The 57092-nt window shown below is 38.1% G+C and overlaps 2 protein-coding genes and 2 long non-coding RNA genes across 11 annotated transcripts; 2 read left to right on the plus strand and 2 right to left on the minus strand.

Annotated features, from left to right (window-relative positions):
* The first annotated feature begins 456 nt into the window (after positions 1 to 456).
* Positions 457 to 1850, plus strand: LOC128890796 (uncharacterized). Its single transcript, XR_008460682.1, has 2 exons — positions 457 to 843; positions 940 to 1850. It is a non-coding gene; the product is annotated as an uncharacterized LOC128890796 (long non-coding RNA).
* Positions 1851 to 2052: 202 nt separating this feature from the next.
* Positions 2053 to 9625, minus strand: LOC128890795 (uncharacterized). Of its 2 annotated transcripts, XR_008460681.1 has the most exons (5): positions 9466 to 9625; positions 4276 to 4665; positions 2876 to 3895; positions 2748 to 2811; positions 2053 to 2671 (listed from the first exon to the last, which is right to left on the minus strand). It is a non-coding gene; the product is annotated as an uncharacterized LOC128890795 (long non-coding RNA). The 2 variants fall into 2 exon arrangements; XR_008460680.1 differs by having other exon boundaries at positions 2876 to 4665; positions 9466 to 9621.
* On the plus strand, positions 4641 to 20252 carry LOC128890789 (bromodomain-containing protein DDB_G0280777-like). Of its 2 annotated transcripts, XM_054149642.1 has the most exons (9): positions 4641 to 4732; positions 5232 to 5673; positions 13992 to 14126; positions 15588 to 15700; positions 16900 to 17391; positions 17623 to 17862; positions 18616 to 18935; positions 19096 to 19276; positions 19499 to 20252. In XM_054149642.1, the coding sequence occupies exons 2-9, from the start codon at positions 5634 to 5636 to the stop codon at positions 19763 to 19765; spliced, it is 1788 nt and encodes a 595-aa protein (XP_054005617.1). In that variant the 5' UTR covers positions 4641 to 4732; positions 5232 to 5633; the 3' UTR covers positions 19766 to 20252. The 2 variants fall into 2 exon arrangements, with proteins under 2 accessions (XP_054005617.1, XP_054005618.1); XM_054149643.1 differs by lacking the exon at positions 13992 to 14126.
* A 146-nt stretch (positions 20253 to 20398) lies between these two features.
* LOC128890787 (thrombospondin type-1 domain-containing protein 4-like) lies at positions 20399 to 48024 on the minus strand. Of its 6 annotated transcripts, none has more exons than XM_054149639.1 (14): positions 47654 to 48024; positions 42457 to 42783; positions 28153 to 28300; positions 25263 to 25429; positions 25061 to 25157; positions 24914 to 24962; positions 24700 to 24821; positions 24466 to 24595; positions 23689 to 23932; positions 22995 to 23192; positions 22593 to 22754; positions 22137 to 22313; positions 21622 to 21838; positions 20399 to 21551 (listed from the first exon to the last, which is right to left on the minus strand). In XM_054149639.1, the coding sequence occupies exons 2-14, from the start codon at positions 42496 to 42498 to the stop codon at positions 21415 to 21417; spliced, it is 1890 nt and encodes a 629-aa protein (XP_054005614.1). In that variant the 5' UTR covers positions 42499 to 42783; positions 47654 to 48024; the 3' UTR covers positions 20399 to 21414. The 6 variants fall into 6 exon arrangements, with proteins under 6 accessions (XP_054005614.1, XP_054005613.1, XP_054005612.1 ...); XM_054149638.1 differs by having other exon boundaries at positions 42457 to 42833; XM_054149637.1 differs by having other exon boundaries at positions 42457 to 43079.
* Between the last annotated feature and the right edge of the window lie 9068 nt (positions 48025 to 57092).

Raw genomic sequence — 57092 nt, forward strand, 5'->3', positions numbered from 1 at the left:
GACCTAACCCAGACCTAACCCAGACCTAACCCAGACCTAACCCAGACCTAACCCAGACCTAACCCAGACCTAACCCAGACCTAACCCAGACCTAACCCAGACCTAACCCAGACCTAACCCAGACCTAACCCAGACCTAACCCAGACCTAACCCAGACCTAACCCAGACCTAACCACCCGACAACGTGAGGGAGAGCCACCAATCTCTCCTCTTGGGAGGAGAAGTCCTTCTACGTTGCCGGTCGGCCATTAACTGGTGAAATGGAATGGGTGCAGCCCTCCCCGGCGCTGCCGGGGAGGGGGGGTCGCAGTCGAGTCGAGTCGGTGCGCGCGCACCGATCTTCCTTCCGCGTAGAGTAGACTTGAGTCTAGTCTATGTGGTGGTGGAAGACCGGCCCGTGCCGACGCAACGCGGCGCGACTCGACTGCGACCCCAAGGGAAGGGACTTAGAAGTTGTATATATACGAGAGAAAGACTGCTCGAGCGCTTGCGAGAAAGTCGCTGACTTGACGCTGATGTCCCTCTAGCGGCGAGGAATGCGAAATCTATTGCTACTGTTGTGTTGCATTCGGTTCCGACAGCGGAAAGTAATAATTATTATTATTTATTAGTTAATATCGACGACGTACGATACCGCGACTATGATTCCGTTAACCCTTTGCACTCGGATATCCACTGGGGATAGAGTCACGTTGTACGTGACAGATATTACAGGTTATGTTAATTAATTAATTCGACCGTGTTCCCTTGGATAAACGTGTGCTTATGGAAATGGAAATTGCGAGAGAAAGCGGGCCAACTATTCCTTAACTATGAATAGTTGTTCTGTGAAAAGAATATCAAGTAAAGGATTTCCTATAAATGGCTTTGGTCTCTGTTTAATGATCAAATGTGCCTGACAATGTTGTACTATTGACATATTGTTATTTGTGTTAACAGTGTCATTATGTATTGTTGAAGCACCTTATACGTATACCTTATCTATCTGGAAAGATCGAATTTAAATAGAGAGAAAGAAAAATGGTTGATTGATTGATTAAACGGAACAATATTGATTTCGAGTCGATCCAGTGCCACAAGAAGAAAGAACAAGTATTAAGCCTGTTCGATCAACATGATTTCAGTTTCAGTTTGTATTTGTGTGTGCATGATGCCATCTTTAAATTAAAATCAATGTCTGCAACCACAATCAAGGCTGCTTGTTTAACATTGAGAGTAATTCCATTATTATTACTGGATGCTTGATATTTCAACTAAAACCAAGTAACTGTTTACTTAATTATTCATTTATATACAATATTTCAAACTAAGACATCGATTGAATCCTTGCCACTTGATGTATTAACAGGAGAGAATATGAATTACATTTAGGATTTACTACCAAGTATAAGGTTACTCCATATATATGATACTTATGCCCTCGTAAGCTTTAAAAGAAGTAATAATCATATATAATCATCGCAACTACCAAAAAACACACACGTTTACAAAGTTATATGCTATAACTTTACTTATATATATATATATACTCTATACTACTTATAAATATACTATACTATAACATTAAATAGTATACAAAGTTATATACTGTTTAATGTAGTGCCTTTCTTATACGCACAGTGCAGAGGGTTAATGGCAACAAAATTCTCTTTCAGACAAAGGCTTTGATTGGTTATAGGTTAGGTTACCTGCCGCGCAATCACATGTTCATTTATTTAAATAGGCAGTCGGACAAATGACAAGAAATAGGACAATTTCATTCGCTATACACTCACAGGTTAGGTTACGATACGTATTCCGTTACATTAAAGTGAATCTTTTGCCAATAAATATCACATTGTAAACTGCAACGTGCTAATACATGCTTCTATCAAAGGGTGTACAACGTGTCGTCGTACAGATAAAACAAAAATAAATATATCTGCAACTAACTTCCGATAACCTCTTGGTTGTTAACATTTTGCACTCGAGAGATGACTGACAGTCCAAACTTAACCCCGATGTAGTTACTCCAAAAGTGACATGTAACTATCTACCTTGATGCAGTCAATCTCAAGGTAGATAACGTTTACAAGGTTTCATTTTATTTCAATGTAATTTCAATTATAAATGATATAATTCTCTGACAGCTTAAGGAAACTTGATCGTTAAATGTTAAATTAATTGCAATCGTACAACTTCCGAGCTAATATATGGCTTTGCATTTACGTTGTACAAAGCTAAGAAAGCATTCTACAGTTGTTGATACGTACTACAAAGGAGAAACACAAAAAGCCCTTGGATGCAAAAGATTAAATCACACCTAGGCAACGAAACATACATAGTTACATCAATCGTATAGAGAAACTTGTCTTAATTTCGTTTGTTAACCAGTTTATCATACGTTCCACAGTCTAATTCACACACTGTATCTCACTGACGCTACACTAACAATCGCACTTGTCTCCAAACAATCAGGATCGGTGCAAACATCCACTTGTTGTCCACGACGAGTTTCTTGCGATTGTTTTAGCAAAATACACTCCTGTACAGGCTTCTTCTCCTCTCCTATAAACTTCTGGCCACAATCTTGAGCACAAAAAACTCCACTCCAAAAAGGAATAACCTCGATTGACATTTCTTATCCGATAACCTTCGCTAACTCCTTCGATCACTCATCTTTCTCTTCTCCCTGCAAAATTGAAATCATGTTAGATTACTTCTCTTCTCATAAAGAAACCAACAATAGCAGCCCAAATAACAACAACCTCGTCTGACATGCTTGCTACATCCGCAGATAACGTCCGCAGATTTCTTCGCTCGTCTTTCGCTCTTCTCCATACAACATATTAATTATATTACATACGCCGACAAACTCAGTGTGTTTATGAATTACCTTTTTACCGACACAACCCAATGGAACGGGTTGCGATGAGATTATGTCGCCTGTACTGCTCCCATTCCAGCTCGGGTTAGCTCGCGTCAACGTACTACGCGTCTCAAACGTGTGGATAATTATTGAATAAGTAAATGAGAATTCTTCATTTGTCACATGCACGTGACCATAATTCTTACTGTCAAAATCAAACGCGCTTGACTAAACTCCGAACGAAGCAAGATGGTGGGGGTGGGGGAAGCATATATTTAAAAAAGAAGAAAAAAAGAAAATGGACATCTCGAATTATTAGCGCGCCCTTTTTGCAAAAATTTCAATCAGATACACAGTTGTGAAAACTGAACATCAGAATTCCCAAATTACAATGGATCCAGAAGTACATTTCATTCACTAACTTAATAATTGATAACGTAATATTATTTGAAGATGCTTATAAGAATCAGAAATAAGCATAGATGCTTAGAAATGCTGCCATTAAACCTTGACCTACTATTCCTACTCGCTTGGTCAAGTGCATAATAGTGGCTTCTGGAATCTAACCGTCCATTTAAATGAAAGTGGCTATATTCAACTATGCGCGCTCCCATGAACAAAATTACAAAATATTACCCTTAAAGATCCATTAGCAATTCGAATGAGCGAAAGATTGAATGACCAAGCTACTTGACGCACTTTTGTTAAGTAAAAGGCACGATTTCACTGTACAATTGGTGCAAAGAAATGCACTCTTACGTCATTCCTTTCCTATCCGAATCTTGAACTATTAGTCGCAATTCTAAACACGCGTAAATATAGTTGATCCCATTCCAGTTGTGTTCATTTTTTAGTACAACGACGACGATGGACAAGGAATTTTAAAAAAAGAAAAGAAGAAAGTTATATATTTAGTAAGGATGATTGTTGTTAATATTTTATTTACAGCAAAAGTGTAGTTAACTGTACCATAGCGATACTAAAAATCTAATCATTTCGATTATAGCATTCAACCCTCTGTAACATGAATTTTTTTTTGTTTGCCCTCTGAAACAAATTGTACGTTAAAAAAAAAACATGTTTTAATAAATACAACTCTCATACTCGTATAAAAAAAAAAGGGAAAAAAAGGTGTATCTAATGTGTGTTCCAAAAAAAAAAATATTCTGGATTAAATCTACGATGACATACATCGGTAAAATGATTAAATCAGACTTCACGTAAGTAGATGATGTGCACATTACCTTAGAGTTATACAATTGAGGACAAACATTGAATGGCGTTTCACAAACATGTCAAAAAAAAAAAAAAAAAAAAAGTTGACTTTATAGTTTCCCTCGTTAATTATTAAATAAACAAATTTGAATCCACTATCGTTTTCAACAAAAGTAATAACAAGAGGTCATCGTTAAAAATCAGTTTCTTACCTGCCGGGAAAATTTGCATTCTCATTTACAGTAGTCCTGCTGTCATTCGGAAGCAGGCAAGACAGATTGAATGACTAACATTGCTAGTCGATTCTTTAAAAGACCTACTTGAAAGAAAAAGAAAAACCAGTCGATCTTCCTCGCGGGCCGATGAATTCGCTGGACTTTGATTGAACGCACGACAATCCCGTTATCGTTTCGTCCGAGTGGGTCACCGACACCTCGACAGGATTTTACTCATAGCAGCTCCGACGTGCACGTATCGGACCTGTGCTGCTAACAGGCCGTTCTTCTTGAAGCTTGGTGGGGCCGAACAGGACCGTCTCACTGTCTTTTCCAAAGAATCGTGCGAGAGGCACCTTGCTGTTCGACTCTGATCTTTCCTGTAAACTTTAATTCCAGAAATCAGCGATTCAATGGACCATTTTTCGCAACTGTAGATTGGTCAGATCTCGAGGTAACATTCGGTTGATGTTAATTCCGAATATTAATACGAAAACACGCGGTGACACAAATTTTACTTTTTACATATTCGAGGGAAGGATGCTTGATTGCCACCTTTCCCATTGAAGCGATCTAGAGACAGAAAGGGGGGAATTGTATTCCAATAATAAATTATATAAAAATATAACTATGTAGTGATCTATTCGTGACGTTTAGTCGATTCGATAGTTAAATTAAATAAAAATAAAAAGTTTATATTTTATGCATCGTTTAAAATCTTTAGCTACATAAGAATTATCCCAATGTCAGTGTTCATGTGATTGGACGAAAAGTGTCGTTACACACAAAGTAGAGAAATTTGTATCCATACTAATTAATTTATAAGATTAGTGTTGGACATTTGTCAGAGCTACTTAGGAACATACAAGTATTAATTAATCCAAGATTAATTCTGTCTACGTAATTGGATATACGTATAACGTATAGCATGAAGTAATAAACATTTACTGTAGCCGCACGAGAAGAAGGGGGGAGATGTTGAAAGTGGAGCCAAGTTTCAGCCGTCCCTGGAAACCAGATGGGGTCTGAAAGTGCCCCGCGTGCTCGCGTTCGAGGAACATATTCGTGCAGTATTAGTGTTCACGGGAACGAGTAACCTGTCGCACCTTTTTATCTATCGATCGTCAAGTATCACGTTCACCAACGTCACGTAAGAACATTGTCACAGGTGACTTGTCCGATTTACGTGAAAGACACGAAAGACAGTTTCCGAATAGTTCTCCTTGCGTTGAACGAATCCGTCGTTCGTAGCGGGAAAACATTCCGGACGAAAAGGAAACATCTCCAGGGACCGTATCAACAGGATCGTCTACTTTCTAGGATCCTGCGTGATAAACAAAACTGGATCGACAAGTATGAAGATCGCCACGACCTTGTTCCTTTTCGTGGTTGTCGGTACGTATAACAAGTCCAAGTTCTTCGTCTAAGAAACTCACGTTGTGTAGCCATTAGGTATTTACTAAAACCATGACGTCTGCGATCGACAAATGCAAGTAAAATCATGATTGACTTTCAATAAAGAAGAAACAGTATGAAAAGAAACAAATTATAATATATTATATAATATTTGTAATTAAACACAAAGAATATTTTAGATAATAGTACACATCTACACACTGCTATCTAGTCTGCTATGCATTGGCAAATCTACCGATTAAACCGGTTCGCAAACATGGTGTGTCAATCACGATCTAAACATGCGGTGAAACTTAAATTTTACATGTTTTCCATTTATAAATATCATTTTGAAGAGAGAATAATTTGTGGAATTTTCACAATTGCTTACTGGCTACTTAACGCGAGTTTCTTTTACCTATCGGTGTCAAATGTTTATTTATTCTTCGATCAGGCGCAGCTTCTAGAACTCACGTGACCTTTCGCCAAGTTCGACTCTAGTTGTCTAAAATGAATGAAACGAGTGGATCAGTGATTATAGACACAATTTATTTAAAGCTGTATATACTTTCCGGAAAACTAAATGTTTATCTTCTTTTGTAACATTCGTGATTGGAGCAACGTTTCGTAATGATTTTACGCCGGGGCCGAAATTTAGCTCACGAGACGAGGGTGAAAGTGATGGGCACAATTTTGCCATGGAATTGTCACCAACGGTCATGATCCCGGCAATCTAATAAGGTCTCTGGCCCATTGCCTATTTTTCCAATGCGCGAAACACACATTCAAACTAGAAGCTGCGTGACTGAATGCATAGCCAACACTTGGATATTCGTATGCAAATCTCCACTCGTCTTTGTCCATTTATGAAATTGTGTCTTGCCGTTTGCAGACGGACATCGAAGCGTTGGCGACAAGCCTCGATCGAAACGTTTCTGTCCAATAAAAATTCGAACGTTTTGCGTAACAATTGCTGACGAATTCCTTTGTTCGTCGCGCGCGAAGGACCTGTTACAGAACGAGATGAAAACGATTGCGATTTACGACATCGAGATTAGTTTTCGGCAGGGGCTTGTTGAAAAACCACGACGTGATGTTATTTATTCCAGCCAGATATTACTGTGGTCCACTTAAAACAACAGTACAAACACTTTCTGCAATATCTTTCTGTAAATTTAGCAAAATACCGCAATAACATCTGGCCTGAGCATTCTGTCGATATTTAATTACCAGTTTTCAATAATAGGATTTTATCAAAAAGAAGAATGAAAGGAAATTTATTTTCATTTTATAAGTCGCGGATCCTTGCGTTGCTCTACTAGCCATAGCGATTAAATTATTGGAAACTGGTTTTTAGAGTATCTATAATAATCTTGTTGGGCAACTCGCAGGTTTCTGGGCCTTTTTCCATAATTTACGCCTTGTATGAAAGCATATAATATTCTGTGCTATCGAGCCCCGACTTGTCTTGACTGACCGCACACTGTTTTATTGGATCTGATCTACTCAAACTTCCCTATCACTCATTCTTACTGTTACTGAACTTTATTTAATCTTCAAATAATCCACGTGTGTCTCTCTATCTTACGGTACTAATGGCACAGATCTTCTACAGGCTGAACGCTGCGATCTTTTCACATTAGAGCAGAGATCTTTGTAAATATGATTTTGCATATTAAATAGTACAGGCTGAGGTTACAACCTGAACGCGAGCTTATGCGTTTCATGATCCTTCGTAAGCCGGTAGAAAAGTAATTTTCAATAATTTTACGGTTTTCTTAGCGACTACCTGAGCGTGACCAAACTTGCCGTTACATACAACAACGAAACTCTTCAATCGTCAAATTTCCTTTTTCATTTCCAATCCGATGTACATATATGTTAATTTAGTAAATTCAGATGTAATATCCACAGATTCTCCCGATGAGTCTATGACGATGAATCCAAATGTAAATAATATATGATAATATAAATAGACGGTGTCGATATACATAATCACCACTAATACAGAATTTAAAGAGATACGATTAGGAAATTCTCGCCTACACAAATATGTAAATAAATTGCAACACATCAGGTAATGAAAAGATGTTCAACCTCGAGCAAAATCACCAATTTCTTTTGCTCGTGTAGAATACGCCAACAGTTGAAGCTCTATTTAGAAAGAAATCATTACAATTTACCTCAACAGCGAGCGATTGGTTAACTCAGACATAACCACAAATATCCTTAACCACGTCGATTACTTTGGATGGAGTGCAACTCTTGTTGGACTTGAAAATAAATTTCTCTTTCACACTTCCGTTTAGTTCAGCCGTTTATGGTCGGCCGTAACTGGCGTTTCTCGTTAAACTCCAACATCGATGGCGAATGACCGGTTCGAATGATGCGCGAAGCAATCCAACGTTCGCGAGAACATAACTCGTCGATTAGGAAAAAGTAACAGTAAACGCGATCGTACGCATCGGTGCAAACTAGAAAGTGCAAAAGTATCGGTTTTCATTGCTGAAAACACTGCGATCGGAGACGAAATGAAACAATAGCAGAAATCCCTGACGAAAGTAAGCAATTGCTGTTATGGTCAACAACTACGGGGACGATCGAGAAAGGGGACTGAAACCGTTTCGACGTACGTCGATGGTAATTACATATTTTCAACTTTTGAAGCAATACGTCGTGTAATAGGCCAGGATATAATAGACAAATGTGGGTCGAACGAACGAAACGTTTCGCGTCATAGAAACTTACACTCCGCGTTATGGCGTTTTTCGTTGGCAGGATGCAATATATTCGCTATTATCGTGTCACTCCGAACGTGGTACGTAATATAGTGGTGATTTCCGAGAAACTTTCTCTGTATTTATTAAAACAATAACTTTCACGTTGAGTTTAATTATAATTACTTCGCTTGTGGTAAAAATAGGACATGCTAAGTGGACGTTGGACGTGATTAGAGGGTTTTTACGTAGTCACTTTTACAGAATAAAAAATCTGGAACGTGTCATAGGTGTCCGTGGTAGTATTTATCCAAGTAGATGGAGGACGTTAGTTTAATGAATATTGAACGATATTTTATTAGATATTAAAATTATTACTAACATATTCTAAACTTATGTATCTAGGCAGTTACATCATAGATTTCGATTTGCTGAAGAGATATTAAGATATACTGGATGACAAGAAATTAATATTAAATTCATTGATATTGACATTTTAAAAATAAACGAATTATTACACAGTGGTATTAAACGAAAACTTTGGAATGGACTGATGTGTGAATACTGTGTGTGATGTCATCATTTCATTTTTATGTTTATACGAAGACATTGATGGTTGGGTTATTTGGGAAATCGGGTCAGCAACGGGTCTACTACCTGAATGCTTCATTTCTGACTAGTTACTTTCTACCCACCTCTGGTCAGTTATGGTTCTCCTACCAGCGTTCCAGTTCGGACAATCTTCGAAATGTCATTGCTCAATCTTTGTCAAATTTTATTAAGATTATAAAGTCACATTAAAATTGTTGAACGGTACTCTGTTTCGAAGCACGAATACGAATACGAATGCTTTGGGATAAAGAAAAGAAACTGTATGGGCGTCTGTTGGCGAGTCGTTAACAAAGGACAGAACGGGAATCGCGACTTTCGAAGGTGTGTCGTTCTCAAGGTAAAGGTAAAGGCCGTTCGCGGGAAACGGTTGCGCGCAACTTTGCTACTCTACGGGTGTCGTTACGTCGTTTCGCTTTAGCGATTTAGTCGCGAGATCATCTAAACAAAGAAAAGTGAATTTTACCTTCGTTAATGGCATCTCAGTTGCTCCTGTCCAATTCAATTCATGACTCGGTTACGTTAGGTCAATTCCTAGGTGAGCAGTGAAAGTATTCTTGAGCTTTGTACCGCAATTGTCAATGTCCTTAATCTCGGTGCAGATTGAAACTTCACACATCACACGACCATTATTGTCGCTTACCGAACTTGGAATCAAACTTTGTTTATACATATAAGAATTCGCCAGTCAGCGTCCTTTGGCGGCGCACGAGTATTGTCGCCCTTTTGTTTCACTGTTTCACCGAGTGTCGTCGACAACCGTCGACAACCGTCGACAAATAGTCGGTCGCCCGGCGAATGTCATTTTTACAAAGAAATATAAAAGAAGCTATTGACGCCGTTAATTTCTACTACATACGCAAAAACTTTTCTTGCAATGAAAGTTCGCGGTCGTTTCATCTGTTTTACGTTTTAGTAAGTTGATCGACGTGCACGCGAGCGGTCATTAGTGAGAAGATTTCGAAAATATCAGGATGCGGCTAATTTAGACGATGAGAATAAGATCCAAGTGGTACTCCAATGAAATTTCTACTCCTCGATTATCTCTGTCTCTTGCATGCAAACATTTTGCATGCTATTCTGTCTAGAATGTTCTGGACGATCTCTATCCTTGCACAATCAAGATAATATGGTTGAATGATTTTATTATGATTAATCTCTCGATCGAATGTACTTTGGTCGATAGTTGACATTTTTGTGAAATATATCATGTTAAACAACTAATGTACTACGATATTTCTCATTTCTTGTGAAAGTTTATGTTTTTACTTTTCAGTCCAGAAAGAAAAATCGCTCATTCTTTAATAACATATTCATATATCCTAATCTTCGCAATATTTTTTTAGCAACAGCTGACCTTGTGGTGATGTAATTTTAGCCTGAATCTTGCTCAAGATTTTGTGAAATATCTTCTGATCGAAACTTTCTGAACCGTCACCAACACCCACTTATACATGTAGCTTCATCTTCACACAATTGACACACCTTTTCACCACAGTCGTAACACTTCCTTGTTTCAACTCGTCCAGCATAAGACGATGAATATCCTCTTTCGTTATTTATATATTCAGCCTACACTCGCTATGACACTGATGTTACAATGGAGATAATACATCTATTTATACCAGTATTTATAACAAATAGATGTATGTTCAGTTTTTTTTTCTTTCCCATACAAATCTAGAAGACACTGAGCTACTTATGCGGTGATCTAATAAATTGCACAATCTTGTAAACTTGTATTACGATGACACAGATATCTTCTTTCACTTATATGAACCAATCAAGAAAAACTTAATTAACCATTTATTAGCCATTATAGAGGATCAAGACAATTAAATAGAATTATCAAGATTCAGGACAATGTTTGTGTAATGGTAGTGTTTAACAAGAAACACGAATTTAATGCATGTATATTCCAATTTTTGTGTCTTCGTCAGTAAATTTATCTTCAAAAAAATTAGCAATAATAATACTCATAAAATTATCTGATTAGTTATTTCTGCAACAAGTACGCATTCGCAAGCTTGGTAATCAACCTACCACACAATTGTCTTACCAATAGTAAAGTATGAACAGATTTGCATTATTGTTAAACAGTTTGTAAGTCGAAACAAGTGTTCGATGAGACATAAAAAAAAAAAAATAATGCGATATTAAAGTCTTAACTACCTGAAACGATCTCACTCGACAACTCGGCCAACGCATAGCTGTGTCCAGCTAGACTGTGTTGAGCTTTCTCGTTCGAAAATTTCACCGTGTCCGAATACGCACAACAAAATTTCTATAGACTATCTCTTTCGTCGTGTGGATAAATGTTAATATTCTCCATTGTGTTAGTCTCAACGGATATTCGCAACAGTTTGCGACTTCATAGCGATGTTTTTTCTTTTCTTTTCCTTTTGTTGTTGTTGTTGTTGTTGTTGTTGTTGTTGTTGAACTGCGTCAACTATAGACTTGGTCTATAGTTTCATCATATTTTGGAACCTGCAATAAATTTAGAATATCTCGCTTGTTCGTGTTATTATGAAACAGTAGACGAAATTGGGGCTATTAAGTGTTGCGACACCTTTTTAGCACTATTGAGACATCGAGAAGGTTGGCACTTTATAAAATATAAAGCGATGATTACTTACTAAAAATTCTTTATTCCTTTGGCCTCGGTTGCTTCGTATAATGCGATAATTATAGGGAAATAAATTATCATGCTATTATTAATGAAAACTACATTACCGCCGTAATTTATAGATGATAATTAAACCTTGAACCTATTCCACATTGCTCTCAAAGTTGACATCTTAATATTAATCTTGTCCTGTCGGTATTCGTCGTTTCGTCTCGTAATTTAGTTGTGTAATTTGCGTAGTTGATGCACAGCAACAAGACGATTGTTCTATTATCTAGAGCGTGAAGGAAATCTGTCAAGAAAATGAAACGAAACGGAATGAAAGAAGAGCTCCATCGTTAACGATAATCCTGTCTTGAACTTGCTCGATGAAATTTCCACACAACGACCGCAACTTCTCCTTTTTTTTAACGATAAACAAAAATCCTTGCAATTCTGGAAAAAAAAGGGAGGAACTAATTATCAAATATCGGCGATCATCGTGGTCGTTGTACTCGTATGTACGTTGTCGAAAGATTGCCTCGACCTTTCAAGTGGGTCAGTAGGCTGTGGCCCATTGGCACGCCTGAGATCCGGCAAATCTGTTTCGAACAGGAATTCCCAAAGTTCCTTTCACAAACTTTAGGGCCATCCGTGAAAATTGTCAAGTGGAAGGCGTGGAGATTCAACTTGAATGTCACCTTTATTGGATTCATCAAAGATGAAGTAAAATCATTGATGGATCAATTTTATTCGATTCGAGATAAATAATTAGACGAAGAAATTAAAAGAATGTCAATTTCTTTTGTACAGAAAAGTTTGTTAATCTTTAATTAATTTTATGGATAAATATATAAATGATGGGGCATAATATCGCAGCAGTGAAGAAAACTTTCTCTATCGAAACTATAATTTTCGTCTGGAATTCGGGTAATTAATTGATTGGTCTGTCATAAAGGAATGCAACTGAATGCGAGGTTCTGATAACAGGATTTTATTTGCATCGTGTCTCTCACGGTCTACTGTATATGTATTTATGTTATAAAATCCATTCCAAGATATGTTATCGAATACTATAGCTGTTACAAGTGAAACTAGTGAGTACATTCCATATTCACGAAAAGAGAAAAGAAAATTCATTTTACAAAACGAATGTGAATATTTGTGTAGTCACTTCGAACACAAACTGTAGTTCACACGTCAGAGTATGTGTACACAATCTTTGTTTGAACTCTCGTCGACGCTAAACTTCAGTCCTTTCTATTATATTCCGAAGAACCGCAAATAATGGAAGATTTTGTGTCTCTCGTAAGAAAATGCCATTATTCTCGACGCTTGGAGACAATTTGACACAGTATAATAGAACTCATCTGTCGACGTGACGAGAATAATGAAGATAATATTATCACGTTTAATGACTAATTTCACTAGAAGATTGTCTTCGTGAATAAGAAACGATTTCGTGAATATATTAACCTAGTGTGGTGCGAGCAAAGCATGTAGAAACTGCAATTATTTGCATACGTACAAAATGTACAAATTCTGTACAGAATGCCTGCAAATTACAATACTATCGACCTGGAAGCGATTCACGAAAAAACAGACTAGAAAAAAAGAATAAACTTTTTCTACGACCTTCCATTTTCGATGAAATTAGTTTGTAAAATGTACGGGGCACGCTTGAGTTCGATTTAATATTTCCTACCTAAAAGTAAAAGCTTACTTGAAACAATTTGAATGACAACAATTTACTTATTTTTCGTAGAGAACCACCCACTGTTTCTAAATAATACATTTTCGGTGTTCAGACATTCATTACAATCGATCGAAAGATCGTTCGTACTCCTTCGACCTTCACACGACGTTCACAGACCAAAAAGAATCGATAGCACAGATTAGGGATCACAGATTAGACGACCTCCAGCTAAAGCTGAATCACGTTGGAAATTGGCGTCGGTCGAAATCGTCCATGATCTAGTCCCTGTTAACCGATCCATCTCGAAATAACAAAAACACGTGACTTTCCAACGTAATGAAACCTTTGTACACTCGACTCGGCATTTCTATGCTAAAAAATCCGGTTTCAAAAATATCGAGACTTTCTCCAAAAGTATTTTACCAAGTCTAAAAACGTGCCTTGATTTTTAACGCAATATTTTAATTAACTCGATGAATAATTATAATCCTGTTTCATTTGTACTTTGCACTTGTGATATAAAAGGTGTGGTAATATTTTGCCAATCGGAAATTCATTCTCGAAATAAATATACTTGCAAACATTGGGATTTACGATGGAAAGTAAAATTCGATTGCTATTAAAAGAGACGAAATCAGGTTGGACCGGAACAGGGATCCCATGGTGTTCTTTTCTTCCGGTTTGGTTGCAGGATGCACGTGGCGAGAGACGCTAGGGACATGCGTGTTTCAGTCGGACTTTGGTTTTGCGCTAAACTGCGCCTTCAAAAAGTCTGGCCTCTTTCGAGTGCGAAATCTTGGAGGTGTCAAAGGCTACGTCGGCCTGGGTGAGTCGAAATAACCACCGTAGCCACCGATTGCAACATTTTTCGGTGAAACGATCATACTAAACCCATCGTATAAGAAATTTGCCTTTCGAACGTGTTTCTTTTATAAAGAGCATAACTCTTTCAGAAAATAAGATTAAACGTACGCATAGATTTCTCAAGGTTCCACTCTACACACTGTACACTGTAAATTTCTTGTAAATATTATAGTATGATATTTGTAGCTACAAATCTGATAACTTTTTTAACATACTCTTCTGTAATACAGAATACTGTATTTATATTAATGAACGCTAATAATAATTAGCCTAGATAGTCTTCTAACATTTTTAACTTGCTCTTCCATGTTTTACTCGTAAGGATTAATAAAAGAGCGTGTACAAAGGTTAAAGGCATTGCTCCACCACGGCAGAGGAGCTGTTTTTCTATCATTCTTTGTAATAGCAATACGGTTACTTACTATATGCTTCAAACTGTACCAGTTTGTGTTTTTTTTTTTTTTTTTTTTTTTTATAGTCTCAATTAACTCGAGAAGAAAGTAGTTGCCTACTTATCACAGAAATTATTCTGAAAATTATTAAATCTTTTTAATCGTAAAATTATTAAATTCTTCCAATAATGACTAAATTGAAGCTTAATGTCTTTATAAATAAATAATTACTATCGATTCAGCGCCACGTATCGAATTATAGTTCCACGTCATTATTGGAGATCTATCTTATGCGTCAGATAACGATGCAGAAAGTGAATGAGCATGTTGCGTGGATCGCAATTAATCGCGTGTAACGTACGTGAGATTAGCGATGACTTTCAATTCGAAGCAAGCTCTTCTTAACCTACGTCTATCATGGTTTTGCAAATTACTGATTCGCTGAGAAGAAGCATGGTTCATTAATCGCTACCTTCACCTGGCCCCAATATCAGACCAAGTGTCACCACTTCCCTCGTGAAAGATGCCGCCTCTGATGACACTATAATTTACATGCGTGCACAATCGTTTTAGCGGGATCAATAGAAACTTTACGACTCGAAACAAAAAACAGCGTCGGTTCTTGCACAATGCGTTGCATAATTCTTTTTAGTCCAGCTTGGAGGTTTTTTCTTTTTACGTAGCGGTTTCTAACCCTCTACGACCAATATTACTCCTCTTATGCGTAAACCAGAATGAACATGCATGTTTCGGATGAAAGAATTTATGAAAAGAAAAGTTGCATCCATATAATATCTGTCTTGGATGAATTAATATTAATATTGTAAAATACATACTTCGGTGTAAATGATTGTTTATTATTGTCACATAATTTTTACTGTATGAACATATTTCTTTCTTATTTACCTATGTGCTCCATTTATTTATCATCTTCAATTTTTTTCTAATCAAGGAGTAAATAATAAATTAAATAATTATGTTTATTGAAATCGAAGTAATACTGTTAATTCCGTTACTATTATTATTTTCAGGGTTCTCTGTCGGCGACGAACTGGGCTTTCCTCAATCGTTGTCGAATGTAGAGGCTGCCAAAAGGAGAAGCGTCCAAATCAGCAGGGGCAATGTACCATCATTTACTAATTCGGTAAGAATTGTCATATAATAAAAATAAATTAGACAAATTTAGATATTATTAGATACGATACTTGTGATTAATGTTTATAGCGCTGATACATCAATGAATTGTAAATATAGAGAAATGAATTATGTAATCACTTTTTTATTCACCTGGTATCCGTTTATGACACACGTTGCTCTGTAGGAATCTATTTCATACAAACTAGCTCAAGGAAAGTCTACGATGCGTAAATAGAGAATTATACTAGTATTTGAAAATATACCGTTTATGTGCACGCTTATATGTTGTCTTTCGTTTTTTCATCGGGGTAATTAGGTCTATCCTGACTGAAGCTGCAACATATATCGTATCGTTACTTTTCCATAATCCTGAATCATGTTTTTATGTTACGCGTAAACAGAATTCAATACAAATACCGTATTGAAATTTATAGAAGGTTCCAAGGATGATTATAATTATTAATTTATGCAAAAACAATGAAATCGTTTTCAATATAACTACTATAGTACATATTAACAATAAAAGAAGTCTTGTGGAAAGATATTATTTGTGTATCACTGTATTTTGATTATTTCAGAATTATTAATTGTCCTCGATTGAAAGAAATCGTTTCTGATTATAATGGCATAATCTCAACTGTGTGAAGGATCGATCTTGTAACAACTAGTGCATGAATGTCGGCATAGCACTTGTCGCGAACAGCTTCTGTAACAATAACCAAGCTAAGCACAAGGTTCGCGTTCACACGAGTACACAGGGATGCAAATAATCCATTAGAACGTTAAAGGCTGGTAAAATAATGAAATGATGATCGAATTAGGACAAGTCTTTACAATTTTTTTTGTATCTCAGTTGTTATGGAGCACGGGTGCCAGTGCAAAGTTTAATGTCTGAGATGTTGGAACTATAAAATTAAAATTATTTCTCAGCTAACTTTCCCATTCGAGAAATATATTTTATCTTTCATAGTTATTTAGAGAAATGGGTCTTGAGGTCTTTTAATGTAGAACGACGGCTGAAGAGATGAGTTTATTTATGAATTATTTTCTCCAATTTTTTCCTCGAATGCAGTTGGCAACACCTTCATCAAAATCTCCATACTTGTACATATTTTAAGGAAATGTGTGAATTAATCAAGCTCAATCTAATGTTTACCGATCAAGTCAAAAGACTCTTGTAGTTAAGGAAAGAATGATTTGTTTAAGGCAACCAATCGAGAAGATGTCAGACAACACGCGCAAAGTTCACGTCAAGTGGTTCCTCCTTTCAAACCTTTGCCGCCTGGAGCTACAAGACCAATTGCTCAGCAACCAGAACGCCAGAAATTAGTCGTTCAACAGAATTCTACGGCTCTCAGGACCATACCCGCGCCAGCTTTGTCATCGACGCAACAGGATTTGATGAGGCAGCAGCAGCAGCAGCAACAACAACAACAACAACAACAACAACAGCAGCAGCAGCAGCAGCAGCAGCAGCAGCAGTTGGCGCAACAGGAAGCGAAGCAAAAGCAACAACAGAGACAGCAGCAAGAGGCATTCGCGTTGCAGGTGTTGAAACAACAACGCATGCAGCAACAGGAAGCTATGAGACAACAACAGCTCCAAAAGATGCAACAGCAACAGAAGCAGCAGCAACTGGTGGCGCAACATCAAAAGCGACATCAACAAATGACTTCGACGCAGGTGAAGAGGGATCAGGTAATGTTTCAATGTTACTGATTTTATTCATTGTAATGTTTTTGCGTTTTATTTCATGAAAAGTAATTTTATTTCCTTAAAGTAATTAGTTAGTTGAAATTAATCTTCATTCTGGCTTGTAAAAAAATCGTAGGAAATCGATTCTTCTAGTCGTTAGATGAAACTATTATTTATTTGTTATCTTTTCAATAAACTATTAATTATTTTCATTTACTTACTCTTTTTCGCTAGACGCCACAGATACTCGCAGTTGCATCTACAATGCCAGGCAAGTTGCCTAACATTGTCGCCGCGATTCCACCACCTAGCAGCATAGTAGAATCTGAATCATCATCGAAACCGATAACTTTAGGACTGCCACCGTTCATCACTATGCCGCCATCGTCTGCACAGTTAACCGATCGAATTAGCAACAGTCCTACAGTTCTGGAAGACTCTGATAACGAAGTGTCGAAAGATGATTTCAATCAGGTAAGATTTTTGTTTTTATAATTCTAAAAATAACTGCAAGCTCGGGCTTAAATGTTTGATCCCTTCGAATTTCCTTCATCCAAGTATCCTCTGACTTTGAGACTAACAATAAGTGATACAACATTGATGTATACTGTATATTAGCTAATTTCATTAGCATTTTAGTACATGACTTGAGAATTTAAAAGTATGTTAGATAGAGAAAAAGGTTGTGTATAGTGTCTAGAGTTTGCTGGTCAGGCTCATAAATCAAGATGACCCAACAGATTTTGTCTCAGATACGAAATATTCGTTACAAGTAGGATTTCCTGTATGTAAGAATTTATTGCCTTGCAATGAAATGTTCAGGAAATGTAACCTAGACTGAAAAGCATTAATTAACTGCTGGTATCTAGAGACGCGGTAGCTAGCGCTACAGTAAAGTCTCCATAAATTGTAATCACTGGACGGCCGCGGCGCGGCCGATCGAACTCCTCGACCCTCCAACGGGTATTCCCCACAGTAGTGGTGGACATGATTTCAGGGCATTTATGTTAGAGATATTTGTGCATTTGTGGAGACTTTACTGTACCGCGTACCTTCAAGTCAATTTCAAACGAACGATTTCTCTGGGCAATAGAAAGAAGACATCTTTCATTGAGTATTCTTAGATTGAAGTCTTAGTAACGATTTACTTGTTCTTAGTAACATAGAAATCATTAATTTCGAGATGATCTTGAAATCTTTAAAAGTTTCTTTCTTGGTATTTTTAAGCTACCTTTACCCGGGGACGAGGCCGCTTCTTCGGTGAACGAGATGACTTTACTTTCTCTCCAGTCAATCTCATCCGAATCCAATCATGCCTTGAAGCAACAGCAGAACGAGAAACGACAATCTTTGCCATCGTCTTTGCCATCCCTGGCGCCCATTCAAGGGATGGAGACGTCTTTGAAAGCTCTGGCAGAAGCCAGCAACATCACTCTGGAAGCTTTAGAAGCAGCGATCCTACTTAGGCAACAGCAACTCTTGCGCAAGCAACAGGGACCCACTAGTACGACTACGAGCACGACTACGACTGTGTCTCCTCCAAAAAAGTAATTTCCATCCTATAATTATCAGAGGACTATTGAAATAGTCCAATGGGCGTCGGAAAAGGGCTTGATAATGAATAAACATTAATAAAAGATGATTAAATTGTGGTCCCATTTGATAATTATTGGATTTCAATTTTTCAAATTCTCTATTTATTTTCAGTAAATATAATTCTGGAGCTACCAAAGTGATGAACGCGCCACGTGAATATTATCCGTTGGGTTATGACAAGAATTTCGACGATAATTTCGCCAGTCGAGTGGATCTTCCAGATACGAGCTTCTATTGCGGTGATCAGAAACATTTCCCTGGACTTTATGCTGACGAGGATCTTGGATGTATGGTAAAATATCGGTTCTCATCATACGTGAAGTATACTTTTATGCATAGTCGAAGTTAATATTTTAAATTTTGTAAATGTTCCCTAAAAGAATTAATACTACAGTAATATTTCCATTAATACTACGATATAAATGTTCTCGCTTCGCAAAAGTCACCAAAGTACACTTATCTGTTTAGCTTTATCTACATCAATAATATGTATTATTCTTTGGTGTCCATTTAGGTATTTCATGTCTGCGCGCTGACGGATGATGGCTTGATCATGAAGAGCTTTCTGTGTCCCGAATCGACGTTGTTCGACCAAACGATCCTGAAATGCAATTGGTGGTTCTACGTCGACTGCAAATCCTCGAAAGGCCTGTACGACAGCAACATACCGATAAGCAAGAGCTACCAACTCATGAAAGCTCTAGCATTCTTTTCAGCGTACAAAAACCATGAAAATAGTACAACCAATGCTCAAGAAAGCTCGGATACCGAGAGCTCCTAAACTTACCTCGTAAGGAACCTGATTCGTCGACCTTAGTATAATAGTTGGGGCATCTTCGACAGACTTTGGTCGGTTCTACGATTGCCAATTTAATGTTCCTTTAATCCATTAAGTCTCGAGATACTTAAAATTAACTCACACACTGTGAAACGTCGTGCTATATTATGTCACTTGTCCTTGGCGAAGACTTTCTTCAATTAACGAATCATTTCCAAGTTAATTCCTTTCTCAAAGGACAGTCTTAATGGGTTAGATAGGACTTTTCGTAATAATCGTTTCGTAAGACGAGGGATATACTTTGATAGCTTTTCGTTTAGTGCTGCAACGATTAATTTTCTAACAATAACACACACACACACACGCGCGCGCGCGCGCGCGCGCGCACGCTGCCGTTTCTATTCCAAACGATAAGTATGTACATATAATTTATTGTATTAGAACGTAATGTAACCGTAGCGAGTAATTTTTTACGATAACGTTGTAAATAGTTATACTTTGGTCTATTCGTTAATATGGATTGTTTAATAATAATTATATTTTCCCATATTATTATTTTACTTTACACAGTAAATTATAGGAAATTATGATTTCCTTTTCGATGGGTCTGCTGGTGGAATGAAAAATGCGGACACGTAGAAAGCATAACATTTATTATGGCAAGTACGGGTAACGGAGAATAATACAAATTTTATGGCAATATTGCCTCGTTACAATTTACGCAGTCAGTCTATAATTTCTCGTCGACGTTTTCAATCGTCGTTCGAAATTTAATTATACACAAAGTCACGTGACAGTCCAATAAGAGATCGAAACAATTCGTACGCTCCAAAGGCACAATGTTCACAGATAAATCGGTTCACAATAATCAGCGAGAATCAGTGTACTCGCCGATCCTTTAATCTCTACAATAATTGTAAAGCGATTAGTAATCCGTTTTCTAAAGGTTATAAAACGTTGCATATGTTATTTCATTATTATCGTTTACAAAAGCAACATGCGCACGCCGATTGGACACGTCGAAGACGAAGCATCGAATTGCTCATCTTTCTAAAGGTTTCGTAAAATAAAAAATTGTTCCATATATATATCCTTTTAAATAGAACACCGATGGATTATGCTTCGAAATTATAGTTACAAATATAGCTAGCTAATAAAGCTAATAAGAAGGAGCAGAAATGTATTTTTTAATAAATACATGCCTGAAGAGTAATCGTTTCAGAGATGTCCAATTACTTAATTTTCAAGTCTGAAAAATTAGACAAATTGTTCCACGAATTTAAAGAATTTTTCGAATGAATTGTTAAATAAGATTTCTAGAAGCGCTCGATATATCAAACACTCTATAATAAATAAATAGCTATTATTTGATAAAAGAAAAAAATGATTACTTTTCGAGTGGATATTTATTAAAATTTTCTTGCTCTAGGTAACACGCTCTGTCAACCAATTAATTTTCCGTACATAATTCAAAAACACTTTGTTTAAAAGTAGTCATTAAGTATTTTATCTGGCAGTGCAAGGGTAAGTAAACCTACAGCGACACGTATAACGTTTAGAGTTACTTTCGATGATTCGGTCGCGATATCAACTATTAATCAAGAAACGTTACATTTACATTAAAATTATACTTGAATGGTTGCGAGAGATTCTCATTCTAATTCTTGCTTCGCTCTGGAACACGAGAGGCAGCACTGCTGCTGATAAAAGTGATAAGTGCAGAGCCGAGCCTGCAATACTAAATTGCAGTTCGATATACTGTCCTTGCAAAGTGCATTTTCTTCCAGTCCTGAAAGTAACAAATTAACGTAATTAAAAAAATTAAATTAAACAAATTTCATGACGATTGCTTGGTATACCATTTGAAATTTCTGGATCGTTTTGAACTTGCAGAACTCTATGATGGTTTTCAGATCCGTGCACGTCGTCCTTGCAAGGGTAGTCGTTGCAGGTCCTTCGAGATATAGGTCTGTCCTTGTCCTTGCAGTGAAGCTCGTGATGTTCAGGCGGTTGACCCTCGCTATTCAGACACCTCACTTCCCTTTTCTGAATACCTTTTCCGCATGACCGGGAACACTGAAGAGAAATAAATACATATATAAGTATTATGTACAGAGCGCAGAAAAAGGAATGATACGAACGGTGAAGGATTAGCATATTTTTAGCAATACATCATTGATACAGTAAACAATCAATTGTAGAGAACATTCACAATATTTTTAGTTGAATAAATTAGATATTATTATAGATAGGATATTTTACAGTATATCAAATTTATAATCAGATGTAAAGAAATTTACCAGCTTTGAATGTTCATATATGTATATAGTAATTCAACGATGCATAAAAATTCATTTGTTTAAGTTTAAATTACCTCTGTCCAGTCTGATATGAACCACATGGACGTACACGGTGGACGGTTGCATGGTCTCCTTGTTTCCGGTTTGTTAGCGGGGCAGTTCATATCCAGAACCACGCGAAGGGCTCCGCGAAGGGTCGTTACGCAAACTACTTCTCTAACCTGTTCTCCTGAATCACATTCCGTGGAACACTGGAGCGGAGCGGAAAATAGAAAACGATTGATATTTATTGCTAAGCTAGTAAGATGCAATTATCTGTAACGAGCGCGTAAAAGATTAGAGTAACAGCAATTACGTTAATGCCAACTTCCGAATATTAAGCTTAGGGATAAGAAATGTCCGAGAGATTCGACGACAACCCAAGTTGTACGCAGATCTGAATGCTCTTATACGATAGTAATATTAATTTATATATGATATCTTTTTCTTCTTAAAGTATTCATCACTTTATTAATGTTATCGAAACGAACCTCGGACCAAGGTCCCGTAAACCATTGCCCACTGCAGGTTCTGTTACTTGAACAGCTTCTGGAGGTTTCGGGTCGACTCGATTGCTCGCAAAATTCCTCCTCTGGACTGTTATCGCAGAAGACCTTTCTCGTTTGCACACCAGTTCCGCATTCGGCCGAGCACTGGAACGTTGCGAAAGAATGTTGTTCTCGTTAAGGCAGTTGAAAATATTTATAAAATCGGGTTTAATGATCGGCCAATCTGGACAAGCCTTATATAACGTTTTCGGCTGATATATATCAACGATCAACGATCATCGATATTTTATTATACATAGTAATATCTGTTGAGTAATTACAATAAATTTAAACTACGAGACATCTCGTAGTTGGCAGTGAATCGGCTAAATCAAATTTATTTACCCCTTCGGTCCATTCGGTGTATAACCACAGCGGACTTTGGAGTCTCGTAGACACACCGTTTACTTGCGGTGATTTGGCCAAGCATGGTCCCAAATCGCAAGCTTCTTGTGTGTTAGGCTTCGATTCAGGATCACAAGAACTTTGTGCGGAGCAAGTGGCGAGCCTCGTCCGTTTACCTGGCCCACAAGACGTCGAACACTTTAACACGAATAAAAAGGAGCTTTGTCATTTCGAACAAGTATGATTTTTATTACACGAATGAGGTTAATTGTAATATTATGTCCTGGAAATTTCATTGCTTTATTAGATGGATATTTAATACAAAACAAATATAAAAAGGTACCTTTTTATTTCTATATGTTACAGCTAAATTGAGGTACGTTTAATCGCACTTTAAAATACAATATGTATCTCTAATTACACTACATCAGACAAGGTATATTTGGTAATTTTCATTCGAAATCCAACAAACTATTCCCTCACGGGAGAACAAATTACGAGGGACCTTCAGCTTTCATCCCAAAATACCAGACTACGCCATTAATTATAATATTCAATCTTCAGTTGATAGTAAATGCATCTCATAAACTGTTAAATTCGTTACATTTGAGCCACCGATTGCGTGATTTATCGCTTTCAAAAGTCACTCGACTGAAATACACGCGTGCAGTAGGTAATAAAGAAGGTAAAGTACCAATGACCACGTGCCCACGTTCCATTGCGAAGGCGGTAACGGCGCCGGTGTTATTTTTACGTCATATTCGCACGCTGGCATTTCGCAAACCTCGGTCGTTTGAAGAATTTTCGGTTCCATACAGGCACCGTCGGCTATTCGCATTATTAGCGACGGTTTGATTTCTTGCACGCATTCCAAGTCCCTGACACGTGTCCCGGTACCGCAGGTAACAGAACACTCGCTCCAAGGGCTGGCTCTCCATCTTGGAAGAATCGAACATTTTTAACGAGATTAAGTCATTGAAACAAAATTCTTTTCTCTGCAAAATCAAAAGCGTCTCAAGGTTATTTTATAAATATGTATACATAGAGAGCTCCATCAGAAGCAAGACATCAAACGAGACACCTCGTATTAATTAAGTCAACTATCGTTGGAAACATATTAAACTCATTTGGAATAATAGGAAAAAAATGTTGACAGACTGTAAAGGAAAATATAGCCTATGTGTGGCAATTCTTGTTTGCTGGTAGTAATGTTTTTCTAATTGCCTAGACTCCGCATCTAGGAGAAATAGTTAACTCCTTTGTACCGAATATATATAATATAATACTTTACATCTTTTCTGCAACGATAGAGTTTAAATGTTAATAAAGAAGCACGCTATTTTTCAACTTTTGCGTCACGACAAATTCTTTATTTAGCACCATGAGACAGAAACACACCGTCAACTACCTACCTATTATAGTATTATACATATACATGATGTGGCAATGAAAGAACTAACGTTATACTTACTTGGGTGGACAGGGTGTAGTATTACACCGTAATTGAATTTCTCGCGGCTTCTCCAACGCGTGGCACCTCTTCTCAGGTACCTGTGTCTGCGTGTGTTCTCTTATGCAGGTGTACTTGACTAACTGGGTACCTTTTTCCGAAGAAAAGTTCAAATAAGACCACCTTCGTCTCTTACGTTCTGAGCGAAATTAATCAAGTACTTGAGATTATTTCTTCTTTGAAGAAAGTTGTTACCTCCTCCACAGGATCTGCTGCATTCGGTGTAGCCAGTGGACTTCCAAACAAATTTTCGTTTCTTGTAGCGTTTCGGGAGAAATGGTTGAGTTCCATCGATATTCGGGGGTCCATTATCTGCTCTAAAAAAAAAACAATGAATTCATTTTAGTGTAGCGACTAATATTGACCAAGCTTAGAAAATTTGATTACGGTGCTAAACATTCAAGTATACCTTCTGTGAGGTATATTCGGAACGATAGGTTCGGCAGTTTTAATGGCAACTGAAAATGAAATTTATTTAAGATTAAAAGGAACGTTTATTACGGCAAATCATGAAATAAGAGCTTTATTAGTAGATTTTATTAATATTTATCGATACCTGTCTTATGCCCAAAATGAGAGTTTGTTGGAACGTTTACATTTCCAGGGATGACATACCGATACACAATACCTGGATTCGGTTCTTGGTACAGAACCTGATTAGAAAATATCAATATATCGTCACGCAACATTTTTATATTCATGAAATATCGTGGTTTAAATAATGTGACAGATGCACACAAGTACAATCAATTATTTACCATTACATCAATCGGTTCTTGCAGTGGCCCAGTAGCAGAAAAGCTTTCCAAATTTTGGGGACCTTGACGAAGATAAACAAAAGTGGTTCCAGCCGCTTGGTATTTACCAGATAAGTTAATACTGTAATTTCCATTGAATAAATAACTTCCATCTTGCAGTTTGATTGCTGAAAAGAAAAAATGTATGATATTTAAATTTAAATTATGAATGAAAAATAAATATACTACCGAGACAATAGTCCTATTTCTCAACAATTTTAGTACTCCATTCAAGATTAATTCAAGTTGTGGTTGACTTTTAGTTCTATAGACTATTTTCATATGGCTTGAACGATTCTATTGTGCACGCATATATTAATTAACGATGCAATCGCAAAAAATTTGCATTTTGCAAAGGCGCTATATTTCACAATCTCTTTTTAGTTATTCAAATGACACGTTTGTAGGGTCGAAAATTCAAGAGATCAAGATTGACATAGTCAATCGTGCACGCTGTTAATTATTTCGAGCGCGCGTGTGGGTGTTGAGAAGTAAATATCATGATCATTCGCGATATAGAACGTAAAAGTCATTCACAACGTTCGAATGCGAGAACCGCTGATTCTGTTAGCGTTATGTGCGCGATACGATACATTAGAAATATAGACGAGTCATTTAGTAAGTGCCGTGTACATAGGTCGCGATTAAATACTGTGCGTCTTTCAACTTTCTTCGGGCGCAGATAATTGAAACATTATATCGATATTTGCAATTATTACAAACTCTTTGAAACAGTAATTTTTCATTTCATTTTACTAAAAAAAAAAAAAATGCAAGAATGATCATTGTGGCAGACTACATTTTATTTCCAAACTAAACACAGGTGTGGAACGTTTCTTGTTAAATAATGTATATTTCTCTATTAAAGTGTTAACTGGCGGATACAACGAAATGGCAAACTTTCTCTTTCCCATAAGTTCGAAAATAATTACAAACTGAATTATAAAGTAAAATTATGTGCCATGAATAAATGGCACTCTAAAATGTTTTCATTCGACATCTATTATTGGAATAAAATTGTCTCCGGGTCAACGTCTGTTGTACCCGCATGTCTCATTCTGTTGATGTTGCTCCCACCTTATAAATCTTGACTTTTGCGATAAATTCGTTGGCTGAATCCGCCCAACAAACGCAACTTGGAAGACTGGCCAATAAAACGATTCGATTCGCTGCGAATTCAATACGTAATGGCGAACTCTGTCTGTCAAGATTTCGTATTAACGGCATAATTGATCGCATCAGTAAAAGCTTCGAATCGCTTCGCATTATTTCACACCTACCTACTCGTTCCTTGGAGATCTAAAGGAAGAAACAGCTATACATCGGATACGTGTTACATTAATCTTCTTAGCGATCTATGACACGTCGATTCATCGTCGTAAAAATTCCGATCGTGATCGTTTAGCATGGAATTATGTTATACAAGAGGCTCTACGCGTTGTGCATTTTATGACCGTACGATTTATGTGATTCTAGATAGGGACCAGGTAATGGGGGACTTTGTGCACACGGTAACAAGTATCAATTTTTCAAAAACTAAACTGGCTGTGATCAAAGTAACACGCGAATAGACATGGTGGAAAATAGAATTTAACAAATTCGATCCTTTAGAAGGATAATAAACACTCTGGCAAACTATACGTTTGTTCATACTTTATTTACACTATCTTCTACTGTTTTTCTTGTATCAAATTACACATTTCCAGCACGTAGTACAATTACTTCCAAGACTCGTTGTAATTATTAGTATCGATCTCCAAACCATAGAAAGTGTAACGTCGGTGTCGCAAATCTATTCTCCAACACGGGCTCGAGCATGACGCGATAGACTATCAAGAAATCGCTGAAACCAAATGTTCGAAGTGTAATGCAGTACATGATGTACCTATCAATAGCTGTAGCACTTGGTTTACAAGAGACAGCGTGTCACGTCCCATTTAGCACGCAACAGGAGATTAGATTATACGGGGGTTGACGCCGGGAGCACGACGGCGACGCCTCTCGTTCGCTTAGATTCCGACGATAGGAGATCTAAGCACTGATAATAAAGAGGAATCGCAAACAACCGCTGCTGATTGCTTACAATCGCGAACAATCACGGGCGACGATTTGCTTACTGGCACAGTTCATTAAAATCAGTTTGCCGCACTCGAACGGAATTCCGCGTATCAACTTGATTCAATGTTCCAGCCAACCTTCGTACGTTCTCATTTCTCTTCATTCGTTATGCGCTCGTTTCTGTTCCGCTTTATCGCCTCTTGGTACTTTCACGCCTTTGTCACGGGGACGTGTTTCTTTCATAAATCTGGATTACCCTCCGATTTTTATTTTTTTATCGCTCGCTGAGCTAGGCCGACGGCCACGATGCTTCAGGAGTAGAGAGTGTGAAACGTAACAATGAAATGAAAAGTATCATAAACAGTGGTAATTCTAAATGAAGGTTCTTCGTTGTTATGTATCGCGAACTTACTGTAACGAGTGTTAAATTGAAAATGACACTAAAAAATATTTACTCAAGCACCTATGTATCCTAGGTATCTCAGTCTCTTTTTTTAATTACGATGACTTTAGAAAGCCGTAGAGGACTTGGATCCCTTTTAACAAAATTCTTCTATGAACGAGACGAGAAAATCGGATAACTTATCTTATAAAATGTGAATAATATAAAAATAAAAGATTAAAGGAAGAACTACTTGTTGCTTTGTAAATTACAATATCCTTTTCGAATGGTCTCGAACGAAAGATTAAAATATATGTATTTAATAAAAATAATTATACACGTGCTAATACCAGCTTGTATCATAGTTTTAGATTAAAAAATACAACAAAATATAAAATGTCACTCTGTTACCCAAATAATTCTCCGTGTGACGCAGTTGGGTCACGTTCAGAGCGAGAGCACCTCTCGGGACAGTGGCTACGAGATTGTAACCCCGCTCCAAGGTCGGTTCCGTGAAAATCCCATCGATCAAATGTCCGCAACAGCAACTTGAGAGACACTGTAATCATAATTAGCGCGCAATTAATTCATTATACAAGAGCTTATCGCGCTTTTTAATCGAATGAAAACACGCTTAATGCATCGCGAGTCATTTCAATTCTCGAATACTGCATTAATTATATGCTGTTCAATGTGAGCAGAGGACTGACTGCTGAAACCACTTTATCGAACGGTAAGTTATACGATACTTTAAAATGCAAAGCGTGATAAATAAATGAAGTGTTTGATAAAAATATCAATATGCTAAATATCCTTTTTTTTTTTTTTTTTTTTTATAGCTCGTGATAGGTGGAAAGATTAATTAGCATCTGGTTAAAGGGGAACGTGGACAGTAATCGACAACACTTCTTGATATGGATTATTAAATTTCCATTAAATTGCTCGGAAAGATTATCTCCTAATAGCCTATTTAACCGCATTAGACTCGATATTAAACAATAATACGAGTATAACCATGTGGTTCACATTTTTTACACATGTTTTTAGAACAAATGATTCTTGTATATTTCAAGAATAACCAACATCAATGCGATCCTAATCAATAATTTGAATAACAGCTTCGTAATTCGTTTCAGCAGTGCATTCTTTACAACGACTGCGCGTACAATATCGAATGAATAAATGCACTTCAGAGAACACCGAAAAGACTCCGTTGCGGAAGAATGAAATGCCACAGAAGCAATCATGTGTTTACACGTCCTAAACGAGGTGGCATGGCATGGCATGGCGATCGGGACGTGCTAACAGAAATAATGGAAGCGTTACGCTTGTTTTGTCGAGCACAGTGCTTTCGTTACACTGCATTGGTATCCGTGATAAATATCTTTGACCTTTTTTACCGGACGGGGGCACGTACCATGATACTGAATATGGTAGGTTGTTGCGTGAAAAAAGAAATACTAACTACCGTGCAATTCCGCTGTCTAAAAAGTTTCCAAACCCAATTCCTACGTCCTGTTCGTTCGACGATAGTGAAACAAAGCCACTTATTCTTCTGCTACACAAAATAATATGTAAAACACATCTTTAAGTGTTATAAAATGTCGTAATCTCTTTCGTTCTACGATCTTTTCCCACCTTTCTGATACATGTAGTCATTATACCTTCGCTATAAAATTTCTGTAATAAATAGTTCATTTCTCCGTATGCTACAGCCTCTAGAAATTTATTTGCAGACATCAAATCGGAAGTGAATGTTCCATAATAAGGTGTACAGATGTAATCTGACCTCAAACGATCCTCACCTATTGCTCCCCAGCAGTCTCGAGAGTCTATCTCGAAACTGTCCAAACCCCAACTAGGATTAATCACTTTTTAAACCGACGTAATTCTTTCGAATGATTCAGGAACTAATCGGGTCTACTAATCGATCAACGACAAACACCTCACCTCACACCGAAGGTGACGAATAAAGTGATTTCTACCAGAGTTGTTGTAGCGAGATGTAGGTATGCATACCAAGAGGATCGTAGACCTCGTCTGTTTTGCCCGGAGGCGTCACAAACCGAATCACTCTTCAAGTTTCGTTCGCCTCTTCATTCAGAAGTGGCGACTATTTCCAGATAGTAATTAGTCAAAACAGAAATGCTGTTTGCACACGTGGCTACTCGGCGGCGCGAGTCTAAGCAAACAGTGGCTAGAGCGTTATTGAATCAGCTAGATTTGAAATGGATGTCCACGGCGCGAATTGGCAAGCCACAACACGCATGGCAGGACACGTGTTCGGGACGCATGAAACCGCCGTGAAATTATGGCTGTCAAGGTATAAATTTAGCCCCGTCGTCGTTCCGCACTCTCTACAGTCCGGCTGCAATTCGTCGTCCTGTCACCGAATCGCGACAGCCCGAGTGCACCGGAAATCGAGGACCACTCTGTGGGCGATCTGGACGTCGATGCAACGATCGAGAGACCACTCATGGCCATCGACGAACGAATTTCATACGTGTTACCAGTTACCAGTTACGTCAAGGACCAAGCTGCCTCGCATCCGCGTATTGACACGGAATAATAACCCGATATTAATGAGTTCCCAGTGACGGTGCTATTAGTATTCCAGTTCGATCAGAGTGTGCGGTTACTTGGTTACGAGCTTAATAGACAACAGAGTGAAGAATTGCCACGTTCTTTGTTATAGTGTCAGCTTGTTTCGTACTTTTCGTATACTATTATGCATTGGACATTTTTCTAGTATATGTTTTATTGTGATTTTTGTTTGGTTTGTAGAAGAAATTTAGTCAGTTGTTTCGTTACATAACAGATATCGTCGATATCATCGACGTTAATTTTGACACCTGTCTCTTATTCACTTATTTCTAAGTCCTAGAGCATTCCTGGTGTCGAATGTAGAATTAAAGCTCCTGGTCACCCGTCCGAAAGGGGAGCCTACAAACCTCGATGGCCAGCCACATGTTTGCTGTTATTCACCCTGACTCGCAAAGTTGTTCCGTGAAACAGTCGAAACCTTGACACATCTTCTTCAAAGCATGTTATGTGGTGCAATGCACTTCCTAGAGCAAATATTGATTTCGTGCCGAGTTCGACTTGTAGCGCATGCAGGCACTAATTGTAACGGGCACCCCCTTCCTGCCATATGGCATACATGTTATACACAGGTACAAGTCAAATATCCATTCTATTTAAAGAAAGATTCAGTTGAAATTCTGCAACCATCCACGGTGTACGAGTTTCTTGTTCGAATTCCGACAACCTATTGGATACTTTATCCTTACTTTGGCGTCGACGTCAGCGTCGCCGTTGAAAGTATTCGGGTTTGAGCCAGAATTTGCTATAATTGGTGATTACTATAATACAAGATGTCGTTTGACTAACCGACAGCTTCATGTTTCATCTATTAGAGCAAGCCTTCGAACACGTACAGTTGGACAAACTTAGTAAGATTCCAGATTCCAGTAATTTCGATGTTGAATCGAGAGAATCGGTCTTCTTCTTTCGTGCCAAGATTCGCTTTCGTGTTTTCTCTTCGCATTTATTCGAAGCTTCCAGGTTCATCTTCATTGTGTTCGTACGCGTGTCTTCGATGCTCAGATTTATTTATTACAAGGCAGTGACGATCACGGCGTCGTCTGCATACAATGGAAACTGCGTATCCTCGCTTCTGGCTAGATCTGACTAGTTGATAAACATTCGCAGACATGTACAAGCTTAACAAGTTTAATTAGATTCCTAAGGATGGAGGAGTAAGTGATGGGGATGACATTAGACGATTAGACGATCGTTTAGGCCTACAATGTGGCTAGTGGGTGTCACCTGATACTTTTTAAAAGAAGACTATTGAAGGATAACAGGGATCGTCGTGGATCTGCGATGAATTCCTAGAAGATGCTTTGTCGCTGCGGTTGGTACAGCGATGCAAATGACGCGGGTTTGATTTGTATGCATGGAAAATTGTCAATCTGGAAATAATGTTACGGAAGAAGGTCTGAAGGTTATTGTGACGTCTCGTGTGCGCGGGTGCACTCGTATTCACGCGCTTGATGAAGCTGAAGAAGATTAAGACGATAAGAAATTGTACGTTACAATGAGTAATTCTTTACGTGGGTTAGCGTTACATGGGCGTGGAATCGTTATATGGAACGCGAAAGACGCGTATAAATTACAAGGGAAAACCACATGGCCATGTACGAGCGAGTGCTTTGATGGTGATTCAGGTCGGATCTGAAACTTCGTATCTATTACTACCGTTTGATTGGGTGATTAATCACTGATGGTTTGCTTGAATGCTCTATTCTATTTCGATCCGGCAGTTTCGCAATTTGAGGATGCATCACGGTCATCGTAGCGTCAAGAATGTACTTCGTAGCTGTAGAAATTACAGATCGATTTGTTAGAATCGATTGGAAAGTAATCGAGTGAAACGATTAAAAGTGATTTCTTTTTGCTCGAACAACCGTTCATTGATATACCGAATGTTGCGTTTATCTGTGAATAGATAAATACATAGAATAACTTGATAGATCCATGTAATATGGAAGAATGTATAATAAATAAATAGTATAAATGTGTAAAGTAAATACAAGAAATCTAAACCATTTTCTTTTATTACAAAAATGGGACTGTTCACTTTGTTTTGTTTGGAAATTAAATAATTTCCATCTCTATTGATTCATTTCCAATGATGTGGTTTTATTACGAATCGTGAGGATTAATAAACGAAATTCTTAAACGACTAGCATTATTTTCTATTCAAATTGTTTTGTAAGAGCCGGAACAAGAAGTAGTCTGATGGTGGAACGCAGAGGGTCTGCAAAGGCGCCTATCTCATCACTTTCCACTTCCGGTTGGTCTGTAGCGATGCATAAGGTCTGACGTTATCTTGTCCGAAGATGAGACCCTTTCCATTAGCTAAAGCCTAATTTCTCGTTTCTCTTGGACTGCCTGCAACCTCTATTACACAATCTCAATATCAGCAATCTGTTCAGCCTGGTAATTGGAAATTTGTCATCGACTAATTATACAATCATTACTAATTTCGATGGATACAATTTTGACTTTTACAATTAAACATTTGAATCTAACATGAACAGAGATAATATTGCACACTCGAGACTGTAAATATCAAATCAACAGTCGCTAGGTGATTCATAGTTTCCCATTTACTATTTTTACCTCCCCGATGGGCTATTCTAACTTTCAGGTCGCACGCTACGTACTACATGTATATCGATATTGTACCAAATAATTTTAGTTTTGTGTGTGTGGGGGGGGGCGTATACGGCGTAGAACAATGACAGAACCGTGTTCAAGACGCGTTGAACAGAAAAAAGAAATGCTAATAAATGTTCGATTCGTTGTCTAACAGAGTCCATCTTTTGTCCTTCATAGCCGGCAGAGCTGAACGCTGGTACTGTTCCGTTGCACGACACTTCTTTTTTCAGTAAAAGCTAATCAGTAACGTGCATATAAAGCCGCGCCCAAAGTGACACTCCTCACTCTGATTGGATTAACCCGGGATGAATGTCAAGTTACTTGTTGCTTATAGACGCGGGAACGATCGATGTTAATTGTATGAATATCGCATGAGCGAATTTATAAATCGAGCCGAAGGGGGAACAATGAGAACCCAACCGCGGCTCTCGATTACCAACTCGATAATGTCAAACGACGTGAAACAGGTCCCCGGATCGCTCGATTATTAACGACGGGGATCGGGTGTATCATACGGTGCGCCGCGCCGGACGTTAACGTTATCTCGCATCGATGGTTATCTAGGATTTATATTTCTGACATCGGTAGTGATTTACAACCTTCTACCTAGGATTATAATTACGATGGAGTTTATGGAATCTCTTAATTACGTAACGACCCAGTCCTAAACGTTGGGTACATTAATTCACTGAAAGGGCTTCGATCGCGCGGGATTGTGCAATCTTCTCCGAGACGTGTAAATACCGAACGCTCTCTTACTCGTACTCATTTAAAATTTCACATTTCTAATGTATAGGTTGATTCTAGTTAATCGCACAGGGAATCAACTGCACTAAAAACATAACGCCAAAAACCTAATAAAAGACTCGTTTATATGTAGAGAGCTAAACTGATCGCACAAACATTGGTCTGTCTTTGAACCTCCCGTACTTGTATGGCGCTTCAAGGGCTTCAAATCAAAAAGTCCTTCGTCTTCTAGCTATCCATTAGCGTTAACCATTTGCGGGACACCCGTCCAACGAATGGACAAAAGCGCAACTGTGTAATTTATTGCAAGTGCGGAGCCTGAAGTAAACGACGGAGACGGTGACCCGTATAATCTGCGCGTCGTGCGCCGGGTCGTCGGTTTCGACGTGTTCTTTTTACAGGAATACATTGTAATCGTGTGTCGGTGCGGCATAAATCTGTGGAAGCGTTAAAGTGCATTAAATTACACAGTGCGCGTTAACTTGTAATAACCGAGTCATAATTCTCACCGCCACATTTACAAGTGGACCCGGGCGAACACACGTCAGGTGTTTACACTGCGATAAAACAACCCGGCGTACCTTGTACTCGCTTTAGGAACCACGTGTATATGTAGTTGATTCAAGTGAACAGCGCCTTCCGGATGGCCTAGATAACACACCGGGGGCTTTGATATCAAACGTTTCGCGTGAAAACCTGCGACTGAACGAATGAATTATTATGAACGCAGCCGGGAATGGATGCTGCCGCGCCGCGATCCTGGTCGTCTCAAATTCGAGATGTGATTCTTTGTTCGAAAATAAGTCCAAGTTTGGCCCACTAAATTTCGTCGCGTCAAGTTTGGACAAAGTCCAGTTCAGGAGATTTTTGGTTTGTCGAGAAGGTAAATTGATACAGTTGAATTTTGACTGAACACAGATTTTCATGGAGAATTTCACTGGAGTCGGGCAGAATAACCTACACCCCCGCTCACAAGTATATGGACGTTGTTTCACGTTGAAATGTATATCTAAAAAAAGTTACGAATCTATTAATGAATATCGCTTGTGTTTCTGTATTTAGTTTGTGTTGCATTAGAGAGCATATTTTATCAACAGTTTATTTATTGTTGCATCAGTATGCAAATAATTTGAGTAAAGGGAACGAATCGAATCGAATCGAATCGAATCGAATCGAAGTGTTTTCTACATGTTCGAGACACTTTTAAATTCAATCTCATCACGAATTACGATGCAATCTACATAAAATCCCCCACAGAATTCCGTTCAGCATCGAAAGAAGGAATGCTTAGGTGTTGCACGAAAATCTCGACTGATTCTTGATCAATGGGCCCTACGAAGTAGGTCATCATAGTTTCTCGCACGTAAAGCACTGGTGAATCATCCGAAACGTCGACTGTGTGTTATCCAAGCGTGCTTTCACGTATTGCTCAGCTTTTCTTATTTCTGGTAGCTCGATCCACCCTCTAAGGTCTCGACACTGGCAATGTTCCTTTCGATGCTCTGTATTATTCTACGCGTCGAGAGCCTTGTGTCTTGCACGCGAAGTCTGCCTTTATTGCGACGACATTAAAGACAGAAAAAGAACGGAACAAAAGTTGCACGGAATCATTAAGATAATGGCGGCTAATTAATAATCGGCTTCGAAAGGACCGAATAAATCATCCTGGGTCCACGAGAAGCGCCACGTTCGGCGTTGTGCTCGGAATTCTTGACAACGGGGATTAAACGGCTCTAGTGATCACGAAAAAAACCCAGCAAGAATGGACGTCGAACTCGATTCCGACGCCGACGCCGACGCCGATGCCGACGCCGACGCTTACGTGCTATCGGAGAGATCTCGATAGGGTGTTGGTGTCACGATGGTGTCACGTCGTCAGAGTGGCACACAGGGATTCGTTTATCCCCGTTTAGCGCGTCTTGTCTGCTTCTAATCGACTAATTTGCATTTATTCACTTCACTTTGGTTATTGAAATCAAGTTACATATGTTCGTGTTTCTGTCGAAACAGAGGGAAAATCGCATTTTTAATTTAAACTGTGGTATTCTTAGTGATAAGTATAATTATTTAATGCATTAAATCCGCAGTCTAATCACCACAAAAGCAATTACAAATCGATCACAAAGTAATCACTACGTAATTATGGCACGTGGCCGAGCTCGGTCGTAGACTATCGGTTCTGTTTTCGCGTCTCATCCTTTTCTCATCTCTGGCGTGGATGCAAACGGCGCGGCGCGGCGCCAAAGATCGAGCGAGCAGGTTGCTGGCCACCTTGGATCCCATTGCTCGGCGCGTAACAGATGGATCGCCGCCGAGGCGCGAGTTAGACGCGCCTCTCGACGCGTCTCGTCTTCACGGACCACCGTGAAAAAGCATTTCGAATTCGACGCCACGGAATCCGGTCTTATCTGTGGAAAGTCGATTATATCCGGCACAGGGAACAGGCTGAGAGGCGTGAAAAGAGGAATGGAATTTCGCGGAATCGTGAAACGGTTCGGCGAACGTTCACTGTAACATCGCCGAGCAATTCGACGCGCGAAATTGTATTTTCCTCGAGCGTTTCGCTCGACGATTGGTCCCAGGCTTGTGACGGATGGATTCGTTAACGCAGTGCTTCTCAAATCCCGTTTTCTCGATAGATTGAAATGTTTCGAAAAGAAGGAAAATTAAATTGTACGATATTGGATCGAGATTCCAGACTAATATGTATTTAATTTAGAACAGTTGAAATAGAAAAATGATGTAAACTGAATAACATATTAATTTTATAACGCAAAATTTATAAATCATTATTTCGATAAGATAATGAGATTGCATTATCAAAACCTTTCACTGTTTGATTAATGTACAAGTAGATACGAGATTGCCCATTAGATAGTATTTTATTCGTGTAATTTGTCATTTACATTTGAATTCAGTATGAATGATTTGTTATCGACCTAATCTATTATCGTATAAAGTTGCGCGATCAGACGAATAGATATACAGAGTCGAAACTTGAGCGTAGGAATTTGAAAATATTCAATCAGAAAGGAAAGAAGTGTGAGCGTAAAATGGTATCCAGAATTATTATGAAATTCCGAAGCTATTGGATTCTAAAATGTAAACTCGAAAACATTTATTTCGAACTTGTTCAAAGTTCAAAGATAAATAAACTGGCTTTGTTAATTCGAGAACTCGTTATTTATTTTTTTTAATGATATTTGATGTTTAATAAAGTAACGAGCAATAAAGTGGTCAGTGAACATTGAGAAGATTCGCGCAGCTTGCGATACTTGAGACTTGGCCGATGAGCAAAGAAAGTCCAACGATTCCAACCTGCACGATCATGACCCTGCACTAAGCTGCGTGTCATGACGCAGGGCAAGAAACGAGCCACGAAACTGATGGTACACGAATAAATATCTCCCTACTGCCAGTCATGCAAGCGCGCGTAAGAGCAAATTGATTGCGTAAGGAGGAAGAAGATTTAATTGAGACTCGAGGTATTTCATACAACAAGAAATTTAACGTTAAAGTATCATTTTGTTTAACATTGCAGGCTAGTGTTGCATACATTTTTCAATCAGAGGAAATTAATTAAAACGTTAAAGAAATCCAATTTAACTAGTAAAATATGTAGTTGATTTAAAGTCCGTGTCTGTGACATTTTATTTAACAATTTATAATGTATGAAGTTAGAAAATTGAAGCTTTTCGGGATAAATAAAAGTCTCTCTGTTCTTCAGATTTTGAAAAAGTTCGGAATAAAGGAAGGACACATACGTCGTTAAAATCAATTACATTCGTGAATTATTCCTTGTTGTTCCTGTTGCACTTTGTTGGAAAAACCGATCGGCTGCCAGACGTTAACAAATAATATCCGCAGTGACAATTCGAGATGCATACGTTCTCGTTACAGGACTATAAAGACGTTCGCTGCAGCGCACTGTTTATTTACAATGATAAATGAGATGCGGTCCCCGTAAGCAAACCATTTACAAGGAAGCTACAAAACGTTTGTAATTTATTACAATGCTACGGCCTGGGAACACGTGTTTGCCGCGTGACACGAAAACGAGGAAATGCTGCAAGGCGCACAACTTCCTGAACGGATCACACGCAAGTTGTTATCCAAGGTGGTGGATCTGCAGTTTTCATTCGATCTATCAAACTATGTATCATCTGGCACGCAGCGAAACACCTCCGTTCGCGATTGAGTTCGTTCAACTTATCAGCGTCGAATGTGGTTCTCCTGTTTCGATAACGAGTAATAGATTTTAATCGTAACCGGTGTTATTAATATCGCGGAGGAATCGATAAGTGGACAAAATAATGGAACCAACTTAATTCTGTCTGTAGTATTGAACATTAAAAGGATGCAGATAGTGCAAGCATCGTTATCTGGGAATAGTAGTAATATAAATAGTAGTGATTCTGCGTTTTCAACTCGCAAGCATTGCTTAGAATGCTATTATAATGTGTACATGTTTGCTAGAAAGAAAAGAACATCGTGAAAAGTGTATTTGAAAATTTAAAAGTTCAGTTGCACACAAATTCTTGCAAGAATATTTAAAATTATCGACAGACAGTTACATTTGTACAACTATCTGTAAATGAAAGAATAACTTAAGAAAATAGTATAAAAGTCACTAATTCCTACATCTTCTATTCGTAGCATTTGAAAATTTAACTTTGATGTTCATCGAATGTTCCATGTATATAAAAAGAATTAATTTCGATTGAACGTGTATTATCCTTAGAAAAAATTCCTCCTACCATTTGCGGTAGCGACTACACGATAAAAAAGCTGTAGCTACGAAGTTTATTCAAGCGATAAAAACAAAATGGATATTTCTTCATTTGTATCGGGATCGATGCCTGGGAGGAATACATTAAAAAGTGTTGAATTATAAGGGTCCCCAGGGGTGTCCGTCATAATGCACATGAGCAATAACGTGATCAACGTGACAGTGGCCATCAATTCGCATGATTAATGAACAGAGGTAAAAGATTGAGAAGAAAGACACGAGAACACGGTTTGGTCGTTGAATTTGGATCAAAGATAAAGGCTGAGACCGTGGCTGCTTCCTGCAACACTTACACGTAAAAGCGGGTGGGATCTACAACACGCTCTCGAATCTGTTCTAATGTGCTATCTGACCGGTCTAAGAATACGCGTTACTCGCAACATTTAACCACAGGAATGCGTTACAACACGCAATATGGAACTACTTCCTAGATAGACCTTGGGCATCGTGGACGGGTTTCTGCTCATCCACGGAAAGAAAAGAAAATTGTCGTCGTTCGCATCGCCACAATTAAACGATGCAATTTACGAGCGACATTTGAATCGCGCTAATAAAACAACATCTCGTTCGCTTGTCAAAGGGTAGCCGCGTGCCGCGCGCCGTGTTGGCTCTTTTTTTTATCCTGGAACGAATACGTAAGCCTCGTTACGATATTCGTGATAACATTTATGATTTATGCTTTTACTGAAATTCTAATTTGTGGAGTTTGCACTTGTTATGTTTTGATGACCAAAGGAAAATAACAGCTAGCAAAAATGACCACTTCGTATTCACGAATACCATAATCATAATTTATTAAGACATCCTTAATACGCGCATTCGCGTAACCCCTTCCGACGATCATTAAGAAGCAGCACATTAAAGCAGTAGTGAAAAATTTGATTCACAGTACAAGGTGCACGTCTTTCGTGACAATTAACGAGGGGCTCTGGTAGATGTAAAAGCAATAAACACCTTCGACGAGCACGTTGCCATTTTTGGCCACGCAGTACAATCGATGCCATTCCTCGGACATTTATTTCTTTTCCCTTCCACCGACGCGATACCTTTTGTTCTAACCACGTTGACGACTCTTCGCATCCACCAAAAACTCCTTTTAAATTCCTTTTAAGCGCGAAGCGAATCTCGAGGCGTTTCCGATTCAGACTACTTCTTTGTTGACGATTTATCTGCGGTTCGTGTGAATCCGAGACCCGTTTCGCCAATGTACATTTCACCATCGTCATTTTATTCGTCATAGTTCCTAATGGACAGGAAAAAACCGGTTTAAACGGGACGGTCGCAAGTCGTCGGTGTATCCATCGTAATTTTCAAACACCGACCGGCGACCGTTCGTTAAAGGAATACTTACCCTTTCGCGACGATTGGGCCTCGTTAGGTCGTGAAAATAGTAATAATAACGCTGATTAAACTAATGACGAATACGAGCGACGATCCATTAGCCGCTCGACGAGAAAACATTGCTGAATTTACCGAACACGCGACGCCGATTTGTGCTGAACGCGTTCCATGCCACTTTCAGCTACTCGGAAACGCGTGGCATTCATTTCGCTATCGTTTCGAGTACTTGGACTGTTAGCTATCCCATAATGTTTGCACAGAAAAGTATGATCTTGGTAGAATGGGATAGTTTGTTAGAGCAACTCCAGCAACATTGGATATATTGTCAATAATGTAATATTAGGCTCTGTATTCTGTGTTGGAATTTATCATGTGAGAACCACTTATTAATCACTACAGAAAGTCAATAAAATGTGTTTGTTTTCGATCATACGAGATTTGGAACTCGTATCTAATCACTAATTTTAACCATAAAAAAGGTTGTCATTTTGTTTTTTTTACATCTATATTTTATATAAAATATCAGAAAACTGAAGGTTTAAACAATTATTTAATTGCATATTTTCGAAGAAACTTGTCTTGTTCATCAACTACTGGGACTGATCGTACATTGATTCCCAGCTGTTTGAGTGAAACTGTGCGTGTTGTGTATATTATCTCCGATTTGTGTATTAAACAATGCCAGGAGTCTGCCAGGAAGTAAAGAACATTCGTTATATCACTTAATGATACCTTATTTCTGGAAGAAAATGAACGAGGTGTGGATAGCAAAAATATTAGTTCAAGCCAGAATAACAACAATTAAAACTAGTTTACGCGGTCCATAGAGTAAAGGGTACTTCTATTTGAAAATCAAACGATTAATGGAGAAAATTGCATCGCAAAATTAAATAAACTACGAATAAAGGTAAGTGAAACAGTGTTAATTATCAGCGAGAACATCGTCTTGGTGAGTTTAATTCTGTCATATTGAAAGTTTCTGAATTTTACGAAACACCAATGAAGACTTTGGGCGATGATTAATAAAGAATCATTTGTCCCAATATTCTGAAAGTAAAAAACTACCACCAGCTGCCAGAAGCTTATCAAATAGGATGTGTCACTAATTATTTTCCGTACAAACTAAAGATAGAATAAAGCCCAGCTAAAAAATCCGAGCAAACTTTTTAAACAACACGGTGGTTACTTCTCCTCGTTTCTTATTAAACACCTTCTGCTACAAAGAACAACAATAAATTAAACAAGAATTGGACAAGAGCAAAGTAAAAAAATAGATTTTCCGCTGGAAAAAAATGGATTTTCCAAACATAACTACTTCGGTGGAAATACCTACAACTAAATCAAACAAAACTAAATCAACAGAAACTACTCGACGCTCTCAGGAAAAAATACATCGACACGCTTCCGATGAATTTTAGCGACACGTACGGATAAAGAGATGCTCCCAAAAAGAGTCTCTTATCATTGTGACACGAACGAGACACGGCCGTGTGATACTTTTTATTGGCCAGTGGTAGTAAGCTGCCAAGAACGACTTCTCCCTTGGCAAGGAAAAAAAAGAACAAGAACTAAAAGATCGAAAAGGAAGAAGTAAAAGGGGGAGAAAAAAGAAGGGGGGCTGCTCTCCAACGTTCGTGGTTTTCAGCATGCGCTGAGAACGGCCGTTCAAACACGGACTGGCTTGAAGCACGAGGCGCCAGATATCCTGTAATTTGTCTTTCAACGAATCACTTTAGATGACGACGCGGGACAACGATTTTCGTGGAGCGTATAAATTATAATTTTTCTGCCCGACACGAACGATAGCCACCGTTGTGCTCATTTCGTCATTTCTCCCTTGCAACGTGACATTCTATCTGATATCATTTGGATCTCGTTCGCAACCATTTTAAATCAATTTCCGATAATAATAACACGCTAGACCTAGATACTCTTATTATTATTTTTTCTCTGATTTCTTTGTAAAGTATGAAAGTTGTTTGGATTTTTTATGATTTTGTAGAGTAAACTTGACGAGGAAGTGGATCGAGACTTATTTGCTTCGAAAATATGATATGAAAAGGGACTATTAAAATCATGTTATTACGTGTTATTACACGTAAGAAAAACTAATACCAAAGTATATACATAGCATATATAGGAAAGACAAAATTAACCGTCAATTTTTGCTTCTTCTCGATTGTATCGACATTAGTAATCTCATAAAATAAAAAAGTATCGAGAATTCTTCGTTAAGCATTACATATTACGTACATATAACAGATTCCACGGCCGACATAGAAAGAAGGTGTTTGTCCAAATTAAAACGTTCCACGTGACTGATTGCTCTTTAGTTACAGAACACTGGCCTACAAAAGATCTTTAGAAAAATCGATGACATATCGCTCGTATTAAAGAACCGTATCCTTTGAATTCAGCTTCAAACAAGCCGCTTTACGGTTACTCGGTTTTTCTTCGTTCCGCATACAGCACACGTAGAAACCGCTGCACATTAATTTGATCTACGAGTTTGGCATTGAAGTTAGAGCCAAATTGGAGCCGGCCCCCACGAGTGTTTTAACAGCACACTAAATCGTGAGTAAACCTTTCGGGATTTAATGTTCAAATCTTACCGTTGTAGATATCAATAGAACGAACAGGACAGCTCGATCCATCTTGGCGAACGTTCGTGCGGCTGCTTCAGAATCCAGGCGTCATCTTCGATAACTTTGTTAATTCTCTTCTTCTCGACGAGCTTCGCAAAGAATTCTTCATCGTTCTCTCGAGCACGATTTCAGGCAGTCGTTTCGCGTTGCATCACGGTTTTTGGTTCTATTTTAACTTCGTCGACTGTCATCGAAATCACGATTACACATTTCACTCACGCTTTCTTCTTCTTCTTCGTTTCCTGTCTCATCCAGTCTTTCATCATTCCACGAATTTTTTAACAGATACGTCTTCTTTTGATGTGCAACTTTCAATAAATTTAACAACGATGAAATTCAGACCACTATCGATTATTAGTTACAAATTTTCTTGATATGAAGAAACGTAGTTGTTCGTAATCTTTCTTTTATTTATTTTTTTCTTTTAAATTTCATACCACTTTTCTTATTATCGTTGTTTTATACAAAGCATAAAATTAGTACTATTAGTTTAGATAAATAATGGATTCAAGATCCCATACTGTATATTTCTCAGGCTTCAACCAAAATTGTAAACCCTTTTCAGAGAAACTGACGTGCATAAGCAACACCTAATACCATAAGTCGCTTAAATATCGTAAAGTTGAAGATCGCTCCTCTCGACGAGGCAGCTTTTTACACGTATCCAAATTCATTCAAAACTCTACACTCTGTGCAACGTAATATGTACAAGTTTTTTTCTTCGTTAAGCGAGATACGACCTTACAAACAATGCGATTTATGGCCTCTTACTAAATCCTATTTAAAGGTGAAGAATCCGCGAAACCTGAATTTACTAGACGCGCGGTGAATATATGTATATATGGCCGCGACCATTGAAAAGTCGAATTTTTTCATTTTTCCCCATTTGATCGGGGATTTCTACAGTTCCCCGCGCGAGCCGAGTCCTCTATCTCGCGTCGCGCCAGAGACTTTCCTATTTCATTTTTCCAGTGTTCGAGCAGTATTACATATTTACTGTTCCCCGTGTTACCTTGTACGGGATTCCAAAGACACGGAGGAATTTCCCGGGTGATATCTAAATTGTGATCAACGATCGTACTAGACCCGGATAGAAGGATAGCGGAGATAAGGAAATTATTTACACGGACGATGGTAACGGCACGGCGCGCGGCGGCAGATAAAAATAAGCCAGGAACACCAGCGCGAGACACAGATTGTATAATTATTAGGATGTCACAGAAGATATTGCACGATTTTAGTCACGATTCTCTTTGTTACTCTTAAATCATCTATCCAAGTAATACGTAAGCACGTCGCTGACATGCTCTTATCGAAACAATTTCTATTGAACAATTTCTATTTATGCAGCACACATTCCGTGTAAAATTCCCCGCAGTTTTTCGCCTTACTATCTTATCTGTGATTATTCTGTAACTTGCTAGGTGCAAACATGCTCCTACCTTCATTCTGCTCTTACGATTGAAATTGAAAGACTACCAATGTTTCGACAAGAGAGCAAGGCCATAAGTGGACGCGTAAATCTTTGTCCAATTTGTTTGTTCGTCAAGATTGCGTCGTTGATTATAACTTTGATTAAACCAGAACGATAATTTATGTAAACGCGTGCTGGCGATGGAACTACGTGGTTACAGTATTAATCAAGGGGATGGAGTGCTCAACTGCTTCTTAGGAAATCCACGGGTATTTTTAGGACTGTTTTAAAAATCTACTATTCCTGCTTCTCGTCGAATGAATGCACTTGGACGCGAAAATATATCCAGCGCTTTGGATAATATTTTGAATGCCCCTCAAGATAGGTGTCGGATCTCTATGTATTTTTAAATCGTGTCCCCATTTTTCTGGACCAAGCTGCAGCCTGCATTATCAACAAATTATTTACTTCTGTTTTCTTTTGGTTTGTCACGATTCTTTTAAAATTGTTAACTTTTAAACTACATTAATTGGATTCAGGTCTTTTCTACAGTTAATCTATGATTAGATTTATGCCATTTCGCGTACCTATACACACGCACATAATGCTTTCATGGTCCAGTTGTTAGTGAGCGTTGGACGAGAATCTACATAGGTGTACGTACGGTATATTGGTCGTGCGTCGACCTGTCGAACGTAATCGCTTTTACATAGAATTATTCACTGAAAGTGCGCCGAGGATATTTTTTACCGCTAATGCATTCCGCGGCCGTTTCAATTCCGAATCGGTGCCGCGGATCGAAAGTTCCCTTAGAAAAGCTAAGCAAACGGTTTACCTGGTTGGCGCCAAGCCGTTGGTTCCACTAGATCGATCTCAATTAACAATTCTACATTATCTCTGCGCTAATCGATTGTTTATCCGGTGTATTTGCCGCCGACTGCCATAGCGCCGCTCCAATTCGACAAATTATGGGACTGGTTACGAGCAAAGGATCGGTTCACGTGCATTTTGCCGCGCTGAAATCGCGCGGAATGGCGCGGATTGCACATCTGCGATCGCAACGAATGAATGTAACCGGGAATTTACGAGCCAGGAGGGCAATAAGAACGTGAAATTATTGCAGACCTAATTAAACGTAATCGGTTGGTACTTTTAAATTATCGTTACTCGACACTGTGCTAAAGTTTAAAGAAAAGTAACTCTGGTTGCGGAGAGCCATTGAACGTTTGACTCTTTAATAAACGCGATTGGTAATATAACATGTTTCGGGATTTTTAGTTTCCGTTTAGATAATCGTGCTCATAAATAATGGGAGAATGTAGGCGATGCGTGAAAAATGTTTCGATTCTATTTCTGGCTTGTGCTTATCGAAATGAAGCATTTATGGACTCGAAGATTCCTGGCTTGCTTGCTCTGCGTAAATGTTGAACGTGGCAGAATTATTGAAATTTGAAACATGTGTATTTTCGTGTTTTTTAAGTCAATCTTCAACTATTGAAAAATAGCGAATAATACTATGAATCGAATAAACGGAAACTCGTGAATAGTAGTATTAGTAGAAATATCAAATACTTGAGTATGCAAAATTAGAAGCATGGAATGATGACAAGACTAGATTCCTACGAAAACAAAGTATTTATCATTTACGATATTAAGACAACGATGCTAAAATATAAACGTTACGAGTTTAAAATTAATAATAATATAGCATATAAAAATAATTACACGGATCAAAAGATGAATGTGCAAAACTTTTGCTCATAGAAAGTGAGCGACACCTGATTGATTAACATTCAACAAACCAAAAGAACATTCCCTTATTTTCTACAATAAAACAAAGCTTGCATCTAAAATTCTGAAAGGTCGACTATTAATAGCAAAAAATATTCTTCAGCAACCTAGAAAGTGCATTTTGCCAAGTTGCCAATCAATTGGAATATTCAGCGATTCCGAAATAATTACATCATTTTTTTAGTAATTTATTAGTTGAAGCATCGGCAAGCACGCATATTAATTACAGGCTATTTAAACATTACGCGTCGAGTGCACGGTAAGAACGCGATAAGTAGTCACACATACGGTCGTATGAATTACGCGACACGTATTCGGTTGCCATTCGTATGTCGTTCGAATGGAAAACACTACAGAATACGTTACCAGGGTAATATTTCATACTCGAGTGTATGTATTAATTAATCAGTACCGCGAAATGGAGACAAAGTGCTGTGTAAAGTGCGTTCCTCTTTAAATCTGTCGCCCAATTTCTTAAAAATTTTTCTTCTATTTTTACGCTCCGTATCCCAAAAATCCAATCTACGATTATGTAACCGCGTTTTACTATGAATTCGCTAATCGTGGATCGAAAAGAGCAATTCAACAGTCTCATCGATACCTCGCGTACGCCATGCCGCGCCGTTGCTGCTCTTTCGATGTCTATTTTTTCACCAGCAATGTATACGAGATCACGTTACGTTATTGAAATAAAAATAATACACCCATTCGGAAGGTTCTACTTACGCAAGTCCAGATATAACGCGGAATACCGTTTATTTTTACGATTATCGACCCACTGGGGATCGCAGACTAATAATACACGTTTGCAAACAAGAGATCGACGTACCAAAAAAAAAAAGAACCATTTCCTCGAAAACTGAATAAATGAACGGAATAGCTCGTTAAGTGGATAGACAAGATCGTTACAATGACAGTTAGTGGCGTTAGGAAAATATTTGCTTTCTCTTCAAATAACAAATGAGAGAACAAATAGATAGACTTACGCGCTACACCATGAATAATTTCGTATTTTTAATTTTAATTACTCAGAAAATTAATTTACTACTTTTAATTCGTATTTTATCATACATGTGCATCAGGATGACTGAAAGTGAACAGATTGCTTGTTTATGACCGTCTAATTGTCCTTCCGATCAGAGTTCATCGAGTAAACGTGGCCATTTACAGGTTGCGAGAACGAAAGTTGATGCGTTAAGAAGGGCACAAAGTCAAGGCCACATGCATTCGAATACGAAAATAGCATTAGAACTCATCAAAGGAACGTAAATTTAGATTTGTGCGATACAAAGCGCCTTAAGCTGTTCCGTGTGTATCGCGATAAAAAAAAAAAAAAAAAAAAAAAAAAAGAAAGAAAAAAGATTCTCTTTCTCTCTCTCTCTCTTCCGCGGCAGTAAAAACTGTTATACAGCTGTCTGGTAGAGGAAAGAGGTTCACGTCACAGTCTGACGGTCGTAGAAATCTCTATTACAGTCTGGCACGATTTTCAAAAGCATTTGGACACTTGAATGGCCACACCGTCCGATACATTCCACGCGTATCTTAATTTCATGCTGAATTTGTTAGCATGGAATGTAAAAGGGGCCCAGAAAGCACGCAACACGAGATATACATGTAACGGATATACGATTCATTAGACGAAATTCGATTATTATTGAAGCTGTTCGAGCATTATGCGATGACTGGGGCCAATGTAAAAAAAAGAACCGTGTCAGGCTTGTCCCAACATAGAATCTAGTACGAACCACGAACCGTTGATGCATCGAAACCATTCCCCGGTGTAAAAAAAGATTAAAGACGTCTGATCAGTCTGTCTAAAGGTAATCTTGGAAATAAATCTATGAAAGAAAAATTTCTGACAGTGACATTTCCAACAAATTTTCTCAAACTCTTAAAATTGATTCAATCGATAAATTGCTATTGTTATATTTACTTATTCACACCTCCGTTGTAACGTACCAGGATAACGCGATAAATGTTCAAAGAAATAGCCAATTTCGATTAACACTCGATCACATATTATCACCTGCGATATATTACTTCGTGGACGAACTAATCAATTTTATAACTAAATATCGTGATTTGAAGTTTTCCAGAATTTCAAAGTTGCCGTATCACTGAATTACTCGTGTACGAGTTTTGTTTGGGGGACACTCGTGAGTGCTATGTCGAAATAGTTAACCCGTAAATGTTTCCCATTTAATTGTTCACCATATGCACTGATCAGTTAATTTTGAGAAAAGTTGATAACACAGCTACGGTAGCATGGTGCGTGTTACTGAATACCGAGAGACACAAGTTCCTCTGTCGTGCTTTACAGAGGTGTCGTGCCGAACTGACGGCTCCGGTCGGTGGAGGATCGACTTTATACAGCCGCGTGTCTCGCGGCACTCTATGAACGAAGCCTTAGAGACCTCCACCTTTGTATGTCACCTGCCAATCAGACGTTTCCGATTGCGTTTCCAATTAAGAGGGGCAGTCTCGTATTTTTATCAAAAATTTCAAAAGTTTTCGTCACTTTTTATTTTCTGTGAAGGCGTGTTCGAATCGGAATAAAGATTGGTGGACATGTGCAATGTTCACGTGAGACGTATATTACTTTTCTAAAATTAGTTGACGAAAATTAGTTTTGTAGAGAATGATCAGAATCATTATAACGTTCACCAACATAGATTTGTTTCGTTGAATCATAAAATATTTTCGTATCGCTCAGGTGATCCAAATAATTCGATTTTTAGAAAATCTAAGGTATTACTATAAAAGTTATTCTATACTCTTTATCACTCCAAGCATACAGTTTACGATATGTAATAAGTATTAAAATTAAAAATACATGCCTCCTATTATATAGGAAAGTTCGTTACTCTTGACAATCTGACGCATTTAAAATTCTAAAAGTATAAACTTGAAAGATTCACCGTAAATATTTTGTTCTGTTGAGGAGCAAAAAAGAAATCTTCACCAGCATAAACGGTTCTTTGGTAGACATTTATATTTTACCACGACAATAGATTCTCAACGGTGGCGACAATTTCATGCAGGATCAGGAGAAAAACGAGCAAAGTATATAACTACTGATCCTCGTGATGGTTGTTTATCGCGAAAGGAGCTTACGGGATCGCGCAGTCGCTCTAACAGGCTTGTTTATACCGTAGTGTCGCGATTGCTTTTTTATAAAGACGTGGTTAGCTGGCAGCCGGAGGGTTAACTAATTTTAGTCCCATAATCCAGAACCTACTAAAATCCGTGCATCGCTGAAACCAAATACCGGGACGATCCTGCCACCTCATTCGAGGGAATATCGGAACCTCGAACTTCCTTTTATCGGCTTATTTATACGTTTTAAGAAATACACGCGGAAACGGATTTATTGTATACTCGTGTATCGGTCGATCAAAAGCCGAGCCAATAACTTTGGTCGAAAATTACTTTTTTCCAATCGTTCTAATTTAAACATCACATTCTTTCGGTGAAGCTCTTGTTATATTTATATTTAGTATTTCTTTCTGACGTTGTAACAACTAACAAACTTTTCAAATAGAAAGAATTTATTTATTCAAAGGGTTCCAGACTCGAAAATTATCTTCATTTGTATCAGAGACTCAAGCATACCTGATATATTATTAAAGCCTATACTGGTTCTCTAGTCTCAACAAATTTCAAGTTATCTGATTTTCTCTGATATACAGTGCTACAATTCGATTTCTCTTTTTAGTATTTCTAGTATCTCTTGCATTGGAATGAGTTGATCAACTTTGCGACGTAAAATGCAAATGTACATTATCGCATATGTAAAAGCAGAAACGTAGGATTCAATAATTATTCGAACCAGTTTGATAAATGTTTTCAACCTCCACTTTGTATGAAATTTAGTGTCTGAACGATGTTCAAAATGGTGACTATTTACTATACTATACTCTTTATGATATAGAAAATGAATGTCACCGTCCAACTTAAATACCGGGTAACGTCGAACGAAACGGAGAAGAGACGATTCGAAGATGCGACGTGGTTAGTCCCAGCTAGGAGAGGGAAAAGAGAACACACCGAGCAACCGGTCGTAAGAAAAGATCGCGACGATACGAAACGTGGATATAGCGCATAATCGTCTTTATAGACGCATACTGAATAACGTTTAATATTTACATTAAGCCATCGACCGGGGATCGGTATCATCCCCCCGGAACCGGTGATTTGCAATCCCGCTAATGACGTGCCAGTCTTTCGATAGTCCTTTGCTTCGGAAACAGAAGCAAGCTTTCCATTTATCCCATGTTTTGTCAACGTCATATTAACATTTAAACAAATGTAGCAACATAAAACTATAGAGAATATTGGAATAAAGGTGAATATCGAGTTATGAAATATGGGATGCTGAAGTCTGCTGAAAAATTGTTTTCTGCATTGGAATGTAGAACACTAAAACGTACAACATGAATATAGAGGATACTAAAACGTAATGCAAGGTAGAAAATGAGCCATTGTATGCTACAATCTAGTGAACTGAAATGTCTGAAGCACAGAAATTTCGAATAATGAAGACGAAATTAGAGGATACTAAAAAATAATATATGTAAATATTGAATAGATATTAACAACATTACATATGTTAATAGATTAAACATTAAGCAAGCAACAATGTTTGCTTCTCGAATGATACTTTCCGCGAACATAGTATCATGTACGTAACGCGATATTAATCAGTAATATGATACAACATAAAACTATTTCACACCACTTGACCTCCCGTACTTTAGAATCGCACCTTCTTCGCAACTATAGTGGCTGCATCTAAATATGTAGGATGCGTAAAAATGTGCCGACGCGAAACCACGTGTAATAATAAGTCTGGCATTGATCAAATTTTTGTCGCGCTATGATTTATACCGGCACTAATGGCAGTTCGACATACTAAGATACATAGATGTATCTTACGCAGGAACGTAACAATGTTTGCTCGGTCGCGAGGGCCAGACCTCCAGTGTTCTGTTTCTTTTGAATTACTTATTAGCTAATCGAGACCACTATGCTCAAATACATATATCATCCCGAGTGTTTGTACTATACGTCGAGTGGCTGGAATGAATTTATAGACATCGTACAATGTTGCTGTTGAATGTTTTATGTTAATATTTCCGAGGCCTGTCATTACGATCCGTCGATCGATACCGAGCACTTATAAACCGCAAATGAAAGGAAGAAATTTGCTGAAACGATAAAACTCGAATGTCTAAATACTGTATTATCATCGTTATATATATGCAGCAATATACAACGTAATACTAAATATCGAAACACAGAATAATATGTACATCAAAATAAAGTATAATCGCCTATACACTCTAGATTCCTTATTTTCATCGCAAAGGAGCAATTAATGATCACCGATAGCGCATTACATTTATTAAATAACAAACTACCAGCAATCTGTATGCTTCCTTATTAGAATTTAATTAAATAACATCGAAGAAGATACTCTTCGCAAAAGTGACGTTCGTGCGTCTATATCTTCGCGCGTCCTACACCAACTAATAATCACAGTACGGTATTAGTAGCACCGGTCTAATCACTTTTTAATTCCAAAGAAAATTACGAGCTATCCTTGGATAGGTCTCCTTATTATCCAGATGGATAGGTATCCTTGGATAGGATAGCTATCCTTGGATAGGTCTCCAGTTCACTGCGAGACAGCGAGCAATCAGCCGCCACCGCACGCTATCGATCTAATTCGCTCTAATTCGATAAAATTCAAAGAGCAAAGTCGCAACTAGCGATTCAAGAGCTGCTTCGCCTAGCTGCGAGTCGGCGCGGCGGGGTAATTAGCGATTTCTCAGTGGTACCGATCTAATTTTCTTCTGGGCAAATTATCGAGTAGCGCGCAGATAGAATTAGCCGCGTCGGCCTGGCTGATATCGCTAAATTGCTACATTCCTACGAGACGTCCGGAGTGCATCTCCCTCGTTATATCATCATCGTTCATCAGCCTCTGGTCTACGCGGCGCGCCGTATAAATATATCGCGTTTGGATCATCCTCTTGATCGCTCGCTCGCGCGCGCGCCTCCGTAAATGATTGGGCTAATTTTCCCTCACCAAAACGATGACAATAATAATACGTCTTTATTCCGTCGAATTAAACGTGGCACAACAAGAACCGCGCGGGTACGGTAAGAAAATATTGCGGCTTGGTTGCAATTATCCTGGAAAGGCTGGCCAGAGTTGAGCAGGATGCTGTGAAGAAGTGTTTCAAGGTTTTGATTTATGGCCGACTCGTTTGCGCATTGAAACGGTCGTTGCTACTGTGTTTATTTGTTTGAAGTAGCAGTTTTCAAAGTTACTGAAAGGAACTCCAAATAGAAATGGGACGAAAAAACGATAAATAGATCAGAATTAGTTACTATTAATATAACTGATTTGACGTATATTAATGTTCTTATTAGTAGTGTTGATAGCGAGTGATCACATATTAATAATAAATACATCATATTCGCTGCAGTGTGCAAGATAATTTTACATATATTTTGATATTTACTGCTCTATATGTACGATATATTGGACATATCGTGATGCAAAGCGAGGAGTCACGGAAAATTAGGTAACATATGCGTATAATTTTCTTGGAATAAAATTTTGGAATGGAGGCACTTATTAATAGAGATATGTGGTGTATTTAACCTCATTAATGATATTGGCACACACATGCACGTGTAGCTTTCAAGTTATTTTAAATACTAAAACATGGGAGTAATCAGTTCAACTGCGAATCAAAATTCATAATGAAATTTTTCATTGATATAATAGAGGAACATCGTCACGAGATACATAAAGGTCATGGGTCGTAATTAACAATTTGAATTTTTATTTTAGTACTCTGTACAAAGCATGCAAACTATGCACCTATGCCAGACAGATTATCTCCATCCTACGAACAAATAATCATTTATGCAAACAAACTATTTATATTATTCCTTCTGATACACTAATGAAGAAAATCACAAATGTAATTTATTTCTAATACGATGAGCTGCGAATAGAGTAAATCAGTAGTTGAATATTTATTATGAATATTGTTTTGTATCCAGCTGGTAAGAGATTGTCGCCAACTAGGTGATAAATGCAAGCGATACGAGTCACGACTTTGTGATAAATGCAAGTGATTATCATTGACTTCGCGATGAGGACAAGCAACTGTCGTCATTAGTCACTCAACCGAACAAGTACATTTAGTAGAGCATCGACTATTAAATTCAATGGTATTAATTTACTAACATATTCCTATTAATATCATGTATAGTAAGTAGTTTCAATATATTTCTTTCTCTGTTTTCTATGGATTAATTAACACATTCGCGACCGGTAAGAATAAAAGTAATTTAAAAGTAATAAAGAAACAAGCCATCATACATGAACATTTGATAAGAAGAAATGAACCTGTCATCTTCGTGTCGGGTAGAAATGAAGTTGTCCCGGAGACGTAGGTGTTCCTGTAGAAATAACCAACCAAGTAACGAGTAACAAAGGTGAATGATATTGTCCCCCTTCAACGATAATCATCTTGCTCGATGCTAAGTGCAGAAAGTAATAACGATTGTTGCAAGAGATAGGTGAGAACACAGATACGATCTGTTGGTGAAAATTGCAGTCATATCTGCGGAGAAAATAAATTTCTGTAAATTAACGTTTGTAATTTATGAGTAACGTTTACGTGTCGCGTACGTACCCGTTCTCGAATCTAATAGTTGTACGAATCGATTGCACATAGGAAATAAATGAAACGTGATTTTACAATCTAGTTCTCGCGTTACTTATCTGTTATACGTATTCTAAATCGCGCACATGTTGCCCAAAAGCCTGGGAAAGCCAGTAACTATAATATTAAATGATGAAACATGATGTTTAGATAGTTGATCTTAATTTGTTTAATGAAGCGTTTCAGCGTTCGTGTGTAGATTTCTACTGTTTCTGTCGGTATGGAATACAATTTTGTTGAGACTTGCCGTGAATTATGTTCCTCCGCGGCCGTGACCAAATTTTGCTTCTTCCTGGCTGAAATAATTCGTCATCCTTGAAGCAGCATATTTTTGACCATTGCTTCACCAATAACGTATCCGGTATGAATGTATTATTGATTTTATATAAAATATACTTAATTGAGTCGTTTAGTAAATATTTGTATAATATTAAAAGGTGACAGTTATTTAACAAAATACTGTTCAATGTGTATATAGTTTGTAATATTAAAAAATTGACTCGAGTTAATTTTAATCTAATTAGAGGTATCAGATATGGCAGCTTTTATTGCGTTCAGTTGACGCAAAGATCAAAGAAACAAAGTTGGCGCGTGAAAATAAACGAACGACTACATGGCAACAGGTGGACATTATACAAACGTAATTACAGAAATCGATAGTGTTCTTCGGTCACTTCCATTCGCAGTGTCATTGACTTGATGACAGGATCCATTAGAATCATTAACGTTACATCACAATTGTTCCGTCGAGGTGATAACAATCGATGGATTCGCACGTTGAATAACCAATGATACAGGAGGGAGGAAGCTACCACGCACGACAATGAAATATTGTCCGAGACCCGGGATTAATGAGAATCTCGGATGTTTCTTAATTCCAGTTTTATGTCTATATTACGTCTGGAAGGCAGAATATCAGATTATACGTAACGGTACGGCGCCAAACATGCAAATATTAACAGCCAAGGACTGCTTTCGCTAATAAATTTTTTAATCAACGGCGCATCTCAGCCATAAAATCAGCAATTGCTACTGCGTCTCTTGACCAACAGATTCAATTATTAATTAATTATTACCTGCGTATAACACTGTTTTATAGTAGAATCAAATGTTGGATAATCAACGATCCAGACGTACGATTGGTGCTTTATGCTCGCTGAAATTCCACTAGTTGTCGTATCAGCGGTGGTTCAGGAGTCGCTCATTATCTTACAGCAGTAATTTATTAAGTTGTAAATTAGTCTACTGACACGGGGTTCCACTAATAGAATAAACTGGTCGTCGTCGACAGAACGCAACGCAACGCAACGCAACGCAACGCAACAAGAGAAAATCGACAATCTCTTCGCAACCTTTTATTACGCAATTCATTCTCGTTTTTTTAAACACTGAATCCCTTAATCATCGTTGCATTCGGACTAACATCCAGCATCTAGATCCAGAGCGATCATTTCAGTTCCAACGTTTCCGTATTGCATGCCAAGGATGACTCGTGATCGACATTAACTGCAACTGCACACGTATCGGTCACTGGTTGAGATTCCAGTAATTGCTACAATTTACCTTGCGAATATCACATAAATAGTTTCTTTGTACAGCTGGCTGCTACAAGTTTTATCGAAGCGGCGTTAAGGAATATCTTGACACGATGCAGCGTTGCTCCAATTTTTGCAAGACGTGCTGACCGTTATTTATTAAGCCATGGAAATAAACGCGCAATTCATACGCGTTAATAACATCACGAGCATAATTCATCGCTAAAATGTGCGTAACGCGCAACGCTTCAATCGCTGGTGCATAGTTTAATATTAGGCGATGACCTAAACATCTAAGGTATTCTCAATGCGACACGTAAAGCGATATCGAACGACACGCTTAGTGTGTCGAACCTTGACGGGTCGAAAATATTTGTTTTATAAAAATGAATTCGAGAGACGAAATGTAGCAGAATTGCTGTTTATAATCTAACCTCAGAGATATCCTAATGGCTGGAAAGTAAAAACTAAATAACACACAGAATAGGATAGATACGAATAAGCATGCGGCGACTAACAAGCTGTAAACATGTAAAAGTTTATACGAGTCAGAACAAGTATGAGAACAAGAAAATGTAACAGGTACGAAGTAATATGTTGAACTTGAAAAGAATTCTGGCGAGACTTTAATGTCAGGATAAAAGTGTTTCGTGTCGTAATAAATATTTGTACCAGTGACATTAATTCTGCGATAAATATTAGTAACAGCAAGATGATTATTGCAATAAAACGTGATATTTGTCAGTGAAAAAAATATAAACTAGTTGTGTTTTTGATGTACAAACATAAATATTAGCGACACCCAACCCTATCTCAACATAATTAGTCACATCATGTTGATTAATATCCTATACTGTACGTAATGTTATGCGAAGTTTAATGAAATACCGACTGTCGTCGCATCTACTTGACCTACAAACAATCTAAAATAATATTTATAATTGTAAATATTGGAAAGGAAAGGAGAATAATTATTTGTACTGATTAAAAAAATTGATTTACCTCAAAAATAACATAAATTGTAAGGATTTTAGTGTAGTCTGTCAAAAATTCGACCATTTTTAAATCGACTATTCTTCAACTTTTACACGGGTTTACTCGGGTTTATCATTTATTTAGATTCGTACCAACTGATCGAAGAAACTGATAGTTTCTTGCACTCGATGAATCTTAAGCGATTCAAAGTATTTTTCTCACACGATTTTTCAGAACCAGGTTGAGAAACTCGCGTTTCTACGTACAACGTGCATTTTAATCGGGTCGCGGTGCGTTTTCCAGGCATTCTGGGACCTAATCCAAGTAGAAGTCGTGTGGAAACTTTGTCGTGTATCGGGCTGCACGGCACGGTAATGCCTGGTCTGGAAAATTGAGACACGGTCTTGGCTTTTCATCAAAGCGAAGAGTTTGACCCTGTAACCTCGGGCCTGGGGTGGGGAGGGGAGGGGGTTACGTCACATCCTGAATCTTTATAGAAGCGGGCGTGTAATCGATCGCATGAAAACTGCCTGGTGGCGCTTTCGCGTTGAAATTGCATTTTAGCGAATACAAATACCTCGGTGCACCTCGAGCATGTGCCACTTTTGTGACGTCGACGCCCCGAGAGCGCCATTTAGCGTCGTTAATAGAGTTGCATCAGCGTCGAGTGCACGGTGATACATCGATAGGAGTGGTTCGGCAAATAGATCGGGGCTGAAGATATGTATATGCATACGTTACAGACGGGAGAGAGAAAGGATCGCACCCATTTAAGCTTCGATGTTTCTGCACAATCGTACTTTGTCTACAGGCTGATACCCATAAATATTTTTAATGGGATTCGGATTTATCCTCCATTTTCCGTCTATTTTTGTGCTCACTTTATTACTGCTTTTACTTTTGCGATAAAAACGTGCCGAGGCGAAAACAAGGAACGCGAAACGTTGCATCAAGTAAAAACGAAAGCACGCGGTGAAAGCAAACTCGCATGATCACGTAAACTGCACAGCTGATAATTACAGTTCGTAGTTGTAAAATGTTAATGGGGAAAAATTAGATACCGCGCGGTATCGAGTGAGATATAAACAGAGGTCGCACGAGTATCGAGTAATTTTCTCGAGCAATTTAGCACAAGATCAG

The sequence above is a fragment of the Hylaeus anthracinus genome, unplaced genomic scaffold, assembly GCF_026225885.1.
Source record: "Hylaeus anthracinus isolate JK02 unplaced genomic scaffold, UHH_iyHylAnth1.0_haploid 12001, whole genome shotgun sequence".
In the NCBI taxonomy this organism is placed as follows: Eukaryota; Metazoa; Arthropoda; class Insecta; order Hymenoptera; family Colletidae; genus Hylaeus; species Hylaeus anthracinus.

Excerpts from the sequence above, each read along its gene's own strand:
- LOC128890789 (XM_054149642.1), top strand. The coding sequence starts at position 5,634 with ATGAAGATCGCCACGACCTTGTTCCTTTTCGTGGTTGTCG. Across the intron at positions 17,392-17,622 it reads CGCAGGTGAAGAGGGATCAG|ACGCCACAGATACTCGCAGT; the intron begins GTAATGTTTCAA and ends CTTTTTCGCTAG. Across the intron at positions 18,936-19,095 it reads ACTGTGTCTCCTCCAAAAAA|TAAATATAATTCTGGAGCTA; the intron begins GTAATTTCCATC and ends ATTTATTTTCAG.
- LOC128890787 (XM_054149639.1), bottom strand. The coding sequence starts at position 42,498 with ATGGATCGAGCTGTCCTGTTCGTTCTATTGATATCTACAACG. Across the intron at positions 25,430-28,152 it reads TCACACGGAGAATTATTTGG|CAATCAAACTGCAAGATGGA; the intron begins GTAACAGAGTGA and ends TTTTCTTTTCAG. Across the intron at positions 21,839-22,136 it reads TCATATCAGACTGGACAGAG|TGTTCCCGGTCATGCGGAAA; the intron begins GTAATTTAAACT and ends ATTTCTCTTCAG.